The sequence below is a fragment of the Podarcis vaucheri genome (assembly GCF_965113315.1).
Source record: "Podarcis vaucheri genome assembly, chromosome: 8".
Lineage (NCBI taxonomy): Eukaryota > Metazoa > Chordata > Lepidosauria > Squamata > Lacertidae > Podarcis > Podarcis vaucheri.
The window spans coordinates 15,354,299-15,426,387 of NC_138766.1; the positions used below are offsets into that span (position 1 = coordinate 15,354,299).

A 72,089-nucleotide genomic window follows, 5' to 3' on the forward strand; every position below is an offset into this window, starting at 1 on the left:
CTTATCGGTCCTGGCAACAGCCATGGGGGTTGACTCCTCTGCCACCTGAGAGTAACATACCCCAAACTGACATATATGACAGGCCCTAGATTGTACATTGTCAGCCTTTATATCCCCTCCCCTCTGATTCTTTTCTTCTTCTTCATTACCCACCATTCACCCTAAGGCCCCAGGGCTGGTTACAACATCGAAACACAATTTTTAAAACGGATTAAAACAATGTACAAGTTGTTACAAAAGAACTTATCTCTTCACTTCACTTTGGGGCTACCTTTGAAGGTGACCCGGAAACTACAACTAATCCAGAATGTGGCAGCTAGACTGGTGACTGGGAGCGGCCGCCGAGACCACATAACACGGTCTTGAAAGATCTACATTGGCTCCCAGTACGTTTCTGAGCACAATTCAAAGTGTTGGTGCTGACCCTTTAAAGCCCTAAACGGCCTCAGTCCAGTATATTTGAAGGAGCATCTCCACCCCCATTGTTTTGCTTGGATACTGAGGTCCAGCGCCGAGGGCCTTCGGGCGGTTCCCTCACTGCGAGAAGCCAAGTTACAGGGAACCAGGCAGAGGGCCTTCTCGGTAGTGGCGCCTGCCCTGTGAAACGCCCTCCCACCAGATGTCAAAGAGAAGAACAACAACAGACTTCTTTTAGAAGACATCTGAAGGCAGCCCTCTTTAGGGAACCTTTTAATGTTTAAGAGACCACTGTATTTTAATACTTTGTTGGAAGCCGTCCAGAGTGGCTGGGGAAACCCAGCCAGATGGGTGGGGTATAAATAATAAATTCTATTCTATTCTATTCTATTCTATTCTATTCTATTCTATTCTATTCTATTCTATTCTATTCTATTCTTCACAGATGTTCTCTATTCCTCTCATCGTTGCTTTCAGATCTCCCAGTCCACACGTACGCCATTGTTGGTAGAAAGCTGCCCAACCCCTAGCTGCTCATCGGTTCTCCATTCTCCTGTATCCACCAAATTAACCTGCACCCATCCCAACTCTCCCCTTAACATCCATTTCCAGTCATATGAATCTTCTTACCTGATCTGAGTTTGGCCTCTTTTGAGGACCTGATTTCCTCCTACCATTTCTGAGAGGCTGAGATGATGCAGTTTGCCAGTGGTAGTTTCAGGACAAGATCTTGTAAACCATTCAGTTCACCATGACTCTCTGGGTAATCCACCCTAAGTACAACTGCTGGTTGTACATTGAGCCTGACCATCCACAAAGCTTTCTTCGTTTCCACGGAGACTGGGGTCTGAACATTGTGACATGTGAAGCAAGGAAGAAAACTCCCCAGTAAGACATAAGCAGCTAGGTGGGGAATTCTGCTGTGGTGCATGCCAGGTGTAGATCAGCAAGTATTGTTGCAGAGATGGGAAAGCTGAAAGTAGGAACAGGGGATTATATTTTTTTTCAGGTTATTTCAGGCTCTCTCTGGGGGATAGGTGTGTGAGGGAGAGTGAAGAGCCCTCTTTAGTTGAGAGATAGAATTAGTTAATCTTTATTGACCTGTTGATGATTTTACAGTTGTAGAATACTCTCCCTTTTCTGTCAGAATGCCATTGAAGCTCATTTGTGTGGCCTTTTCAGCAGGGACAAAGATCTCCCTGGGGATCCTAGCATTCCTGACCACTGACAGCTTAGCAGGGGCTGATGGAAGATATCAGACTGCCCACCCCTGCAAGTAAGAACTTGCAGAAAATGTCAAAACATTTTGAATAATTTTACAGTGGTACCTCGGGTTACATACACTTCAGGTTACATACGCTTCAGGTTACAGACTCCGCTAACCCAGAAATAGTACCTCGGGTTAAGAACTTTGCTTCAGGATGAGAACAGAAATCGTGCTCCGGCGGCGCGGCAGCAGCAGGAGGCCCCATTAGCTAAAGTGGTGCTTCAGGTTAGGAACAGTTTCAGGTTAAGAACGGACCTCCGGAACGAATTAAGTACTTAACCCGAGGTACCACTGTATTTAAATCATTTTGACCCAGAACCATTTTTCGCAGGAAGTCTAATAATGTAAGAGCTTAATTACACAAACATTCAGCGCATGATAGAAATTTTATACCATGGATTTAGATAAAATGTTTCAAAAGACACACTTGCGAGCCATCGGTGGGGAGTTAGTTAGAGAATTGCTAGCCATCGGAACTTGGCTGAAAAGAGGTGCTGCTAGGTTTATTTTTCTCCCTTTTGTTCTCTGTCACTCAAGAAACCTGGGAGTTTCACAAAAGGCTATATAAAAATCCAGGCGGCTGCTGGATTTTATATTTTCAAAAATGGGGCATCGGCCATTATTTGCTTCTATGTCCTGAAACCCGAACAGTTTCTGGCTCAGGGGAAATTTGAATGGGCAACTTCCTAGCTCACAGCTTACACTAAAGATCAACTTCCCTTGTTGCCCATAGCATACAGTGAAAATAGGATTCCTAATGAAGCGGATTTAAGTAGGTGAAGTAACATGATTGCTCACCATGATTAGCAATCAGGTCTACAGTGATTGTGGGGCTGGACAGTTTAAGAAAAAAATCAATAATATTCCATTTTTTATTGCAGACTGTGGTTTGCCTTGTTTTTTCATTTGTTCAGAATGTATTTCCACAGTGTTGGGAGATGCACAGCATAACAATGCTTTTGGCTGCAGGTTGCTGACAGCTGCCTCTCCACCTGGTAAGATCCACAAGGGTGTAGGTTTTTAAGTAAGCCGGATCTGTCTGCGGTCTGACTTTTGCACATTCTGTCCACTATCAAAGAATTACACATCCTATCTAGCTGTCCATCTAATCGCATTTCTTTCCATCCATCCTCTCAAGAGATCAGGGTAGCAAGACAGGAGATATTCCCGTTTTCATCCTCGGGTTGGGCTGAAAGAAGTTACATAACTGAGAAAGGATTACCATCTTGGTCCTCCTAGTCTAAAGCAAAACTCTATCCATTATGTCACACTGGCTTTACCAATGTCTTTAGGGTTGTTTGTGTGACAAGGCCCCAGGCCCCATAATTCCCTAATATATAATAAACACACACGGACACGATAATTTAGATTAATGGGCAAAAAAGGCCACAACTTTATTGGTTACAGATGTGAACAGTTTGGCTTAGGCACTGGGTGAAACCAGACAATATCCTGACTCCTGCCCATCTGCAGGGAGTCACACTAAGGGTAAACCACCAGTAGGGGGAGCCCTTTGACATACGTCAAATTGGGGCACCCTCTGGGTCCCCAGTGGGTTGTGGTATGGTCCTAGCCCACTATCAACTTCATACAGGATCCACACCCCCAGATCCTTTTAACAGGAAACCCTTATCAAGGAGGGGCAGGCAGAGGCATCAACCTCCCCTCCCATCACAAAGACTTACCCAATGCCTAACCTCACAAAGTTGTGACGATTGCTACAAGGTAGGCGAAAACCAAGTGGCTGGTGCCAATTTGCCAAGTGGAAAAACTCCTGTCATAGCAACAAATAAAAAGAGGGCGGGTGGGCTGGGAGATCTGCTGAGAAGACGAAATGAGGCCACGCCCCCAGCCACCCGATTGGTCAGTTGGGGACGTGACATGACCAGGAACCCCCATGATGTGGGCGGCATCCCTCTGCCCCCAATCTGCGTCACTGGAGGTTCTGGGTTCCAGTCCGCAACACTTACCCCCCAGGGAAGGGGAGCGGATTTATATGAAGTGTACAGTGCTATCCTAAACCAACTTAGGCAGAAATAAATCAAATCCAATGTGGTTTACTCCCATAGCAAGTGTCCTTAGGGTGCAGTCCTAAACATATGTAACTAGAGAACAAGCCCCACTGAACGCAGGGGGCATTACTTCTGAGTAAACTTGCACGTTGTCTGGAAAGAGTAGTGTCCCCCCCCCTGAGTGCTTAAGATGATAAAGGAATCATTGTCCAAGGCGTGCTCCACTGCCATTTCTGCCCACAGGTTTTCTCCTTCTCGAAAAGCCTGCAAAACCTATTTGACTGCCGGCACAGGGGGACAGAAGAAAATAGTGTTTACATTGCGGGCAACGATTCCTATGTTGAACACTGTTAGAAGTCATTTTCTGTATCCTGACACTTCCTGAGAGGTGTTGAATTTTTTTCTTGATGGTGGCAGGTCATTGCAGCTAATAAGGAAGGTAGCAGACTTATACCCTTCTAAGATAAGGGATCACGGAGCCCACTCTTTGCTTTATGAGTCTTCAGGTGACAGGTTTGTTTCTCTGTGGCTGATATAGATAGTAGGGATGCAAGCATCTTCCTAAGCTTGCTTTATGCCTCCAAGCCTTTTGTTCGGTCTTCCAGAAGAATCAGTCTGGGTTCCTTCTCTGGGCAATCACTCTCTCCACCCACAGTTTGACTAGGAAGCAGAACGTTAAATCAGATTCGCCCCCCCCCTCCAGTGTGTCTCTTCCAAACAGTTCTGCATCACAGAGCTCCAAAAATTTACAGCCTCAGGATACAATGCTTCAAGGTTAATGCAGTCAGCCTTCGACAGCCTTTCTCCAGAAAAAAAATTATACACCTCTTCGTATGAGAACAGCTGTGCTGCTGTTCCGACATCAAACGTTCCAGCTGTTTCAGGTGACACAAACTGCTTCTATTTGTCTTCCCTCTCCTCTTTGCACTTTAGAAACGTGTCCCCCCCCTTAAAATATGCAGTGGAGAATAAAATCTAGTAGATGGAGAGTCTGCTCCAGGTAATTCATGTGCCTGCATTTAAGCCTAGTGTGAGCACATAGTGTCTTCTGAATCAGGCGAAACTCCACAAGGACTGGACCATTGCCTGGGGGCAGTGATGGCAGAGAAACTTCCCACATGTGAAGTGACAATAAAATTGCACCAGATATTTTCCACTTTGAGAGGCTGGGGATATAACTAAGCATTTTGGTCAGGTAAAAATTAATCCCTTCAAAAAAGCAAACCAAAGGTATTTATCACATTTTGAGAAAGGGGGATTCTGTTTGGAGTCCTTGTTATCACCTGTAGCTGCTGCTTCCTGAACTAAGTCCACATGAGTCATCCCACCCAATCAGGGATTATTATTTGAATAATCAAATAAGGGAGGGGTTTTTTGTGGGAGGGGGACACTGTTGAATAAAAAATGTAGCCACAAAAAACACTGAGTAGTTTTGGCTCAGCCGTAGGTGATAGCGAGCATGGTTCGTTTGAAAGCCCTGTTCCTCACTCTAATCATATGGGAATATGATGAAGGACACCAAATTTGTGTGATGATCTCTTAACTCTTGTATCTGTGGCTCTGATGAGAATGGTGAATAGCACCCAATGAGGTCACTTCTTGAGCTGATTGTAATGAGACCACAAAATTGCCCAATTACCTATTCACACAAATGATTGTCAAAATCAGAGAGAAGGGGGGGGGGAGGGAGCGGTGGAATTAATCCCCTCTGCTTGAGGGCCGGAAGTCATGCTGTGTTGGTTGGAGCAAAGAACTTCATTTGAAGATTTTTAAAAAAGGTACTTGCAGTTTTGAAACTGCCAAAGACATAAAGAGAGAGGCTAAAAGTGTCGGTGTCAGAAACCCACCCAATGAATAAAGACCCAAGAGTCAAAGTTGTCTGGCCTTAGGCTTTTTCTGGGGAGGGGGTGAATTAGTGCGTTACTCCCATTCCTTTGACAAGATGTGATATCTTAGGGCACCCTGATAAAGGGGTCTTGGGTGGAAGTTCCTGCCCTGAAGCTCAAGGTGAGCAGATGGGCTAGAGGACGTCCAGTAGTGGCTAGGAGAGGACCAGTTTAGTTGATCTGCATCATGAGTTGGCCCTTAACCCAGGCACAACCCTGTTTAAATTTCAGCCATCAGGTGGGAGGCTGATTCAGAATTCCTACCCAATGCCTAGGCCAAGGCCTACCTACATCTGTAATCAATAAATTTGTGGCCAATTTTAACTCCAGAATGTTGTTGCACCACTTCACTGCTTCACCTCTTCCCGTCCCTGGGTGCACTGCATCTGGGTCTGCAAACTCATCCAAGGAATAGAGACCCAAGAGTTAATTTACAATATGTACCTAACCCTATTAATAAATTTAGTATCATATTACTGTCCTTGTTCACTGTATGCTGAAGCTGCTTACCATCATCCGAATCATCTTATCCATGTGGTGGCAGCTGCTTAAATATCACATCAGCCTTGTGGAATCAACCTATGAAAGAACGACTCCACTCTTCAAATAGACACCAAAGAAATCCATTCTCTTCCCAGTTAGCGGGGATGTTGAACCTGTGGTTTTTCAGATGTTGTTGGAGCCAGTGTGGTGTAGTGGTTAAGAGTGGTGGACTTGTAATCTGGTGAACTGGGTTCTATTCCCCGCTCCTCCACATGCAGCTGCTGGGTGACCTTGGGCTAGTCACACTTCTCTGAAGTCTCTCAGTCTCACTCACCTCACAGAGTGTTTGTTGTGGGGGAGGAAGGGAAAGGAGAATGTCAGCCGCTTTGAGACTCCTTTGGGTAGTGATAAAGCGGGATATCAAATCCAAACTCTTCTTCTTCTCTTCTTACAGCAACCCACATCCCTGACCATTGGCCATGGGGCTTGGGGGTGATGGGAATTGTAGTCCACAACGTCTGGAGATGCTAGAGGTTCGCTATTGTTGTATATCACACTCATGTACATTGAGTCAAGTTATTTGTGCTGACTGCTCCAATATGCAGTGGCTCTCCACGTTTCCGGACAGAGGCCTTTCCCAGCCCTGTTATCTGAGATACTTTAACTTGAGGTGGCATGGATCGTTCCTGAAACCTCAGTCGTGTAAACCATGTGTCCCAACATTAAGCCATGGTCCTCCCACAACACACTGAACTGAAAGCTACATTGTGAAGCCTTTGTTTTTCGGCTTCATATGTGTCCTGTTGGATCATAGCGATATAATTTTCTTTCATATTCAGAAGAGCATGACTGTTTTGAAAAATGAACAGTATGAATGTGGCCTCTCACAGTTATCCATGTTATTCATGTGTGGGGATGTTTGTGAAATTTTGCCAAATATTCTCAGAGAGGGGAAATGTAATTTTCCAACTATTTGATGGGTGTCTGTGAAAAAGAAAATTCCCAGAAAAATTCTGAGAAAAATCCCTTTAAAAAATAAAATTGGGCTCCCTTAATGTTGAATGAAATGCTATTGCTCATAATGATAGATAAAAGAAGCAGTGGGGAATAGGATCCAAGCCCATCCCTTACTCCAACAATATCAAGATACTACAGGTTTGCTCCATAGTTGTGCTCAAAATCCCCCAACCTATATATGAGTGGATAAGTTGGGAGGGCCACTTCACTGAATATTCTTGAGTGGGGCCTAGAATTCTTCAGCAGCCGGGGGTGAACCCACAACTGGATATTCTCAGAGAATTTCTAATAATATTCTTTGCTGAGAAATTCTGGCTCATCCCTGCCTATAGTAACAGTTTGGTTCTTGATAATCCAGTGACAGGTCAACAGTTCGTACCACTCATGATACAGCTGATCTTTTATGTTATATCCATCTAAGTGATACTTAGAGTAGACCTGCTGAAATCAATAAACTTGTTAGTCATGAGAACAATAGTATATGCTGACAATTCTTGGAAAATGCTAAGAGGTGAAAATTGACTGTGCTATTGAAAGCACCTGGTGGTTCTTGAGATGTTTTGATGGATATCATAAACAAATCATGGGAAATGTTCACTACTGGTAAATGATGGAAATGAGTATTAGATAAATACCAGGGCATTACGACATTTCCCACTGGTCTCAATAAAGCATAAGAATTGCAAGTAAATGTCAACATTCATTGAGTTTCTAATATTTTTCGCAAACACGTGCTGTTCCTGGCTAACACCAGGTGATAATTAAAAACTCACAAAAATCTCCAAGCAGCTATAGTTTCTAACTTAGCTGGCTCTATCCATTAACATTTTAAGCTTCAGCACTATGCTTTGAATATGGTTTCTGTGGTAGAGCAATTGATCAATTACCGGAAGACAGTGTGTTTAATTGTAACCTTTTATTGCAATCCTCAAGATGCTTTGTTCCTGAAGTGTCAATCTAAACTGACATATCCCATTGTACAAAGACTTGGTTATATCCTCTTGGCGCAGCTATAATTACAGTTAAGCTAGTGAATGCTGCTACCAAAGCAAAGTATTTTATTGTCAGCTCAGAGGCATTTATAATTGCTGGTACTTGTTTTGAGGCTAGTGGGAACCCATCAAAAGGCAATGTTGGTCTACATTGTACCTCACCCAGCCAGCAGATAGCTTTCCCATGGACAGCTGTATTTGTAGTTTTGATGCACGAACTGAGAGAAATGCCAATAATGTTTAAATATCTCTTACATGAAGAATGCTTCTTTCCCCCTAAGATACTGGACTCAGGAGTTGCAGTATGTAAATTATCAACAGGTGTCTAGATTTTCTCCAGCAAGGTCAGATTCCATCTAATATAAACACACCACGACCAAATGAGCTTTTTCTCCCACAAGCTGTTTGATACGTCCTGTCAAGACCGCTTACAAAAATTGCTGTTCTCCGCAGATGCACAGCTTTTGCCACAGGCTCTCCCCTTACTAGAGATGGACTTTGTATTAATATGAAGCAGGCTTGTAAGGCCAAAGTGTAGATGCTGGAGGAAAAAATCCCTCGCTGGCTTTAATGCTCTTCATAATTCAGAAAACCTTTCTCATGAAACCACTGAGTTATATATAAATTGCTAAGCTCCAGCTAAGTGGTTGGGAAAAGGTCTGTTCATTTGCTTTCAGTGCTTTTCAAAATTGACCCATGACATCTGTGATCCAGCTATCTCGAGAATATGCAGTGCAAGTAGAAATTCACAAACCTGGTTGTTTTCCATTGCCCAGGGCTAGTGGCTAAGAGGAAGAATGGTCAGTAAACAGAGCTGTTTGCTGGCTTACACAGGTCTTCCAAGCAGCATGCCATAAACACGAGTAGGGCTTATGTCTTGCTTACTGTTAGTTTCTGTTTCCCTCACTGAGTAGCTGCCGGTAGTCACAAGACTATGTTTTCATTCCACAGTCCAGATACTGTTGGATTCCCATGGGAAAGGGAGACGGGATGTGACGTTTACTGTTTTCCTGTTTCCTTTGTACTGTCGTTTCTTTGTTGGAGTTGCTCTCTGCTTCCACAGAGACAAGATGTATATTTGTATGTTCTCGGTATAGCTTAGAAATAAAGCTTAGCAATGTAGCCATACCTGCCTCATCCTTTCGTTGCAGACTCTGGATTATACTCTGCTGGGCTCAAGCCAAGATGAGCCGTATCAGTTCAAGGGCCGGAGCTGACTTTGATTAACATGCTTCCCTAAACAGGGCTGCCTTCAGATGTCTTCTAAAAGTCTGGTAGTTGTTGTTCTCTCTGACATCTGGTGGGAGGGCGTTCCACAGGGAGTGCACCACTACCGAGAAGGCCCTCTGCCTGGTTCCCTGTAACTTGGCTTCTCGCAGTGAGGGAACCGCCAGAAGGCCCTCGGCGCTGGACCTCAGTGTCCTGGCTGAACGATTGGGGTGGAGACGCTCCTTCAGGTATACTGGACCGAGGCCATTTAGGGCTTTAAAGTTCAGCACCAATACTTTGAATTGTACTCGGAAACGTACTGGGAGCCAATGTAGGTCTTTTAAGACCGGTGTTATGTGGTCTCGGTGGCCGCTCCCAGTCACCAGTCTAGCTGCCGCATTCTGGATTAGTTGCAGTTTCTGGGTCACCTTCAAAGGTAGCCCCATGTAGAGCGCATTGCAGTAGTCCAAGCTGGAGATAACCAGAGCATGCACCACTCTGGCGAGGCAGTCCGCAGGCAGATAGGGTCTCAGCCTGCGTACCAGATGGAGCTGGTAAACAGCTGCCCTGGACACAGATTTGACCTGTGCCTCCATGGACAGCTGCAAGTCCAAAATGACTCCCAGACTGCACACCTGGTCCTTCAGGGGCACAGTTACCCCATTCAGGACCAGGGAATCCTCCACACCTGCCCGCCTCCTGTCCCCCAAGAACAGTACTTCTGTCTTGTCAGGATTCAACCTCAATCTGTTAGCAGCCATCCAACCTCCAACCGCCTCCAGGCACTCACACAGGACCTTCACCGCCTTCACTGGTTCTGATTTGAAAGAGCAGTAGAGCTGGGTATCATCTGCATACTGATGAACACCCAGCCCAAACCCCCTGATGATCTCTCCCAGCGGCTGCATATAGATGTTGAAAAGCATGTGGGAGAGGACAGAACCCTGAGGCACCCCACAAGTGAGAGCCCAGGGGTCTGAACACTCATCCCCCACCACCACCTTCTGAACACGGTCCAGGAGAAAGGAGCGGAACCACTGTATAACAGTGCCCCCAGCTCCCAGCCCCTCAAGACGGTCCAGAAGGATGCTATGGTCGATTGTATCAAAGGCCGCTGAGAGATCCAGCAGAACTAGGAAACAGCTCTCACCTTTGTCCCTAGCCCGCCAGAGATCATCAACCAGTGCGACCAAGGCAGTTTCAGTCCCATGATGAGGCCTGAATCCCGACTGGAAGGGATCCACGTAGGAGAAATGATTTTGAGGAGATATGGAATGTGTGTTTGTAGAATTTGTACTGTTAAAATGGAAAGGGGTCAAACCATGGCAAGAAGTGTTGAAATTTTGGAGGTTGCAATGGAATGGACTTGGTGGTGGGGTGCACATTTTTATTCTTATTTATTTTTTCTTATTATTTTGTAAAAAAAAAAAGAATAAAAGAATAGGGGTGGAGGGAATGGGTAGGTAGAAGAGAGGGGTAAATCATGATTCTTTCCCTCATATCTTGAAATGCTATTTACCTTGGAAATGGGAACAAAAGTTTCCCCAATATCCACTTAGTGTCAAGAGAAAAGTTAAATTAGATCCTCACTCCTCAAGCTTGTCTCAAGCTTGCTGCATGTCAGGCCAAACCAGTAAGAGCTACAGTCAACCTGACTTTTTAAGGCTAGCATCTTGTGACTTGCAGGCTACAATGAGATTGATTCGATTTTACCTACGGGGGGGGGGGGAATCACAGATGCTCATTATTAATGTTTTCTTTTAAATTTTAAAAGTATTTTATCAAGCTGTGGCCCCCAAAACCCTGAAATATATTTAAGTGGAATGCAATCACGTACATGTAGATTCAGATTTAAGTCTCGTCGTGTTAAATGATTCAAGATGTTCAGTGTCTGTGCGTCTTTACCAGCTGTTGCCTGCAACCTCCGGCATGGTGCAAAAACTTATGGCAGCAATTGCAATTCTCACCCACATTCAATGAAAACTGAAAGAACTCTGTCCCTTCGTAATCAGTGGTTCCCAAACTTCCAGGGACCACCTGAAAATTGCTGAGGGTTTTTGCTGAGACCACGTAATGATTTTTATGCCTGCTGTGGTAATTGTACCAGACATAGTGTAATTATATATTTATTGCTTTTATTTCTTGCGTTGCGTTTTATTGCATTGCAATTTGAATTCCACAGACTGAGAGACAGCCATAGGCGCCGACTCCATGGGGCCTGAGGGGGCCCGAGCCCCCTCAAAAATTCGTTTGGGGGGGCTCCGCCCCCCAATAATCTCGGGCGCCCCTCCAGCAGAGCGCCACCGCCGCCCCTCCCCCAGCCCAAAATGCACAGGGTCGGGCTGCATGCCTCCTGCCCTCCCTCCCGAGCAAAAGCTCCACCCAATTTCCTTCGGAGCTGATTAATAGGCGCAGCACGCTCTCCTCTATTCGCTCACGAGGAGGCGGCGCTACTTTATCTGCATATTCATGAGCTTATTTATTATTCATGAGCTTATTTATTATTCATGAGCTTTCGCGGGCTCCCCCAATATTTTTTATAAGTCGGCGCCCCTGGAGACAGCAGCTGATTCCAGGAGACAAAGTGAATTTCATGGCCAAGTGGTGATTTTCATCCTGATCTCTCTAGTCCTGGTTCACTTGATATCCTTGTCTGTTATTGCACATTCTGGGGGGGGGGGAGAGAAATGAATATCATGGGGGTGGATGGGTGGATAATGGTTTCTGATAGATATGGAAATCTATGGAGTCCTTTGTTAATCATCCTGTGTTACACCTTTAAGACTAACCAGTTCAGGCCACAATCCTGTACATTATCAGGGAGCAATCCTATGGAATTCTGTGGGGCCTGTGTCTGAGAAATGAACAATTTCCACACTAGAAATTGTGACAGCAGAGACCCCTTCTTTACCAAGGTAAGACTCTTAAATGCCAAGTATTATTAAAACTGCAATGTGTTAAATGTCTACTGTTTCTTTGCAAAGGAGGAGAATATGGAGAGAACCAGAATAGGTGGAAGCCACAAAACTGTTCTCTCAGCCCAGAAGCAACAGTTATAGTAGGAAGCCCTTCTGAATCCAGAGTAAGACATTTTTCAGTTTAGTTGGGCGCTTTTTGTAAAACAGTAATGCTTAAGTGTCCACAAGGGAGGAATATGCTGAGAAAACCAGAATCTGGGCATGCACCTGTGAATTGTCATTGACCACACACTCCTGACAATCTAGCAGCCCCACCAAGTATGCCACTGCATTGTCATGCAGAGGAAGTAAAAGGTTTGCTTCATGCTTGCAAAAGTAGTTCTGTGTTTAAATGGCACATTTTCAAGCACTGAAGTTCTGTTATCTCAGCCCTGCATATCTAAAGGCTTAGCTGAATGGGCTGAATAGAATCAGGATAGGCTTTTGAATTATGGTGCTGGAGGAGACTCTTGAGAGTCCCATGGACTGCAAGAAGATCAAACCTATCCATTCTTAAGGAAATCAGCCCTGAGTGCTCACTGGAAGGACAGATCCTGAAGCTGAGGCTCTAATACTTTGGCCACCTCATGAGAAGAGAAGACTCCCTGGAAAAGACCAGGGAGGGGAAGATTGAGTGCACAAGGAGAAGGGGATGACAGAAGACGAGATGGTTGGACAGCATGAGTTTGACCAAACTGTGAGAGGCAGTGGAAGACAGGAGTGCCTGGCGTGCTCTGGTCCATAGGGTCACGAAGAGTCGGACACATCTAAATGACTAAACAACAACAAGGCTTAACTATATATGCATTTACTTTTTTATAATAATTTTTATTACATTTTCTGTTTTACAATTTCAAATAAACATTTTCAAACTTTAAAATATCCAGTGACTTCCCTTCTTCACTTTCCATGATTCATTTTGCATTTCTTACACCCCTGCATATTTTACAATAACCATTCTATTTGATTTTCCACTATTATATCCATCAAGAATTATTTGTTGAATTTATCTTAATGCTGCCAGCATTTTCAGCTGTACACAGTTATTTTCCACATACTCAATAAACATTTTCCAGTCTTTTTTAAACGTATGTTCTTCTTGCTCTCATTTTGTATGTTAAATCTGCAAGTTGTGCATATTCTGTCAACTTGAATTGCCAATCCTCTTTAGTTGGGACCTTGCTCACTTTCCATTTTGGGGCTAACAAAACACAGGCCGCAGTTGTTGTGTACGTGAATAACCATTCTTGGTATCTTGGGATTTCAGTCTGGGTTATTCCCAGCAAAAAGGACTCTTTTTTGGGGGAAGGGGGAGTGTAGTTTCTCACTATATTTACTTCTAGGTCAGTGCAATGTTAAGGTTTTTTTCTTCTTCTTTGGGTGGATTTTGTGGGTCTGCTTCTGCCTAGAGGAAAATGCAAAGCTTGCTGCTGCTGTGGTTGCGGGCTGCAATCTTTCATGTTTTAATAATGCTGATTTTAGAGCAATCGATTTCAATAGCGGTTGTGTAACTCATTGCTTTCCAGAGTTAATGCCACATTAGGTTGCATTGGTCTCTTCTTCTAGTGATGGTAATCATTTCTGTTATAAAGCACCTCTGGGTGTTTACATGATTTGGTATCATACAAATTTGTTTGTTAATGTGGCGCAGCATGACAGCGAGATGCAAAATGCATTCATATGGAAGAGGAGACCAGATGGTTTGGTAACGATGTCTGGAAAATTTTCACTTAATGCTGTCAAAAAGGCATCTTGGCGAAATGAAATTATGGGGATATTTTGCACAACTGTTGGCAATGTCACCTGCAACGTGTTTTGGACTATAGATATATTTCACAAGTCTCCCATGAAGAAAACCATTTGATTTACCAATATTGAAATTGTGGCTAGCAGGACACCTGTGTAATCTCACATGTGCCTACTCAGAAGGAAGTCCCATTAAGTTCAATGGGGTTACCTCCCAGGTAAGTCCGCTCACCTTTTTGGTGGATGGCTTTGCAGCCTGACCATTCTGTTTGTCTCTGTGTTTACACATCTATTAGGGAACTGCAGGTCACGGGGTCTTGACACGCAAGTATAGGATTATAAGAAGAACCCCTGTTGCACCAGGACTATCTTTTCCAGCAACTTGTTTCCTACAGTGGCCAGCCAGACATGTCTGGGAAGTTCACAAACATGACATGGCAGCAGTAGTTGTTGTTTGCAAGCAATTGGTGATACATACCACCTCTGAACTGGAGGACTGCAACCTAAGAATGTCTGCCATAATGGCCGTGAGACACAATGATTCACTTCATATTTGAGAGGTGGAGGGAACTGGACTATAAGATGTGACCATAGGTTGATGGCAGAGCACATTCATGCATGAATAATAATAATAATAATAATAATAATAATAATAATAATAAATTTTATTTATATCCCGCCCTCCCCAGCTGAGCCGGGCTCAGGGCGGCTAACAACAATCAAATAAACAATCAAATAATAACACATTCTAAAAATATTTCATTATAAAAATTAGTTAAAATCAAATTGATGGCAACCGATTAAACAAAATTCTGTGCAGGTTGCCAGAGGAGGGAGTCAGGCTGCGCCCTGACCAAAGGCCTGGCGGAACAACTCTGTCTTGCAGGCCCTGCGGAAAGATGTCAGGTCCCGCAGGGCCCTAGTCTCTTGTGACAGAGCATTCCACCAGGTTGGAGCCGCAGCCGAGAAGGCCCTGGCTCTAGTTGAGGCCAGCCTAACCTCTCTGAGGCCTGGGACCTTGAGGGTGTTATTATTTGCAGACCGTAGGTTTCTCTGTGGGGCATACCAGGAGAGGCGGTCCCGTAGGTACGAGGGTCCTAGGCCGTATAGGGCTTTAAAGGTTAAAACCAGCACCTTAAACCTGATCCTGTACTCCACCAGGAGCCAGTGCAGCTGGTATAGTACCGGATGAATGTGATCTCGCAGCGAAGACCCCATAAGGAGTCTCGCCGCGGCATTCTCGCCGCGGCTGGAGTTTCTGGGTCAGTCTCAAGGGCAGCCCCACGTAGAGCGAGTTACAATAATCCAGTCTGGAGGTGACCGTCGTATGGATCACAGTGGCTAGGTCAGGGCGAGAGAGATAAGGGGCCAACTGCTTAGCTTGGCGGAGATGGAAAAATGCCACCTTTGTTATAGCTGTAATCTGCGCCTCCATAGAGAGGGAGGTATCGAAGATTACACCCAAACTCTTAACGGACGGTGCTGGCACTAATTGCACCCCCACAAGAGATGGGAGTTGCCCCCTCGATCCCATATCGTCCCGCCCCAGCCAGAGGACCTCTGTCTTCGAAGGATTTAACTTCAATCGGCTCCCACGTAACCATCCAGCCACAGCTTCCAGACATCTGGTCAGTGTGTCTGGGGCCGAGTCAGGATGGCCATCCATCAACAGATAGAGTTGGGTGTCATCAGCATACTGATGGCAACCCAGCCCAAAACTCCGGACAAGCTGGGCGAGGGGGCGCATAAAGATGTTAAAAAGCATCGGGGAGAGAATCGCACCCTGAGGCACTCCACACACCAAGGAGTGACGCGATGACAATTCCCCCCCAAGCGCCACCCTCTGTCCCCGATCAGAGAGAAACGAGCGCAGCCATTGAAGGACTGTGCCCTGGATCCCCACGTCGGCAAGGCGGTGGTCCAGGAGTTCGTGATCGACCATGTCAAAGGCTGCTGACAGATCTAGAAGAATCAGCAGCCCCGACCCGCCTCGATCCAGCTGCCTGTGGAGATCATCTGTTAGGGCGACCAGAGCCGTCTCGGTCCCATGACCAGCACGGAAGCTGGACTGGAATGGATCCAAAGCAGATGTTTCATCCAGAAACCTACCAAGCTGTTCAGCAACCGCTCTCTCAATCACCTTACCCAGGAATGGAAGATTTGAGACCGGTCGGTAATTGGATAGATCTAAGGGATCTAATGATGTTTTCTTTAAGAGCGGACGCACCACCGCCTCCTTCAGTTCCCCTGGGAATATCCCGGTGCCAAGGGACAAATTGATGATATCCCCCAGGGGGGCCCGCACCTCGTCTGGACACGCTCTAATCAGCCATGACGGGCACGGGTCAAAAGGACAGGTGGTGGGCTTTCCAGCTTGGAGGAATCTGTCCACATTGGCTGGAGATATCCGGTCAAAGTGGTCCAATACTGGACCCGAGGACAGTCGAGGGGCCTCCAGTTCCTTTATTGTATCCAAATTGGCAGGGAGGTCATGGCGGAGCGACAGGACCTTCTCCGCAAAAAAGCTCGCAAATGCCTCACAGCTGTGTGTCAGATTGTTATTTAAATTTGGCTGTCCTTCAAGGGACGTTAAAGACCGAATTATACTAAATAATTGTGCCGGGCGAGAGCTAGCGGATGCAATGGAGGCCGAGAAGTAAGACTTCTTAGCGGCCTTCACTGCCATCTCATAGGTTTTCATAAAAACCCTATAAGATGTTCTTGAGGCTCCGTCACGGGCACCCCGCCACACTCGCTCTAGCCGTCTGAGGTCCCGCTTCATTTTCCGAAGGTCCTCGGTAAACCAGGGAGCCCGGTTTCTGCGGGGTCGCAGAGGGCGCCTAGGCGCGATCTCATCGATGGCTGCCAGGAGCTGGGTATTCCAGCCCTCAACAAGCTCAGTCAGTGAGTCGCCAGGGGGAGCAAGGTCCCGCAAGGCTTGACGGAATCTATCAGGGTCCATCAGCCTCTGCGGGCGAGCCCAAATCGGCTTGCCACCTAAGCAGGGTGGGGGTGGAAAGTCAATCCTGGCTTTCAGAGCGTAGTGATCAGACCATGGCACCTTCATTGAAGGAGACATGATCACATCTATACCGACGCCAAAGATCAAATCCAGGGTGTGGCCTGCTTGATGTGTGGGGCCCGAAACAAACTGGGAGAGCCCTAGTGTCGCCATGGAAGATACCAGGTCCAGAGGCTGTGAGGAGGGAGTGGCATCAGCATGGATGTTGAAGTCCCCCAGTACCAATAGGTTGGGGAACTCCAAGGCCCAGCCGGCCACCGCCTCCAGCAGGCCTGACAGGGTGGCTGCTGGTGCGCTAGGTGGCCGGTACACCAGCCAGACAGCCAAGCTCACCTCGGAGCCCCACACTAGGCCAACACATTCAATGCCGGGGATCGATGGCGATGGTAGAGCCCTGAAAGAACAATCTTCCCGGATGAAGAAGGTCTCAGGTTCAAACTTTGGGCAGTGGGTTGGGAAAGCTGCAGTGGAACCCTCCCAGTGAAAATGCCAAGCATTTTTTTCTTCAAAAAAAAATTCCCCCTCAAAATCTCAAAGCCCCACACCCTTTCTTATCTCACACACAATTTATGCACCCTTCAATTTACAGAGGTGTTTCCTTCACTCTCCAGCTCTCTGCACCATTCGGCCAATCCCAATCCAAAAGTATAGCTATGGCAAAGAGGTGCCTCTCACATTTTTCTAAGAAAAATACGCACACAACTGACTGGGCTGTGGGAAATTCAACCCAAGTAGGAAAACTGTTACTCCATCTGTTGTTATGAAGCCTGTGCAGCAGAGCTAATATAGCAGATATGGAAGGAGCCCCCTGAATATACTCCACCATTTGATTTTGTGTCCAAAAGCAAGCAGCATAATCAAAATCTATACACAAATGGAAGTTCACAGCAAGCTGTGCTGGAGTGTAAACAGGACTGGGACATACAACAATTCCACATGTCTGTTCTTAAGGTGGTCACAAATTTCACTCCACAATGCCCCTGGCAATGCAACATCCCGCTGCCCTGACTCAGCAGCTCACCTGAGGCACAGGTACTGCACCCAGCTCTCTGTGAACAGGCCAGCAGCCTGGAAGTGCAGGGAGGGAGTAAGCAGTCAGAGAAGTTAGATATGACAAAAAGTGATGGGAATTGCCACACCGACTTGATGAAAAGGGGTTTTTGTTGGGGTGAGCAGTATTTAGCAATGCTAAAAGGTGATAGAACAAAACATCTCTAGGATAATAAAATATCCATATATCAGCAGTGGTGGGCACCTGAGGCGGCACGTGTGCCCTGCGCCCAGGGGCAGGGCCAGCCACCTGTGGGGGGCAGGGCTAGCCATCCACGGGATGGGTCGAGCCGGGGCAGGACACTCCGTGGGGCCGCTGAGGAGTCTGCCTGCCTCCTCCCATTCAGCTGCCCTACAACTGAGGGGGAGGCGACAGGAGGACCGTTTGGGGCAGCGTGGAGTCTGCAGGTGCCCAAGCCACTGCGTCACTCCCAGGAGAGATGTGTGGCTTGGGCTCACTGCAGGCCCCACAGTGAGTGACACCCGACATTTTGGCGCCCCCCTCAATGGTGACACCCGGGGCGGCCCACCCCCATTGCCCCCTTCCTCCGCCCATGTATATCAGTCATCTGAATTGAAAAAAATATATACACACAAATATATACTAATAAAGGAAGTGGCGCAAGAAAACCCTGATCTACCACCTGGCAGTGGCATCACTTTATAGTATAGGGGCTACCAGTCTTTTCCCCACTTTAAAATAAAGTGTAGTGTGGCTCATTTACATTTTAACTAACCCAGAATGCTTTCACTACAGAAAGAGTAGGAGGTTCAATAGCTTATTCTGCCTACCACCTCCAACCTTATCTGGAGAGAGCTCTTGGTGTTGCTATTAATGCCTTTGTTCCTTTCCCATGGTTATTTTAGTTTGAAGTTGTGTCATCATGACACTGCAAACGGACAACAAAATGCAGCCTTTTATGCCAGCACACAGACCTGCAAGCTCTTGATGTGTTTTAGGGTGGGCAATTTTTGAAGATGAGTGTATTTTTCATATACAGCAGGGAGGCTGCGTATAAATCGAAGCTGCTTATCTTTCTTTACAACTGATTTCCCAGACTTTGCGGGCGCTTGTTTTCCTGGCATTTGATGAGCGATAAGCTCCTGCTACCTGCAGAATGCAGAATAAAAAATAATAAAGCCAAACTCTCACCTGTGCTGACCCTCGAAGTAATTGCAGCGCACAACATTTCCTGCGGTGATTAATAGCTGTGACAGCTACCATTTGGCTGAATAGTTAATACGGGTAATAAAGAAGCAAACAATTGCCACTTCTGCCATCTGCGATCCGGCATCAATGTTTTATAGAACCAAAGCTGTTTATGAAGGAGCATCTTTATTTTTTATTTTTTTAATGGCTTCTTATTTCTAAGGCCAGCCTACTTAGCCAAAGCTCAAGGCCACTGCAAGCCAAAGTTTATTAACCATTACTTCTGCTGTGTTGCAGACAGAGGGTGGGGTGGGGGATAACATAGAACTCAACAAGTATGTCGCGATTCTAGTTTTAAGCTTTTTCTTTCTTTTCCAGCAGTTTACCTCAGCCCTCTTTGTTGTTAAACTCAGCTCACTGTGTGATAGAGACATGGGTGGGGGCGGGGCCATAAAAAAGGGTGATGCTGGGGAGGCGTCACCTTCAGTGCAGGACCCAGATGATCCCATTCCCATGAGGGCCTAGAACAAGGTAGGGCAGCCTATGGCCCTCTAGATGTTGTTGGACTTCAACTCCCATCTTCCCTGTTCATTGGTCATATAAGATGGGGCTACTGGGAGTCCATCAACAACTAGAGGGCATCATGTTTTCTTTTTTCTTTTCTATAATTTTTATTACATTTTCTGTTTTACATTTTAGAATATTCATTTAAAGAACTTTAAGATATCAACGACTTCCCTGCTTCTCTGTCCATGGTTCATTTTACATAGCATAAATCCCGGCATATTTTATATAAACTAAACCATTCAGTATTCCATTATTGCATCCATCAAAACTTATTGACACTGTTGAATTTATCTGAATGCTGCCAAAGTTTTCAAGTGTACACAATTTCCCCCCATATGCAGTGGTACCTCTGGATGCGAATGGGATCTGTTCTGGAGCCCTGTTCGCATCCTGAAGCGAACGCAACTCGCATCTGTGCGGGTCGCGATTCGCCACGTCTGCCCATGTGCATGATGTCATTTTGAGCGTCTGCGCATGTGCGAGCGGCAAAACCTGGAAGTAATATGTTCTGTTACTTCCGGGTCGCTGTGGAGCGCAACCCGAAAATGCTCAACCCGAAGTTACTTTAACCTGAGGTATGACTGTATTCAATAAACATTTTCCAATCTTCTTTAAACTACGCCAGTGTGGTGTAGTGGTTAAGAGCGGTAGTCACGTAATCTGGGAAACCGGGTTTGCGTCTCCGCTCCTCCACATGCAGCTACTGGGTGACCTTGGACTAGTCGCACTTCTGTGAAGTCTCTCAGCCCCACTCACCTCACAGAGTGCTTGTTGTGGGGGAGGAAGGAAAAGGAGAATGTTAGCCGCTTTGAGACTCCTGAAGGGGAGTGAAAGGCGGGATATCAAATCCAAACTCCTCCTCTTCTTCTTCTTCTTCTTCTTCTTCTTCTTCTTCTTCTTCTTCTCTTCTTTTTCTCTTATTCTGTATGTTAAGTCCTGAAGTTGCGCATATTCCATCAATTTAAGTTTCCATTCTTCTTTAGTTCCCTTTTTTGGCTAACAAAACATGGGCCACAGTGGTGCAATACATAAATAACCTTTTTTTACACCTGGGATTTTCCATCTCCGTTATCCCCAATGAAAAGGACTCTGATTTCTTTGGAAAAGTACTTTTAAACATTTTTTCAATTCATCATGAACTATTTCCCAATGCTCTTTTACCCTTTTACAAGTCCACCACATATGATAGAACGTACCCTCAGTACCCTCATGTTTTCTACTACTCCTGCTTGTGAGTATGAGCTGGAGCTTATCCTACCACAATATCTGTGGCCTTACCATCAAGCTCAGGTTATGAGGACTCCACTCCAGAAATGGCCATTGAGCTACCACACCTAAAACATTGCTGGAGCCAACACTTGTAAAATTGGGAAAAGCCTCCTATATTTTTGATCGAGACTCAGCCGCAGCCTATCTAATGCCTTAGTGAACTGAAGCAGTATATAAGCCCTACTTTTGTGCGAGCAACAGACCTGACTTCCCATGAGCTGGAATTAGAGCTGTCCAAGGTCCTGATCATCTCAACCTTTCTGCTTGGGCCTAAACTTGTCCCAGAACCAACCTAGAGCAGAAGAGAAGCAGAGCCATGGCAGAACCTGTTGAGGCTGGAAGGAAGCCCAAATTGCTTTCAGTTCTCACTGTGGGCTCCTAGCAGTGCATGGCTATATTGGTCAGACCACTAAAATACCTTGACCCAGGGTCATTGGGCTATTTTGTGTAATAATTGGCAGATGGGGTGTAGGAAGTTGAGAATTACAGTTTAGATGAATAAATCATGGAAAAGGACTTTATTCAGGGGTCCTGAATAAATGCCGATAAACACTCTGGTATGTTATCTGTGCTTTCTCACAAAATAAAATGAAAATGAGAAAAAAGTGTAGCGCTGAATCTACACATTCTTTGAACATGGCCCCTGGGAAGAATGTGGTTTTGTCTTTATGAGAGGATGGAAATTGTTCTTCCCTTAAACTCCCCCAGGTACTCATGTTCTCTCAAATGAGAACGATACAATTCCACATATTGAATTGCACTCTTTTGAGGGGGGAGAAAAGGATGAGTGGAATCGGAAGGGATTCACGACAGATGTCGATCTGCAGTTGCCAAACTTGTCTCCATTGTGATGAAGTATAAAAATGTGCTCAATGACTATGGAGTTACTGTTTTGCATTCCAAAGGAAAAGGTCTGTGTCATCTTATCCGACTAGTCGCTTCTCTGTGAAAGAAGATGGGGAAGCTGGTCCTATGGAAAATATCCTTAAAATTCAAAGGTAGCATTAGCATATCACAATCTCCTTTCTGCTTAAGATGCCCTACAGGTCGAAAACAATCCTATTTAGCCATGGAAGGTAGAGCAGCATGGGTTGTAAGCAACATCCTAAGGTCACTAGCTAGCAAATAAAGCAGTAAAGCAGCCACCAACATCATTTTGGCAGCGTTTTCTACAGCGCAGGCTTAAGCGCACTGCTAACAAAAGTGCAGGCGCACACCCAAAGTGTGGTTCAGTGAGATCAGCCAAGGATATGCATAATAGCAAAGGATGCGTGGTCTGGAAGCCTAGCATTTTCAGCACACAAGGAAAGTATAAAGCAGGATTCATAACTGGAAGCACAAAAAGAGAGAGAGGCCTGTTTGAATAGTATAGGTGGCATTGTTCAGCTGTACCAAAACAGCTTTCTCCTGAGAAATCTCTATGTGGGACAAGAAGCTACAGTTAGAACTGGATATGGAACAACTGATTGTTTCAAAATGTACGACAAGGCTGTATATTGTCTCCCTGCTTATTTAACTTATATGCAGAACTCATCACACAAAAGGCTGGACTAGATGAATCCCAAGCCGGAATTAAGTTTGCCGGAAGAAATATCAACAACTTCAGATATGCAGATGACACAACCTTGATGGCAGAAAGTGAGGAGGAATTAAAGAACCTTTTAATGAGGGTGAAAGAGGAGAGTGCAAAATATGGTCTGAAGGTCAACATCAAAAAAACTAAGAGCATGGCCACTGGTCCCATCACCTCCTGGCAAATAGAGGGGGAAGAAATGGAGGCAGTGAGAGATTTTACTTTCTTGGGCTCCATGATCACTGCAGATGGTGACAGCAGCCATGAAATTAAAAGACACCTGCTTCTTGGGAGAAAAGCAATGACAAACCTAGAAAAAAAAGCAGAAACATTACTTTGCCAACAAAGGTCCGTATAGTTAAAGCTATGGTTTTCCTAGTAGTGATGTATGGAAGTGAGAGCTGGACCATAAAGAAGGCTGAACCCTGAATAATTGATGCTTTTGAATTATGGTGCTGGAGGAGACTCTTGAGAGTCCCATGGACTGCAAGAAGATCAAACCTATCCATTCTTTTGGAAATCAGCCCTGAGTGCTCACTGGAAGGACAGAGCCTGAAGCTGAGGTTCCAGTACTTTGACCACCTCATGAGAAGAGAAGACTCCCTTCTTAGCCAAAACACACCACCATGTTAACTATTTAACAAAGGCAACTATTCTAGTGTAGATGGGGTATGTGGGCTTTTTTTGGTGTGGCCAATCACTGCAAACATCTGAATGTTCATTCGCATCACAGCATGCAGGAAATTAACAACGTAATGTCTGCTATTTTCTAATTTCTTCCTCCTCACTCTGCAAACATATTCCCAGGTGCCTCATTCACTTTACATGCAGATGCGAAGGCTCATAAACTCAATTACAGCCCAAAGGAACGAGACATTCTGAGAACTTTCTGTTGCTAAGGTAACCCACCCTCCATTGGTCGATGTTTACACTGAGTCTCCGGGTCTCTCGCTTTGGCAATCGTGAAAATACATATGTAAGGAACAGAAGCAGAGAAACCATAAGGTATGGCAAACTTCTACAGCCACTAAGTGCTCCTAAGTTGGGAGCAGTAACTGCAGGACACAAATTCTGTTAATTGAAACTAGGAACCCATCTGCACTATGCATTTAATGCCCTATGATACCCCTTTAGACAGTCATGGCTTCCTCCAAAGTGTCTCCTGGGGACTGTTGTTTGTTACGAGTAGTAGTAGTAGTAGTAATAATAATTTATTATTTATACTCCGCCCATCCGGCTGACTTTCCCTAGCCACTCTGGGCTGCTTCCAACAGAATATTAAAATACAATAGTCTATTAAACATTAAAAACTTCCCTAAACAGGGCTGCCTTCAGATGTCTTCTAAAAGCCCTTTGTGGCTTAGGACCCTTGTATCTACGGGACCGCCTCTCCTGGTCTGCCCTGCAGAGGACCTTAAGGTCCATGAATAACCATAGTTTAGAGGTCCCGGGCCCTAAGGACGTCAGACTATCCTCCACCGGGGCCAGTGCTTTTTCAGTGATGGCTCTGACGTGGTGGAATGCTCTTTCCCATGAGACTAGGGCCCTGCAGGATTTAACTGCCTTCTGTCAGGCCTGTAAAAGGTAAAGGTAAAGGTACCCCTGCCTGAACGGGCCAGTCTTGACAGACTCTGGGGTTTGTGCGCCCATCTCACATCTATTGGCCGGGGGCCAGCGCTGTCCGGAGACACTTCCGGGTCACGTGGCCAGCGTGACAAGCTGCATCTGGCGAGCCAGCGCAGCACACGGAACGCCGTTTACCTTCCCGCTGGTAAGCGGTCCCTATTTATCTACTTGCACCCGGGGGTGCTTTCGAACTGCTAGGTTGGCAGGCGCTGGGACCGAGCAGCGGGAGCGCACCCCGCCGCGGGGATTCGAACCGCCGACCTTTCGATCGGCAAGTCCTAGGCGCTGAGGCTTTAACCCACAGCGCCACCCGCAGGCCTGTAAGACTGAACTATTCCGCCTGGCCTTTAATTTGAATTCAGCTTGATCTTTTATTTCCCTTCCCTTCTCTTCCCTCCTCCTCCCCTTTTATGAAGATCACCCGCTCTGAGACCCAACAGCTAATTCTCCCCTGGCGTCCTCGCTGGCCCAAGTAGGACCAATTCAGCCAGCTAGCCCTGGGGATTATCTAATGCTTATTTCCCCTAAATTGGTTTTTGAATTTTATTGTTATTCATGTTTTTATACTGTATTTTATGCTGCTTTTATAATTAAGTGTTTTAAATTTGTTGTTAGCTGCCATGAGCCCTTTGAACCAGGAAGGGCGGGGTAAAATTTTATTATTATTATTGAAAGTCTGGTAGTTGTTTATCTCTTTGACATCTGGTGGGAGGGCGTTCCACAGGGTGGGCGCCAGTACCGAGAAGGCCCTCTGACTGGTTCCATGGCTTCTCACAGTGAGGGAACCGCCAGAAGGCCCTTGGCGCTGGACCTCAGTGTCCAGGCAGAATGATAGGGGTGGAGAAGCACCTCCAGGTATACTGGACCAAGGCCGTTTAGGGCCTTAAAGATCAGCACCAACACTTTGAATTGTGCTCGGAAATGTACTGGGAGCCAATGTAGGTCTTTCAAGACCGGTGTTATGTGGCCTCGGCGGCCGTTCCCAGTCACCAGTCTGGCTGCTGCATTCTGGATTAGTTGTAGTTTCCGGGTCACCTTCAAAGGTAGCCCCACGTAGAGCGCATTGCAGTAGTCCAAGTGGGAGATAACCAGAGCATGCACCACTCTGGCGAGGCAGTCCGCGGGCAGATAGGGTCTCAGCCTACGTACCAGATGGAGCTGGTACACAGCTGCCCTGGACACAGATTTAACCTGTGCCTCCATGGACAGCTGTGAGTCCAAAATAACTCCCAGGCTGCGCACCTGGTCCTTCAGGGGCACAGTTACCCCATTCAGGACCAGGGAAAGCATTCCAACCCTCCATGTCCCAGAATCCAGAGAGCCTTAAAAGTAGGAGAGCAAAGAGTTCAAAGACGTCTTCTTTGTGGAACAGGAATTCAATAATATGAAGCACCCATCATTCCTATGCTGGATCACAAAGCCATCTTCCTAGCCCCCTCACTTGTAAAGCTTAGATCCTCACCATACTCATTCAAATCTTATTCTTGGTTCCTTATCTTCTCCTTTGTTATTTTTTCAAATACAGAGAAAAAGCTGCTATACAGTGGATAAGGAAATGTGGTTGTATGAATCAGTCCCAAAGTCATACATATAGCTGCTTATTTAATGGGTACAGGGCTGTGATTGCATATCTATTGGCCTCAACTTGATGGGGCACAAGCTGGCAAACCAATCTAAAATTTTTCCCCAATAGTAAAAGTTAATATATCCCCCAAATAAAACTATTCATCACCTGTTATGGAGATCCATCTTGACAGGCCTGAGATGCAATCTGACTGTTAACTGTTTTTGGCTTTACCAAGACTTAAAGCAGATCCCCTTTGTGACATCACACATGACATCAGAATGGCATGTTTGCATTCAACCTCCTAGACTATCTCCAGGCCAACAGCAATGGCCAGCAAACTTCTGCAGCCAAGTAACCATCAGCCTGACTACCCAGTTTTTTCTATCTAGACTATTGGATGTTTATTTTTTGTTCTCATAATCAAATCCTGAAGAAGAGCTGCGTATAATAATAATAATAATAATAATAATAATAATAATAATATTTTTATATCCTGCCCATCTAGCTGGGTTTCCCCAGCCACTCTGGGCGGCTTCCAACACAATATTAAAATACAGTAATGCATCAAATATCAAAAGCTTCCCTAAACAGGGCTGCCTTCAGATGTCGTCTAAAAGTCTGGTAGTTGTTGTACTCTCTGACATCTGGTGGGAGGGTGTTCCGCAGGGCGGGTGTCACTACCGAGAAGGGGGTGGAGATGCTCCTTCAGGCATACTGGGTAGAGGCCATTTAGGGCTTTAAAGGGTTAGCACCAACACTTTGAATTGTGCTCGGAAAAGTACTGGGAGACAATGTAGGTCTTTCAAGACAGGTGTTATGTGGTCTTGGCGGCCACTCCCAGTCACCAGTCTAGCTGCTGCATTCTGCATTAGTTGTAGTTTCTGGGTCACATTCAAAGGTAGCCCCACATAGAGCGCATTGCTGTAGTCCAAGCAAGAGATAACTAGAGCATGAACCACTCTGGCAAGACAGTCTGCAGGCAGGTAGGATCGCAGCCTGTGTTCCAGATGGAGCTGGTAGACAAATGCCCTGGATACAGAATTGACCTGCACCTCCATGGACAACTGTGAGTCCAAAATGACTCCCAGGCTGTGCACCTGGTCCTTCAGGGGCACAGTTACCCCATTCAGGACCAGGGAAAGCATTCCAACTAGAGCTTGCATCACTCTGGCTGAGTGCTGACAGTTCTTACAATATCCCTATTGCCCTCACAGAAATGTAGTTCCCAGAGTGGTTTAAAACCCAAACCCTCTTTCTGGGGAACTTTGGGAAATTTTGAACGTTCTGATTTACAATCTGGTTCGCTAAGTACATATAAAATTGGCTTATCAATCATTAAATGGAAGGAGAGACCCTGGTTTTAGATATGGAAACAGTATGTGTATGTGTATGTGTGTGTGTGTGGGCATGCATGCTCCATAATTGTAAATGGATTTGAGAAATGTCACAGAGCTGGCAACACTGATCAGTCCTTATCTGAGGCAAAAGTCAACGTTGGACGATAACGTATCAACACAATTTGAAATTGTTCTTTCCCCCAAGGCATTTTAAGGTTGGATTTTTTTTGTCCACAGGGAAGGTGAAAACTAGGAGAATCAAAATGAATATGAAGTTCACTTTCCTTATAAACCTCATGGCCAGCAGGCATAAGAAACAATCATTTGGAAGAAGGACACGTTATAAAAAGCAAACTGCGGATAAATGAGAGTCAAACTACCATGGATATGGTGGTTTTTTTCATCGTAATTTCTCTATAGCTTGGTAGCCAATAAGGAAGTAGGAGGCTTGCCTGAAATAATAACTAAATGCACAAAAAGAAATCTAAAGCAAAGCATAACAATACAAGTTTTAATTCTTCCATGGTGCACAGATTAAAACCTCATTTAAATGTCACTTTGCTGCCGCTCCTTCTCCTACTAACTACACTATGCTTTTCCATTCCATTAACCTTTCAAAAATATTTTCTCTTCTCTATTTAGGGGTAGGAAAGAGCACATAGAAAGATTTCAGCGCTGCTCAGCTTGCAGACTCATTGTCCTGTCACAGCTACATCGCATCATGGATCTGTAGCACCTTGCAGATTTTGAAAAATGTGGCAAATCTGTGATCAGAGATCCCTTGTGCAGAAACATCAGAGGTCTAAATACTGTTCAAAGAAGGATATGGTAGCACAAAGAGAAGCAGCTGGAATCCTATGGACCAGATGGGTTTTTGATGAAAATATTTTTTTTTTGGTCAAGGTAAATTAAAAGGCAGAATTATCAAACACACTAGAAATTAAGGGCACAATGGTTATGGTTCGAAGGTTACATGAACAAACACTGCTCTAAAAATAACAGGCTGATATGTTTAGACTAAGCTTGTAAGGATGACCTGATGTTATATAATAATAGTACCATAAAAGGAGTAATTACAGTGATAAATGATATGCAATGTAAATAAGAATTTAAATGATTTAAAGATGACGAGAGCTGGTGGAGGGAAGTCACATGGGTGTGGTATTTTATGTTCCTTTTGTCCTTACTTTTTCTTCTTCCTTTTTTGGTTTATTTTGTGGTTAAGTGTGTGTATCTTATTGTTTTGTTTGCTTGTAAGTACACCTAAATAAAATGTTTAATAATAATAATAAGGCAGAATTTTGCTTCAGCGTTTCAAACTTTTCTTTCAAAACCTGTTGTTTGCAGGTTGTGATGTACAAGACCGAGTTTCCATCACATCACCTATATTGTCAGTAAAAAAGCAGCAACCCAACTTTGGTGTATAATAATAATAATAATAATAATAATAATAATAATAATAATAATAATTTATACCCTGTCCATCTGGCTGGGTTTACCCAGCCACTATGGGTGGCTCCCAACAGAATATTAAAAGCACAATAAAACATCAAATATTAAAAACATCCCTAAACAGGGCTGCCTTCAGATAGTCAGATAGTTGTTTATTTCCTTGACACCTGATGGGAGGGCATTCCACAGGGCGGGCGCCACCACTGAGAAGGCCTTCTGTCTGGTTCCTCTAACCTCACTTCTCGCAGTGAGGGAACCGCCAGAAGGCCCTCAGCGCTGGACCTCAGTGTCCAGGCTGAACGATGGGGGTGGAAACTCTCCTTCAGAATATGTTGTGGGGACACAGTTGGTTTTTTTCTGGTCTGACACAGATTTTGATTGCAGTTATGACAAACTCATGACCTAGTCTTCACATGCAGCAGCTTGACATGGCAGTGTAGACCATGGGTAGGCAAACTAACGCCCAGGGGCCAGATCTGGCCCAATCGCCTTCTCAGTCCGGCCCTTGGGCAGTCTGGGAATCTGCATGTTTTGACAGGAGTAGAATGTGCCCTTTTATTTAAAATGCACCTCTGGGTGATTCGTGGGGCCTGCCTGGTGTTTTGACATGAGTAGAATGTGTCCTTTTATTTAAAATGCATCTCTGGGTTATTTGTGGGGCATAGGAATTCGTTCATTCCCCCACCCCAAAATCTAGTCTGGCCCCCCACAAGGTCTGGGGGACAGTGGACTGGCCCCCTGCTGAAAAAGTTCGCTGACCCCTGGTGTAGACTGTGCCATTTCAGGTTGCAGAGACAGTGGTGCTATGCTTTAATGTTCCTGCACAGAAAATCCTCCTTGCAGGTAACCCCCCCACCCCAATAATTAACAGAGAAAGGTTTTAGATTAGCCCACGTTTTTGCTGCCCAATTTCGAGAAGCTTATTCTAACACAGAGGAGCTTTCAAAACTGCGTCTTCCCACCCATTCTTCTACCATACCATTCCCACACCATGCAGGCCACACCTAGGTGTGTTTGTATCTGAAGGCAGAAATGATGCAAATAAGTTGGTACTTATGATGCAATAGGTACACAGAATTATCCGCTGTGTATTTAGCTTCAAAACAATAACAGGAGAAAGCCTCATGGTGCCATTAGTGTTCTCTGTGTCGCCTCTAAGAGGGTTAATTATGAGAAGAGTGCTTGTGAGTCTAGTACTTATAAATCACTCACCCACTAATTTAGTGACTGGGGTTTTTTTTGCACACAATTTCTTTGCTTTTGAGATTTCATGAATTTGCGTGCCGTTTGCTGTTTGTAGCCTATTTAACCAGAACAGCTGAAGAGTTTGCGTATTCTTGAAATATGCCTGATACAGAGTCCCCTTCCTACAATGGGTAAGCCATTTCATGCAAACAGACCTTATGTTTTAGGTCAGTTTGAACAAAATTCACCTCTGCCATTAACTCAGAAGGTGTCAGAATGCTGTCAACAGCTCCTGGCTGGATGCCCAGGAAAGCATAAAAGCAAATTTTCTTACGGTCCTTTATTCAGGGGCGGAGCTACCTGCCCCGACACCGGAGCGGTGTGGGGGCAGGGCTGGGTGGCCTGCAGGGGCGGGGCTAGCTGCTCGCAGGGCAAGCGTCCTTAGCTGTCCACCGCCCTCGCGGTGACTGAGGGGGCGGGGCACCGCTTGCCACCCGCGCGGCGAGTGTTGGGGGGCACCGTTAACTGCCCATGGCAGCATCATCCCGACTGGCCCACCACCCACACAGTGAGCGCCCAGGAGCGTGGGTGGGTGGCGTGGTGATGTCACCTGCCCTCACGGCTGACACCTGCTGTGCACCGCACCCCCCGCACCCGCCTTCCTCCGCCAGTGCCTTTATTATTTCAGACTTTACAGAGAGAGGCTATAGAACCCAGATAATGGCATTGTCCCAAGTGAATCTCCACCAACCCCATTGTTATGGACTGAAGTTCTCACCCTGGGCCAGCAGGGGGATATTGTAGATAGTTATGCAAATAAGGGATCAAAAGTGACATTCAGTGTTTGGATAGTTTTAGAAAATTGTTACAGTTACATTGTACTGGAGCTCTATATAAGCAGGCTGACTGAACCCTTCAGTTCAGTTCTGTTCTGGCCTGTGAATAAACAAGAGCTGTTGAAAGAATCGCTGTGTCGTCTGCTATGTTCAGCCACAACTTAACACCCATTTCTCCCAATTGCAAGGTAGGTAGTTTGAATGGCTATTGCTCTCTGCTCCCTGCTGTCAGGATGCTGTCAGTGGCTGCTGGCTGGTTGCCCAGAATAGTATAAAGACAAGGAAAAGTTTCATACAGTCTTTTTTTATTTCAAACTTTACAGAGAGAGAGGCTATAGAACCCAGCCTCTTGGATAATGGTGTTGTCCCAAGTGAATCTCCACCATCTGTCTCTCCCACTTCCTCATTCTCATCATCTCCTCTATGGGTGCCACCCTCTGTCTTTGAGCTCTTTGCTCTCCTACTTTTAAGGATCGCCAGGTTCTGGGAGATGGAGGGTCTGGAATGCTTTCTAACGACAACGTGTTAGCCAGCTGCTGCTCCGGCTCTGCCTAACCTTCCTCTCCCATTATTCCCCAATTCTCCCCCCATCTGCCTCTGAACTACTACCTCCCTCAACCTCCTGTTGCAAATCTAAACTTTGTTTCTATTCCTCCTCCCTGGAAGGGTCAGGATGGGGAGGGGGTCTCCACCATTCCTCCTCTACCCAGTTCCTGACAATTAGTTTTCTTTAATAGTGGAAGCAGGTTTTCAGATTATACACAGCACTTCTTCAGGCTTTGATTATGAGAGCAAAAAATAAACATCCAATAGTCTAGATAGAAACAACTGGGTAGTCAGGCTGATGGTTACTTGGCTGCAGAAGTTTACTGGTAATTGCTGTTGGCCTGGAGATAGTCTAGGAGGTTGAATGCAAACATGCCATTCTGATGTCATGTGTGATGTCACAAAGGGGATATGCATTAAGTCTTGGTAAAGCCAGAAACAGTTAACAGTCAGACTGCATCTCAGCCCTGTCAAGATGGATCTCCATAATAGGTGATGAATAGTTTTATTTGGGGGATATATTAACTTTTACTATAGGGGGAAATTTTTAGATTGGTTTGCCAGCTTGTGCCCCATCAAGTTGAGGCCAATAGATATGCATTCACAGCCCTGTACCCATCAAATAAGCAGCTATATGTATGACTTTGGGACTGATTCATACAACCACATTTCCTTATCCACTGTATAGCAGCTTTTTCTCTGTATTTGAAAAAATAACGAAGGAGAAGATAAGGAACCATAATAAGATCTGGATGAGTATGGTGAGGATCTAAGCTTTACAAGTGAGGGGGCTAGGAAGATGGCTTTGTGATCCAGCATAGGAATGATGGGAGCTTCATATTATTGAATTCCTGTTCCACAAAGAAGACGTCTTTGAACTCTTTGCTCTCCTACTTTTAAGGCTCTCTGGATTCTGGGACATGGAGGGTCTGGAATACTTTCCCTGATCCTGGATGGGGTAACTGTGCCCACTCTGGGCGGCTTCCAAAAAATATTGAAAATACATTAAAATGTCACACATTAAAAACTTCCCTAAACAGGGATGCCTTCAGATGTCTTCTAAATATCAGGTAGTTGTTGTTCTCTTTGACATCTGGTGGGAGGGCGTTCCACAGGGCGGGCGCCACTACTGAGAAGGCCCTCTGCCTTGTTCCATGTAGCTTTGCTTCTCGCAGTGAGGGAACCGTCAGAAGGCCCTGAGAGCTGGACCACAGTGTCCAGGCAGAACGATGGGGGTGGAGATGCTCCTTCAGGTATACTGGGCCGAGGTAGTTTAGGGCATTAAAGGTCAGCACCAATACTTTGAATTGTGCTCAGAAACATACTGCGAGACAATGTAGGTCTTTCAGGACCAGTGTTATGTGGTCTCAGTGGCTGCTCCCAGTCACCTGTCTGGCTGCCGCTTTCTGGATTAGTTGTAGCTTCCGGGTCACCTTCAAAGGTAGCCCCACGTAGAGCGCATTGCAGTAGTCCCTGTGGGAGATAACTAGAGCATGCACCACTCTGGCAAAACAGTCTGCGGGCAGGTAGGGTCTGCCCTGGATACAGAATTGACCTGCGCCTCTATGGACAGCTGTGAGTCCTCAGTTTTACCTGTTCCATTTCTTACAGCATAAAGTCTCTGATTCCTTAGTTCCTTTATTTCCTGACATGGGCTTCCACCCTCCTCGCATCCTCTCTTGAAAACGCTCAAGCATTCTGCACAATGACTACCATACGGTGGCATTTTTAGGAGCCCCTAGGATACCAAAACAGAAGCACCACTCTGGACAGAATGGGACTTGAGTCAGACAGAATCTATAAGACCACCCACACTTTTGACTTTTGTATGATCTTTATCAGAAGCCATCAACTTGAAGAGCAGCATGTGTGTTTGAAGTAAGAAGTGTGCAATAATTTCATCTGCAGGCCAAAGCACGGAGTATTCTTAGGAAGACATTTGAAAATGTAAATGTCAGGAGATGAATAATTAGATGGAACATACTGAAGGCTTTTTCTGTGGATTAATGCTATAGTATGGCGGCTGATTTTGTTTCAAAATATAGCCAGTATTGTAAGTCCATCAAGCTGTAATTAAACAATGAACTAGAAAATACCAGTGTATTATTTAACTATTGTTCGCTCTGCTGCATTAAAAAAGTCAGTTGCTTAAAATAATGAGTCGTTGCAACATAAAACACAATCCCAGTAAATAGAGATAAAGTAATAGAAAGAATCCCAACCTGATATAGTCAAAAAGGAAAAACAAGAGCTCAAATCTAAATTCACATGGGGCAAACGGTCTGCAATCATGGCTGCCATATTTCCTTACATGATTTAAACTTGCTTTATAAATAGCAATTTTCAGAAATAAATAACTATAGCTTAGAAAGAAACCCCTGGTACAGAAATCCAAGTCATGTGGTTCTTGCAGAAAGAGACTGTATTTAACTTTTTAAAAATCTAATTTGTCAGAACAGCAAGCGCATGTAACAACGCCTTACGTAATATTTGTCTTTGCTAGCTAACACTTGACATATTTTTTTCCAAATTAATTCCTAGGCATAATTCTGGACAGGATAATGGAAATAAGTCTTTCTCTTGGGGATTTATGTAATAGACAGGGCTATAAAAGCAATCTGCAACATCCTCCGCACACTGTCGAGCTCAGACACACAGACATTTCTTAAAAGAATTTTTAAAAATGCATTTTCCCTCCCAGTAACTGGAAAGTATAGTTTGAAAGTGTCGAGCACTATGGCCATTCCTTGTAGCACAAAATGCTGAATCATTAAAATACGAATCCATACCATGATTAGGTTTTACGAACCCACACCACTCAGCTTTCCCGAATTAAGCAGGACATCAAGTATTCACAAAAGCTGCCCCAGCTTCTATTTGATGTCTGTCATGTCCTGCTTTCACCACCTCGCCTCTGCCTTCTCTAGGACAGCCAGGGTGGCTTCTGCCATAGGCTCTATTGCACACGTCTAGATACAGATGTACCACTTCCAGCAGCTGTAGCAAGGCTGAGTAAGCCATAAGAACAGGCCGTGAGAAGGAAGAGTAGGCTGCTAGAAGCCCCAGGACTAGCTGCAGAGAGCGAGCAAAGGTAAGGCCACGGAGATGCAACGAAGTCAAGGGTATGTTCTTTCATATGTGGTGGATCTGTAAAAGGGTAAGGCATCTCCTCCTTCTGGAGGGGAGGTGTTGTGGGAGGGGGACGCGATTCCTGCGTCACGCAGGGGGCGTTATGCCCCCTGCCCCACTCACCTGGCTGGCTTGGTGGGGGTGTGGTTTGCTGTTTAAGACACAGCCGCACCAGCCATTCCGCCCATTTCTTCACCTTTTCGCCGGTTAGGCATTGGAATGTATTGTTGGTGTGTGGAAAGGCAACGTGTGGCCATCGCCTGCCCCTTCACTTTTGGGTATTCCGTTAAAGGAATCCGGCGGTTGTGGATCCTGTCCAATGCCTGTGTGGCGTGGGGCCATGGCACAACCCTCGGTGACATCAGGGGAGAGCTTATAGTTGTATTAGCATCAACAGGCTCCCCCTACTGGTGGATAACCCCTCTTTAGGCTCACCCCTCTCCGAGTGGGTGGAGTCAATCTTCCGTGGTCCAATGCCTATGCCAATACCTTCTCACTTACTGTAATCAATAAAGTTGTGGCCTTTTCTTGCCCATTAACCTTATACACTATGTCCACGTGTCTTTATTCCTCAAAGCGGGGATTGGGTCCTCGAACCACAATAATAATAATTCAGATGGAAATATCCAGGGGTCAAAAAAGGTTATTTATGTATGCCCCTATGGCAGCCCATGTTTTGTCAGACCAAAACTGGAAAACGAGCATGGTCCCAACCAAAGAAGAATGGCAACTTAAGCTGACATAATATGCGCAGCTTGCGGATCTAACATATAGAATAAGAGGACAAGAAGAACATCCGTTTAAAGAAGATTGGAAAATGTTTATTGAATATATGGGGGAAATTGTGTACACTTGAAAACATTGGCAGCATTCAGATAAATTCAACAGTATAAATAAGTTTTGACGGAAGTAATAATGGAATACTGAATGGTTTAGTTTATATAATATATGTAGGAATTTATGCTCTGTAAAATGAATCATGGAAAGAGAAGAAGGAAAGTCATTGATATTTTAAGGTTGTATAAATGAATATTCTGGGACGCGGGTGGCGCTGTGGGTAAAACCACAGTGCCTAGGACTTGCCGATCGTATGGTCAGCGGTTCGAATCCCCGTGGCGGGGTGAGCTCCCGTCTTTCGGTCCCAGCTCCTGCCCACCTAGCAGTTTAAAAGCACCCTTAAAGTGCAAGTAGATAAATAGGTACCGCTTTATAGCGGGAAGGTAAACGCCGTTCCGTGTGCTGCTCTGGTGCAGGCTCGCCAGAGCAGCGATGTCACACTGGCCATGTGACCCGGAGGTGTCTGCGGACGGCACCGGTTCCCGGCCTATAGAGTGAGATGAGCGTACAACCCTAGAGTCTGACAAGACTAGCCCGTACGGGCAGGGGTACCTTTACCTTTTAAATGAATATTCTAAATTGTAAAACAGAAAATTTAATAAAAAAATTATACACACACACACAGTCCATGGATTGGGGGGTAGGACAAAAAGCAAGCAGTTCAGTCAGGGCGGGTGAGAGAAAGAGTCCATGGATTGTGTGTGTGTGTGTGTGTGTGATGGCTAAACTACTGTTTTCAGGATTCTTGGGGAAGTAGTGAAATATGCTTTAAATGTGTGGTGTGTACTCCATTTCAGTTGCCCTCAGGTTGTCAGATGACCCCATCTGCTTGCCTTCCACTGTTGTTTTGCACATACTGGTAGCTATTACTGGTAACATTTGCTTCATTGGTTACGGGTGTCACTGTGGTCTAAACCACCGAGCCTCTTGGGCTTGCCGATTAGGAAGGTCGGCGGTTCGAATCCCCGCGACGGGGTGAGCTCCCGTTGCTCTGTCCCAGCTCCTGCCAATCTAGCAGTTCGAAAGCACGCCAGTGTAAGTAGATCAATAGGTACCGCTGTGGCAGGAAGGTAAACGGCATTTCTGTGTGCTCTGGTTTCCGTCACGGTGTCCCGTAGCACCAGAAGTGGTTTAGTCATGCTGGCCACATGACCTGGAAGCTGTATGTGGACAAACGCCAACTCCCTCAGCCTGAAAGCGAGATGAGTGCTGCAACACCATAGTCGCCTTTGACCCAACTTAACCGCCCAGGGGTCATTTACCTTTTTACATCCTCACTAGCCCAAATAACAGAGATTGGCTTGAAGTGCAGCTACCTTCCATTCAATCCTCCTGCTCTGCAGCTTCGGAAAGAAAGCAGACCTGAAGAACCTGGTTTCACTCCCCATTTCTGGTACGGTGTGAGTTTGCAGCAAGATTTCATGTTCACCAGCAGGAAGAAATATTTCAAAAAGTGGATGATGGAAGTAGAAAGCTATTGCCATGATAACCATCAGCTTGTTTCCATCTTACTGTCTGGCCTAGAATGTATATCTGGGTTGGGGAGGATAACTCCATGAACTGAAGATCAGACGGACATAAAAGTAGGCTCTCTAGCTTACCCTTAAAGACAATCTCCCTGTTTTTCTCTGCCTGTCCTGGCTCTCAGCATGACCACTTCTACAACCTGCCATCACTTTCTTCAACTTTATTTATTTATTAAAAACAAGCAAACATGAAATACAGATGTATGTAAAATGACTAGCTAGTGTTCCTTCTGAAGTTTAATTTGGATGGTTTATTTCCTGACAGAACCCCTATGTACATTTTATAGACATGGTGGCAATTTATTCCGAGACTGTTTCCAAATAAATGGCAAAAGTTCATCTTGGAATGCCACCAAACCTTGGAGTAAGTTACATAACATGCCTCAGCTGATCATAAAGCATAAGATTTGTTAACTCCGTATATGTACACAATATATTTATCCTGCTAAACTGTCGGTCCTCAACACAGCAAGGCAATAATTATAGCTTTCATTAAATTATGCTAGGAATCGCACAATGAATTACACAGCAGGCTACAGGGTATAAAACATCTTGGTACCGCAGCAATGAACCAGGAACTAGAAGTCTTTTCATCCTGAAATCTGGCTTGCTACTGCTTTCATTTAAGGTCCTGACAATGGCAGAGTCCATTAACTATCCAGTTGATTGTCAAGTCACAGCAATATAATCCACTGGGTCCTTGTTGCTGTTATTGTTTTTAAAATGTGGTGGTGGTTGCTATATTGTACAGGTTGCAGCCTCCAGATTCACACCGATGTTGCAAAACCTTGGATGCCCTGCACATGCATGGGAATTTTAGGTTTCTGTACAGTGGTACCTCAGGTTACATACGCTTCAGGTTACATACGCTTCAGGTTACAGACTCCACTTACCCAGAAATATTGCCTCGGGTTAAGAACTTTGGTTCAGGATGAGAACAGAAATCGTGCTCCGGCGGCGCGGAAGCAGCAGGAGGCCCCATTAGCTAAAGTGGTGCTTCAGGTTAAAAACAGTTTCAGATTAAGTACGGACCTCCGGAACGAATTAAGTTCTTAACCCGAGGTATCACTGTATGTATATATTGCTTACTATTTAGAATAAAATCTTTAATCTTCTCACTCACTTGTGCTTTGTATTGCTTCTGAATCTCATTTTTAAAGAACCACCTTTCATTTGGCAAGATGCACCATAACTTGTTTAAGTTGAGGTTTGGTGTAAAAAGCTTGATGTCTCACAAACATTCTTACTAGGTTGTCCCTGCTGAGCAAGCAGGCTGGCAGTACAGAGAAAGCAGAATTCCACAGACGGACTTTTGTACTTTTGACTTATCACTTAGCATGGAAGCGAAAACACTGTAGAAATCCTCTGAATCCCAGGCTAGACCTCTATGAATAAAGATTCCAGTTATCGGTTGTAATAGGTATGAATTACTCATGTGCAAGCTGGTGCCTTTCTCAGTTAATTTGCATTGTTAAACCTTTCTGACTGCACAGCCCCTTCTCATCGTGACTGTCTCAGTCACTGGCAGAATCCGTCAGTGGGCGTTTCTTGAACCTCTTCCAACATAAAAGTTGTTTGACACCCAGTCTCCTCCTCCTCTCACTGCGCGGGAGTCTTCTGCGCAGGGAAGGCGGGGGCAGCGGAGGACCTGGGCTTTCCTCACTGATGTCCAGTGAAGAGTCCTGGAGCCCTCTCTCCAATTCCCCCGTCTGCCCTCCTTTATCCCTGGTGCTGCACTGAATGGCTTCCCCCTCTACTGAGCTGTTTCTCCCCCTGCTGCTGGGTCCTTCGCCAGCATCATCTGGGAGCCTCCCCTTCGCCTCTCCCTCCGATGTCAGTTCCCTGACATCGGTGAAACACATTACAATATATATAGACGAGCCTCAAGTTTGCTTGCCTTAAAAAAAAAACACACACAAATTTAGCAGCAAAGCCTTTCTTTTTCTTTTTCTTTTACATCAGAAGTTAATGGGGTCTTGGAATGCCTCATGACATTTGAACAAAATGAGCAAAGTACAGAAACGTAAGCAAAGTAGTCCAAAAAGGATCAGAAGATACGAGGCAATCATTCCCATCCCAGAATGACTTTATGGACTGTACCATCATTTCACCTTGAAGATCTGTGTTTTATAGGTAATAAACAAGGAGAGACAAGCGCCTCAAATGACGAGTTATTCATACAATATAAAATGCCCAAGCCACTGATCAGTTTCTGAGAAACTCAAGGGTCCCTATAACAAAATTTGACAAACACTGAACTAGGCTGTGAAAAGGGGAGTTTGGATCCTCTCCATCAAAAATATTGTAGGCTACCTAGTGACTGCCTAAAAACATTTGCCTTGACAGTGTTTCTTCCCTTCACAGTGTTTAAAATGCTACCAACCTGCTGTAGAAGTAAAATACAAGCCAGACCACATCTTTGGCCCGTTGCATTTTTTCGTTTTAGTTGTTACTGTTTTTTTGCCTCTGGCTTGACAGGAATAGTATGATCTTCTTGATTAATTTTTTTACCTGCTAGTTTTAGGGCATGCTTTAAAGTACTGGAGTTTACAGTTTATGAGCCTAGCTTTGCTCTTGCAAATCATCCAGACACTTTCGCTATTATGAAAGGCAACCTTTACCTTTTGGAGTTATACTGCAGAAAACCAAAGTCATAGAAGAAAATATGTGATGAAACATTTTTTCCCCCCTAGTAATACTTTTGAAACTGAGAGATGGGACTTCTTCTGAAGAATCACAGGCTGCCTCCACCTGCCTGGTTTTCTATAGTTAGAGTTGTTCAGTGGAATCCCTGATCTGGACCTCGTGCAGAAATTAATGAGCTTTCCACTCTAATAACGAGTTTTTAAACTTTACAGTGATACCTAGGTTCTCAAATGCCTTTGTACTCAAACAACTTAGAACCCAAACACTGCAAACCTGGAAGTAAATGTTCTGGTTTGCCACCATTTTCCAGAAGCCGAACGTACTCCGTATTGAGTGTTACACTTCCGATTTGAGTGCCACACTTCCATATTGAGTGTTACGCTGAGGTCTGTCTGTTTTTGCTATTTATTTTGCGTTTTTGTTTTTGTGGCTTTTTTGTTTTGTTTTTGTGGCTGTGTGGAACCCAGTTCAGCTATTGATTGACTGATTGATTGTGTGTGTGACTTCAGTACATTGTTTATTGCTTTCATTTTATGGATCAATGGTCTCATTAGATAGTAAAATTCATGTTAAATTGCTGTTTTAGGGGTTGTTTTTAAAAGTCTGGAACAGATTAATCCATTTTGCATTACTTTCTGTGGGGAAATGCACCTTGGTTTTGGAACGCTTTGGTTTTGGAACGAACTTCCTGAACGGATTATGTTTGAGAACCAAGGTGCCACTGTACTGCAATACAATCTTAAAACTAGCTACATATAAATGTTACTGAGTGCAAATACAAAGTAACACACTGCAATCATCTAGCAGGTTATACAGTTCAGTCCTTTAAGTCCTTTGACACTGTCTAGGAACTTCTCTCATTGATTCTCTCATTGCTTAATGCAAACTTCTCTGCTTTTAAAACGCAAACCTTTACACAAGTTTCAACTTCAATGCAAACAAGCATTTTATGCACATTAAACTTTCGACTTTAACACCAATTACTTGGTACACATAGGCAGAGCAGCATTATGCAACAAGATGTAGCTGTGGAAAGGCATTATGGGGAGGGAATCTTTTAATCCACCTTTAATCAGTTGAAGGAATCAATTCTCTAGCTGGATAACACATCTGCAAAGACTGGATTGATATATGTAAATATGGGTTCACTCAAAGTATTCTTTTTAAAAAGTGAAGTTATGCTTCTCAACATTTCCAGTTTCGGCAGTAAATTGCTCATAAGATATGTATTGGCAACTCTGCATAAACAAGAAGTAACAAAAAAACAAGAACAGAGAGCTTCAATGATACCGGCTCTGGCACAAATCTGTTTGCAGTGGCTAATAATGAAGCTTCATCTTCTTGAATATCAACACTGGATTGTTAAATAGCTGCCGGTTTTTTTAATACTTGGCAGAAACTGAACAGGCAACCAGGAAAAAATGCCTTAGTACTGGCAATATTATCAATCAAAATTAGGGGGAAAGCAATCTGCCATGACTAATTAAGAAATGAGAACACCATTTCACAGAATATTTCACAAAAATAAAGCATGACCCAAAGAGATTCAGGGCAGTGGTTTTCAAACGGTGTTCCAAGAAAGTCTGATGCTCTTTGGGGGCTCTGCAATGCTCATAACTATAGGCAGAGCCACCAAGAGTTGAGTACAGGGGGTAGAAATGGGTCTCACAGCCAACAGAAGCCCTAGACTGTCAACTTTCATTTTTAAAAGTCTGTAGCTATGAAGGGCCCAGTGACATCAATTGACACGGTGAAGTTAGGTCTATTAATTTCAATGGGTTTCCTCTGGGTAAAAAGTGCAGTAGTTGACTAGCAGTCCAAGTTTAAAAAGTGGTCATTCTGCTTGAGAGTTTATGCAGAAAGAGCAGTGAATGGTAGCTGAAGACCAAGCTGATGTAGTATAACCCTCTTCTTAGGACGGATGATATTGCTCAAAACACACGAAGGATCTTTATTGCATAAGAAAAGGTCTGTTGGCAGTCATGGTCTGTCTGGAATGCTGATTCTTTCAAGTGTCCAAATGATTCCTTCTCAAGTCACTCTGCATCAAGGCAGCTACAGTCTAATTGCCATAGCTTTCAGAAGTCTAAGGTACAATGGACTGTGTTTCAGAAGACGGGCAATGCAATCTCACAGACAGACTGAAACGAAATCCCTTGACCCAGCAACCTTCTACAGCTTCTCTTTCCTGCATCCAATTTTATTTATTTTTTAATAGAGAGGTTTCCGCTCTACTGTATGGACAAGTTTATATCCTGATTTTATAGGTGAATTCTGCTCTGATCTCCACCAGCATAAACCTGCAATAACGATATCAATATGATTTATACAGCTACAATTGCATTTCAGGGATTCTTCAAGTTCATTTGGAGTTAGAAAAGGAAGCATTATGATGGCACAAACTACAGCAAGCCTCAAACCCGCCCTGGTATATCCCTTCAGATGTTGTGTGCCTGACCATACTCACCTTGCATGATTGGCTTGCGCAATACCTTTTTAGATGCCCATGTAGACCTCATATAAGGCTTAAGGCATCCAAGACTTTCGAATGCATCCAAGAGTTTTCGCTTTTATATATATATATATAATTGATTTTTTAACATATCATTTCCAACAACCATTTAACATAAATTCTTATCTTATACAATATTTTAGACTTCCATCAACAACCTCTGAAGATTTTCCGGTCTTTATCACTTATTCTGCATTTCTTAATTTCTCTATTACTTTTAATTATCATTAACTAATTGTTCTTTTCATAATCTTCCTTGCAATATTTCACATAATCCTCCTTACAGAGCCTAGGGCTTGCCGATCAGAAGGTCGGTGGTTCGAATCAACGCTAAGGGTTGAGCTCCCGTTGCTCGGTCCCTGCTCGTGCCAACCTAGCAGTTCGAAAGCACGTTCAAGTGCAAGTAGATAAATAGGCACCGCTCCGGCGGAAAGGTAAACAGCGTTTCCGTGCGCTGCTCTGGTTCTCCAGAAGCGGCTTAGTCATGCTAGCCACATGACCCAGAAGCTGTACGCTGGCGCCCTCTGCCAATAAAGCGAGATGGGCGACGCAACCCCAGAGTCAGCCACGACTGGTCCTAATGGTCAGGGGTCCCTTTACCTTTACCTCTCCACTGCCTACAAAACAATCCTTATATTTGCTCTCACTCCAGGCATTGACTACACTTAGCTGCTGATGACGCACACCGAAATAATGCAAAAGGGGAGAAACTAATTGTTCAAGGTGCAACTATTATAGTTTTCTTAATACCTCAATATGTTTTGGAACGAAGGTTCCTACTTCAGGAGCAAGCTTCAACTTCATTGTGCCAGATAAGTAGCAGCATTTGTGCAAGCTGCTTCAGATATTCTGTCGAATTTTTAAGTCTGGGATTACTCTTGAATAAGGAACCTCAGTTCTGAAATGATATGAGCCATAAGAAACCTTAATAATTGGCACTTTTGAGAACCAGTTTCTCCTCTTTGCTTTATTTCTTGTTTCTGTGTCTCTCCCTTTTTGTTATGCCACATTAGAGATGGATGAATATGTCAACTTCCATTTTTCATATTTCCAGTCATTACTTCACCACATTTCTGCATCAATTTGAAAAGAAATCCCTTGTGAAAAATCATTGGCATTGTAGTGTGCATTTCTGCTAATATACACATTTTTGGCCAGCATTTTTGTGTAACGCAATACATGTTTTCTTGCATGCTATTTTCATGAATATATGCATGCAAGCATGCATTACATTACACAAAAATGCTGGCAAAAAATGTTTCAGGAACTGCAAATTGGGGAGGTTCACATTGAAAGGTGAACTGAATTTCTCTTCCACTCCCTGCCACACACCAAAGGGGTGTGCCCACTTGTACAACTCTGCAGAGAATTTTTCTGCAGCCAACTCTATGTACAGCAGCTATCTGCATGCCGCTGCAAGGAACTGAAAATTACGACATGCCACTTCTGTCACCGTGATGCATACTGTTAGCACATTCAACAGTTACTGTGCCAGACATAGCTGTGTAATGTGCTTCTTATGTTTTTGCAGGTCTTTTGTCTTTTCGGTTTCATCTAATCTTGTATCTCCCCCTCTCCCCCCTTTCTTTCTGTGTCCAAGCATATGCCAAATAGAGTGGAAACAACCTTATGTTTCCCTACAGGCTTGGTCCCTTCACCACCTTTATAAAGGTGAAGAACTCCTCAAGTGGTTAAAATATGCTATTTAGACTCTGCATATGCATGGCTCATTATGTCTCTCTTGACGACTTTTGTCAGCAAGCCGTTTCTGTCAATAATTTTCCGCTTCGCTGCGCTGTTCATTAAAATTCCATTATAGGGCATTTGAGGTTTGACAGATCTGGGAGCTGTCATCTAGTCAACTAGACATCACCAGTTTCCTTTCAAATCTGATATTGTCATCTTGATGGTGCTGAGTAATTTCCGTTCTTTTCTTGCTCTATAGCTTGTCCAGGGCAAAGAGCATTGCTCTCTCCTGTAAGCACGGTTGCTATTCAACGGTACCCAATAACGGCACTGAGGGCAGCAATTGGGTGCTGTTCTGAACTGTTCTGCCAATGGGGCTGCAAAGTAGCCAGAAAACTGGGCTCCCAGGTTTCTGGTTTTTTATTTTGAGCTAGCTGCAAGATGAGCAAAGGGCAAATAAATAATAATCATAATATATTTATACCCTGCCCATCTGGCTGGGCCTCCCCAGCCACTCTGGGCGGCCTCCAACTGAATATTAAAATACAATAATCTATTAAACATTAAAAGCTTCCATAAACAGGGCTGCCTTCAGATGTATTCTAAAAGTCTGGTAGTTGTTTTCCTCATTGACATCTGGTGGGAGGGTGTTCCACAGGGCAGGTGCCACCACCGAGAAGGTCCTCTGCCTGGTTCCCTGTAACTTGGCTTCTCACAGCGAGGGAACCGCCAGAAGGCCCTCAGCACTGGACCTCAGTGTCCGGGCAGAATGATTGGGGTGGAGACGCCCCTTCAGGTATACTGGACCAAGGTCGTTTTTAAATGCTTTCAAAGCTGCACACTTTTGGTAAATAGACAGGACTTATGTTGGGCTCCATTCCTAGACCTTCCCTCATTTACCCCCAAAGCCAGTCCAAACTGTTACTTCCACCCCAGGCTCAGAACGTGTGATCACAAGAACACGCAACTCTATTTGTCAAGCTTCTGATTAAATGCCTCCAAAATTAATGGTGGAAGTAGCTGGAATCACAGAGAGCTTAGAACCTTAGCTAGCAAGTGGCTTTACTGGAGAGCTGTGATGCTAAAGCGTTCTATGATAGCATACTGCCAGATCTCCAGATCCATTCAGATTGTTAGTGAGGGTTGCCCTTAAACCACAGGTAAGCAATCCTGAATCACATATTTCTGAAACCAAAGCCTGGTGGAATCTACACACATATTAAAAATGCTGTGAAAATGCTTTTTAAAAAAGTTTTGAAAAACACATTGAATTTTGCATAGCTCACTATCACCATCTAGTGTCACATTTGGGTATCGCCCTTTACAACACATTTAACACGTTTTATTTTCAGTTGTGTAGCTGAGTCCCCTGTATCATCTTTGTTTATCTCAGGGAGATGGTTATCTTCAAAACAGTATAGATAAAAAAGTACACTATGGCTGGTAGAACTTACTGTATCGAACAAAACATTACTCGCAGGTCTGACAGTGTAATTCACATCAGTGAGTGCAAATTGCCACTGGATACCATATTTAGTACTTGCGCAAAACAACAACTTGCCTAAGCACATGTCTGAGGAACCAGGAAACTGCAATCTTGATGGAGCGGGGGGAAATGGAACTGGTTTCAAAGCATTTCAGTTCAGATAATCTCAGCATCTCTTTATTATGAATTATTGTAGAAGGGATAACAGCTAATCTCTTTATAGATGTGATACCTTAACCCCACACGGCCTTGACAATACCAGGCATCACTCGGTACTTCAAGTGCAATGTTTCTCAGTACAGTGGTGCCTCGCAAGACGAAAATAATCTGTTCTGTGATTCTCTTCGTCTAGCGGTTTTTTCGTCTTGCGAAGCAAGCCCATTGACGGATTAGCGGATTAGCGCTATTAGCGGCTTTTAGCGGCTTATCGGCTTATCGGATCAGCTGATAAGCGGCTTAGCGGCTTAGAAAAAGGGGAGGAGAGAGAAAAACACCCGCAGGAACTCGCAAGACATTCTCGTCTTGCGAAGCAAGCCCGTAGGAGATTCGTTTTGCGAAGCACCTCCAAAACGGAAAACTCTTTCGTCTAGCGAGTTTTCCATCTTGCGAGGCATTCGTCTTGTGGGGTACCACTGTATTCCATCTTCCGTATACTATAACTGATACATTGGCTACAAGTACCCTTTAGTTCACAGAAGAGAATCTGAAGGAGGCAGAAGCCAAAATATTTTGCTTTAAGACTTTAATATCTCTGCTCTGACAGTCGCTGTAAAAAATATACAATCTTTGTGATTAACTGCATCCTCTGGGGATGCAAACTTGTCTGAAGTGCTGTTCGATGCTTGAAAAAGTGTGTGGGGTGGAGTGGGGGTTTGGCTGTATCTTTTAATTAGCACACGGTGTTGAAATATATTTCACATCATTTTTAATTTGTATGCCATCTTTCCACCTTCCTGCACTCAAGGCAATTTACGGCCTGCATGAATTGCAAAGTAAATGAAAACCAGTCATCCTAGAACAATTCAAAACGGATCTAAAAATAAACAATTAAGGCAATTCAAGAATCTGTCCACATATCATATTTACCAGAGAAAAACAAAACATCAGCAAATGACAATAGAAGGAAATCCCCTCCCCCATCAATTACAATAGATGATTAAAATGTAAGCAACCAAGACAATATAAGCAAAAATACATGAAATGCAACTAACTATGGGGGAAGATCTATATTGCAGCTAGGTCATCTTATGTGAGTTGTGTGTTGGAGAAGAGAAAGTACGAATTGAGAGCTCTTGTATGGCAACCAAGAAGTGAGGTGGTTCTTGCCATTATGAGATAGCACCACCTAGCAGCCACAGACAAGAACCAGGTCAAAGAAAAGAGTCAAGGATTCACAGTGCATGCCCTGCTCCTGTAAGGAAGCTAGCATGCCCATCTTGGGTTGATAAGGTAATTGGCTCTAGTCCACTGGTTGTTGTTAGCTATTCCGTAGGAGCTTCTGCCTTCCCCTCACTGGTGGTCCTCCTGCTACACACAAAGAGGACTCAGCTACATCAGGAAAGAAACAGTGATTTGAATGCACTATAAACATCCAACACCAGAGGGCTGCAGAGAGCAGGAAATTTTAAAACACGATTTTCCATAGAGATTTTTTTCTTTCGTTAACATGATCTAATTTCTGACTTAATTATAGCACTATTCCTGCATTTAGATCCACCCTGAGACACCACTATCACCGCTAATTCAACTAAGAAAATGCTTTGGATAACCAGTTGCAGCAGGTCAGTAACTTAAGTGTTGATGAAGTGCGATGATTTCCCATGATGGCAGTCTGTGAACCATGACAAGCAATCCAGAAATGGAACTAATGATACATTTTAGGAAAATGTAATAGAAACTGCCAAGGCTTACATCCAGAAGCTTGCTTTTAAAAAGATGCTATACAATGTAGCAAAACGTTGCTTTTTTTTGAAGAAATCATGAAAGACTAAAACAATACCTGTTCAAGATTATCTAGCAGGCATTGCAATTATTTCTAAATTAAACAGAACCAATAACTCTGCTCTTGCAATTATAGATTGATTTGCAATTGAAGCATGCAAATTTAATCATAGAACTGTGCTGAAATTTTCAAGAACTTCTTTAAAAGCCATTGGATGGACAGACAGGTGGAATAGACACCATTACACGGACGGACGTTATGCATGAAGTGACTAGAGAATGATCTGATCCACTGGGCCTTCTGCTTTGTTCGTTTGTTGAACTTTATGAGTTACTTCTATTGAAATTTGATACAATGAATAGTATACCTTATTTATCAAAGAACACAGCCGGTTACGTCTCCTGTGTTAATTGAGCTTAGTTCCCTTCCTACAATGGGACTTCCCCTTCTTGCCCTATACTTATTTCTTCCCAAAATCTGCTCAAGTAGTAACTAAAGTCAATTAGAAATGGCTATATGGGAGGAGCGGAATCACTTTTCGGTGTGGCCAGTGGGGAAAGGAAGCTAAGGGGCACCTGAGTTGCCTCAGTTTTATATAGCTTTGTAGCAGCACACTGTTAAGCAAAGCTCGTTCCTTCTAATCTAGTCTTTGCGGGTCATTTGAAACCTTGCAAATACTGCAGCTCAAGAGGTTCCCCCAATGCTCTGGAGCAGATTTTGAGGATGAACTTGGGTGGGGCTGGGGGAGGGTGGGAGTTGGGGGAGGGGCAGTGATCTGACACTGAACAACAGTGCCAGATACAACTCGTTGTAACAACAGTTTTTATGATGGTGCTGGGAGCTTTGTGATCTCATGGACAACCTCTGGCTCACTTGCTCTCAGCAGTCCAGGTCCCCAGCTTGATAACACAGTAAGCGTAGGTAATTAAAAAGGAGGATTTATTGGAAAAACAAACAGATAGCTCTGGACAGGTCTAACACAGCCACCAGTATTATCACTCAAGATGACTTTCTGAAGACTGCTTCCTGTGTCTACAGAATATATTGAACTTCTGCACCTTACGTCTCTTGTTTTGCTTCCTGTCTAGAAGCCCTCCTATTAGCCGACCCCTAGGACTGATTGGATCATCTCCAGCCCCTTCTGTTTCCAGTAAACCCTCTGTGTGTCTGTTCATGCCTATTTGAGCATCTGGAGAGCTTAGGTTGTGTTCCAACCACTGCCTCCTCAGCCGGTCGGTCAAGGTCAGGAAGAGCCAAAGGTTGCAGCTGCCGACTCTCCCCGTCTGACTAACATCAAAGCAGCCTCCCTGTTCTTGGCTGCTTTTTGCAGTTGGCTGCAAACCTTCGCTCGGAGCTGGCTCATTCCTGACACTTGCTTAATAAAGTGGCTCTTGTGAATGGTCCAAAAATATGCAGTGTAACCTTAGACCTAGGGGACACTGATTGCGCTGTGGGTTAAACCACAAAGCCTAGGACTTGCCAATCAGAAGGTTAGCGGTTCGAATCCTTGCGACGGGGTGAGCTCCCGTTGCTTGGTCCCTGCTCCTGCCCACCTAGCAGTTCGAAAGCACGTCAAAGTGCAAGTAGATAAATAGGTACCGCTCCAGTGGGAAGGTAAACGGCATTTCCATGCGCTGCTCTGGTTTGCCAGAAGCAACTTAGTCATGCTGGCCACATGACCTGGAAGCTGTACGCCGGCTCCCTCAGCCAATAAAGCGAGATGAGTGCCGCAACCCCAGAGTCGGCCACGACTGGACCTAATGGTCAGGAGTCCCTTTACCTTAACCTTAGACCTATAAACTCACCTCACCTCCGATTGCAACTTTTCCTCGGTGCACCATCATTTTATTATTTATACCCCACCCATCTGGCTGGGTTTCCTCAGCCACTATAGAAAATTATGCTTGATTTTTCCAGTTCACAGAAGAAAAGCTGAACTCTCACTTGAGCTCCCATTTGAGCGGCGTTCACACACGACTAGAACACTCCCGTACAGAAACTTGTGGAAATTCAATGGTGTGAACTGATTTTCAGAAAGTGGTATCTTCTACGCAGTACTAATGGGCTGTCTAGCCCATTTGAAATTACCTGTGTACATGGAAAATCAGTGATGAATTTGAAATAGTACCCTAGAATTATGATAAGCTTCTTTGTGCTTTTTGCGCAAAATTACCTAGATGAATTTAATTTGGGGCAGAAATGTCCTCCTTGTTAGAGACACACTGTAATAATAGCACCAACATAAATGACAGAATGAACTGTGATACCTGAACGTATCGTTTCGCTTCTAGTTAGTGTGAGATTTTATAAAGCTTCATGTCTTTCCACTTTAAAAAATTTAGGCAACGCTTCTCAAAATGACAAACTACATCAGCAATCCTGTTTTCTTCAGTAGGCTATATTTATTTTATTTCAGCACAGTGACAAAAGAACTGTCAAGTGAGAGGAAGCTTCCTTTGGATAGTTTTCCAGAGCATAAACCGCTTCAGGTTTCTTTGTTGAAAGAGAAGTATGCTGAAGAACGGGAGCTGTCATTATTCTGCATTGACAAATTTAGGTAGCTTGCTGTTTTAATCAGGACTGGCATTTGAAAAAAGAGTTGTGCCTATTAAAATGGATCAATTCACTTTTATGAATTACTAATGAGGGAAACTCATTTTTTATTGTAAACTCCACATTAATGATACATTTAGAATGAGATCACTGCTTTCTTAAGGAAGTTTTAAACAGGTTTACATTGTGGATGGCAAATACAGGATGAAAGAGTGCAAACAGTACGTGAGGAAATTGATATGGCAAGGCCTGCCTTATTTTATTATTTATGGGACTTATTCATCATGTTATACCAAAGTTTCAAGGTGATTTAACAATGACAGACAGTGCAATGAATTACATATAAAAAAAATAAAAACAACACAAGTGGTCACATAGTAATCAAACTCATTTCTCCCCCAATAGCATTATGCATGCATGTCATTATTATTATTATTATTATTATTATTATTATTATTATTATTATTATTTATTACTTTTACATAAAGGCTATACACCATAGAAATAACATTTTCACACGTATTTTTAAAAAAGGGTTCTTTCGAACCTTGAGACCTTCTTCCTTCCCTCCATGGGTTCCAATTCTAAATTTTATTCCTGCATCTTTTACTGTAATTTATCTGTTATATAATCATAGTATCCAAAATCCATGTTACATTCCAAGTGTCATTGTATTCCTGCCAATGATTTCAACTGTTTACAGTGATCTCTCAAGTATGTTAGAAAGCTATTCCAGTCTTTTAAAAAATACTTGGTCTTCCTGGTTTCTGATCTTTCCCGTCAGTCGTGCCATTTCTGCATACAGTGGTACCTCGGGTTAAGTACTTAATTCGTTCCGGAGGTCCGTTCTTAACCTGAAACTGTTCTTAACCTGAAGCACCACTTTAGCTAATGGGGCCTCCCACTGCCGCCGTGCCGCCAGAGCACGATTTCTGTTCTCATCCTGAAGCAAAGTTCTTAATCCGAGGTACTATTTCTGGGTTAGTGGAGTCTGTAACCTGAAGCGTATGTAACCTGAAGCATATGTAACCCGAGGTACCACTGTATTCCATAAGCTTGGTCTGCCACTCTTCTCTGGTCGGTAATTATGCATGCATGTCTATGGCTTCTGTAGGTTCTGCTTTAAACCTGACCCCAAGTATTTTACTTTGGATATGAGTTTGTGTGTTAGCGCAACACAGGAATCCTATAGCATGGGTTGGAATCTTCAAGATTCAGTCATGGTTGTTTGGCATCAGATCCTTCATCATGCATAAGGAACAGTAAGTGATTGGCAGCATGTCGTCAAGTATCTTGATGGCCATGAATGGCCACGACAGTCTCACAAAAGCAACCATCGTATACATCATATGCCCATGTGGCCACAAATTTGGTATTTTCTGCATTTGGCATCTTTACCCATGGGTTTTCTTATTGTTTTCTTCCTGCTGAAACTTTACTGCCTCATGAACTTTTGCCTTTGAGTTGATTCACGTTCCCCGCCCCAAACAATCTTCTCTGTCAATGTGTGCACATACCTTGCCATTATTTGCAGTCTCACATGACGCTGATCCCAGCTGGCATTTTACCTCAGATATGACTATTAATATTTATTAAATTTATACATCTCCCTTCATCACAAGAACCCAGGACAGTTCCCAGAATAAAATACAAGACAAAACATAAGTAAGTAATTAAACCAAGACTACAAAACAATACCCTGCTCTCCATCCACAGACATATTTAAAAGGCTGTTGGCTATTAATCAGCCAAAGGCCTGGTTGAAGAGGAACATTTTGGCCTGGTGCCTAAAAATATATAATGAAGGTGCCAGGCGAAAATCCCTGGGGAGAGCATGCCACAAACAGGGAACTAGTGCAGGCAAGGCCCGTTCTCGTGTTTCCACCCTCCAGACCTCACATGGAAGTAATATACAAAGAATGGCCTCAGATGATGAATGTAGAGTTTGGGGAGGTTTATATGGGGAGAGCATTTATATGGGAGAGAGTTTATATGGGGAGGTTTATATGGGGACGCAGGTGGTGCTGTGGGTTAAACCACAGAGCCTAGGACTTGCTGATCAGAAGGTCGGCGGTTCGAATCCCCACGACGGGGTGAGCTCACATTGCTCAGTCCCTGCTCCTGCCAACCTAGCAGTTTGAAAGCACATCAAAGTGCAAGTAGATAAATAGGTACTGCTCCGGCGGGAAGGTAAACAGCGTTTCTGTGCGCTGCTCTGGTTCGCCAGAAGCGGCTTAGTCATGCTAGCCACGTGACCCGGAAGCTGTACGCCGGCTCCCTCGGCCAATAAAGCGAGATGAGCGCTGCAACCCCAGAGTCGGTCATGACTGGACCTAATGGTCAGGGGTCCCTTTACCTTTACCTTATATGGGGAGAGGCAGTCCCCATTATCTCTCATATGGGTGAATTGTTGCCATTCATCTCTATGCAGAAAAGTAAAGGCTTCAAATTTCTTCCCCAAAATAGTACAGCTCCCATCAACCGTATCAAAATCAGCCAATGGTCAGGGATTATAGGAACTGGACATTCAAGGCTGAAGAACACTGCACTGTGAGACTTTGTTTAGTTAAGGACAAATCCTGCCCTGATACTGAGTAGCCTGGTGCTCCCTGACAAAGAACTTACAGAGAAACGCACTGCATCCTTTTGGGGTTACACAAACCCTCCATTTACACATACGCCACTCTTTAATAATGACGGGAATTTTCTTATTACTATAACGGACAAGGTCATCACCCAAGAACGTCTCAATCAATGGCCACAGAACTGTCTTTCCTCCTCTTTATCCATATTAAAAAAACCAGAGGCACAAATAACTCCTGCACTTCCCATGGGGCTGCAATGAGCTTGGAGGTGGTTTGCAGAAATTCGTTCGAAAAATCGCTGGATGCTGATCAAAACACAGCTGGCTTCTGTGATTCCTTTCTGCAAACTGAAGGCAAATATCCAAGGTGTCACTGTGGCAACTGACACCTTCCAGATGGTGCAGATGCCTGTGGATTGGCAGGGTGCTGTTTAAGCACATTTACGCGCGGAACAGCAAGTGAAGAACAAGCGAGTTTTCTGCCACCATGGGATTTTGCTGCCAGCTTGAGGCTCCGTCTCTTGTTTCATACAACATGGAGCAGATGTGGAAACTTCTGCTTCCCATGAAAGGCTCAGCCAATTGCAGAAGTTCAAACACCTAAGGCATGGGAAAGGACCCTGAGTTGCTAGGTAGCACAAATGGGGAAGAATCTATTATCCCATATAGGTCAAGGTCAAGGTAATGGACCCCCTGGATGGTTCAGTCAAAGGCGACTATGGGGTTATGGCGCTCATCTCGCTTTCAAGCCAAGGGAGCTGGCATTTGACCACAGAGAGCTTTCTGGGTCATGTGGCCAGCATGACTAAACCACTTCTGGCACAGCAGGACACTGTGATGGAAACCAGAGCGCACAGAAACACTGTTTACCTTTCCACTGCAGGGGTAGCTATTTATCTACTTGCACTGGCATGCTTTTGATCTGCTAGGTTGGCAGGAGCTCGGACAGAGTAACGGGAGTTTTTCCCATCACGGGGATTCGAAACACCAACCTTCCTAACCAGCAAGCCCAAGAGGCTCAGTGGTTTAGAGTACAGCGTCACCCACATCTCTTTTGTCCCATATGGTTTCCATGGAAACACTGAAGAGCATCAGTTGAAAAACACACATACCACCACCAGCAGCAATAGCTAAGGCCTAAGGACACAGTCCACCATCGTCCCACCAGAGACTTGATCAGTCACCACTGCCTTTTAAAATAATATTATTATATATCAATTTTCACTTATTGCCAGCTGCCTTGAAGGCCTACTGTCAGGGAGCCAAGGCAGGATATTGTGAATGGATAAATCATAAAGAGGTATTTTATCCAAATTACAGATCTGAACAGTTTTACCTTTTGGAAAACACATTTACTTGTTTGGTAAGAGGGAGCTGTAACGTGAAGGTAAAGGACCCCTGGATGGTTAAGTCCAGTCAAAGGCAACTATGGGGTAGCGGCGCTCATCTCATTTTCAGGCAGAGGAAGCCGGTGTTTGTCCACAAACAGCTTTCCGGGTCATGTGGCCAACATGACTAAACTGCTTCTGCCACAATGGGAAACCATGCCAGAAGCCAGAGCACACAGAAACACCGTTTACCTTCCTGCCGCAGTGGTACCTATTTATCTACCTACACTGGCATGCTTTCAAACTGCTAGGTTGGCAGGAGCTGGGACAGAGCAATGGGAGCTCACCCGTCGCAGGGATTCGAACCGCTAGCCTTCTGATCAGCAAGCCCAAGAGGCTCAGTGGTTTAGACCACAGTGCTACCCACATCCTTGCAAAAGGGAGCTATGATTGATACTAGAAGCATTTCTCATGGTGGTTGGGGTTTTTTGGCCTCAGTAAAACCAGAGGTGGCAGAAAATGAACACATTTGTAATTTGCACCCCTGCTAATACACCACCACATTTGTATGAGTTACGATTGAAGGCAGGCACTTGCTTTTCCTACGGAAGTTACATAAATTGATGTATGTTAAACCAGGAGTCTATGAACCGGTAACTTTCATAGGAAAAGCAAAAGCCTGCCTTCAATCGTAACTCCAGGAATGATCCGGGCTTTGATATTATTGGGGTTGATGATGGAAGAGAATTGTTTATTTACAAGTATATGCTGAGTTCTGTCTGAGGGGCATCTCAAAGACTAGTTTGAGAGATCTGAAACTTCTGCTAGGCAGGACAAGCCAAAATAGAGGCAGCAGAAGCACATTCCTCTGACTAAAGGGAGACTGCTTATTCATTTCCCAGTATTTGAGGATACATGGACTGAACAGCGAATCTGAGGAGCCCTTAAGACATTGCACAGCAATTCTGTTGAAACTAACAAGAATGAATGAAATCAGCATGAACAGAATATTAAAAACTCATGAAATCTGCCCCATTAACTTCAAACCTCCTCAAGTTTATTCCAAGCACATTAAAGTCTCTCTAATGCAAAACGGTAATTAGATTAATATATTTTTAGGTATGTGTGTTTCTGCTGGGGGAAAAACCCCCAAACTTCAAGATTTATCATTCAGGTTTGTACATTCTGGACGTCAGCAGGCCAAGTATGGCAATATATCCAGGCTGCTTGCAGATTTTAATGCAACGTTAATAGCTAATGTTACATTGAACCAAAGCTGTCGTTCTTTCTTTGGGTGTGACTCACACTTTTACTTCATCCTGAGGATTTGGTAATTTCACTTATTCCTGCTAGGTGGTATCGTGGCAAAGACACGGACCTAGAAAACATATGAGGGCCAGAAAGCCCATCTGCAGACAAGGAAACAAAATACTGCAATACAGAAGATCCAGCAACCAGCAGGGATTTCTGAACCAATAGGCTACACCATCCAATTGGTCAGTTGAAGCCCTCGAGAGAATATAGAGCGCTAGACCTCAAGCCAAAGGGCAACCTCTTTAAAAAATCTGTTCTTCACTAATGAGCTGAGGTTTGAGGCAGTCTCCAGGCCTCGCGCAATATATATAGGGTTCAGTTCTGATCTGGGGGGGGGGGGGGCTGTTGGAACAAGCTGCCTTTCCAAGAGCTGTCCATAAATTGCCCATGCCTTGCTGCTAATAGTGTTCCTTTGCTAACCATTCATCCTTTTTATAGCACAGTATTAATTTATTAGAGGATGGATGGCGGCTAACAGATTGAAGTTGAATCCTGACAAGTCAGAAGTACTGTTTTTGGGGGACATGGGGCGGGCGGGTGTGGGGGATTCCCTGGTCCTGAATGGGGTAACTGTGCCCCTGAAGGACCAGGTGTGCAGCCTGGGAGTCATTTTGGACTCACAGCTGTCCATGGAGGCACAGGTTAATTCTGTGTCCAGGGCAGCTGTCTACCAGCTCCACCTGGTACGCAGGCTAAGACCCTACCTGTCTCACCAGAGTGGTGCATGCTCTAGTTATCTCTTGCTTGGACTACTGCAATGCGCTCTACATGGGGCTACCTTTGAAGGTGACCCGGAAACTGCAATTAATTCAGAATGCGGCAGCTAGACTGGTGACTGGGAGTGGCCGCTGGGACCACATAACACCGGTTCTGAGATATCTGCATTGGCTCCCAGTATGTTTCCGAGCACAATTCAAAATGTTGGTGCTGACCTTTAAAGCCCTAAACGGCCTCGGTCCAGTATACCTGAAGGAGCCTCTCCGCCCCCATCGTTCAGTCCAGACACTGAGATCCAGCACCAAGGGCCTTCTGGCGGTTCCCTCATTGTGAGGTAGTGAGGTTATAGGGAACCAGACAGAGGGTCTTCTCGGTAGTGGCGCCCACCCTGTGGAATGCCCTCCCAGCAGATGTGAAGGAAATAAGTAACTATTCTATCTTTAAAAGACATCTGAAGGCAGCCCTGTTCAGGGAAGTTTTTAACATTTAACGCTGTATTGTTTTTAATACTTGATTGGGAGCCGCCCACAGTGGCTGGGGAAACTCAGCTAGATGGGCGGGGTATAAATAATAAATTATTATTATTATTATTCCACAATAAACATCTTATTTCCCTCTTAAGGTGTCCTCTTGAAAACAACAATCCAGACCAGACTTCTTGATCACTGTGTTCTTCCTCAGAAGTTTTCTTTCTGGTCCAGAGGGGGAGAGCATTCTGTTTCACATGGATAGATCCTTATGCCAATGGAGCCAGTGATTTATTGCTCCACTGAATACAGCCCATAGTCTATCCTAGTTTAAGGCAGTGTCTTGCGTTCCTGTGTCCTGTGAGATTTTGTGTTATTTGCAATTAAATGTGTCTGCTGTTAAATATGAACAGGAGCCAAAGTTTTTAGGCTGATGCTGCAAAGAGAACAATACAGACCCCCCCCACTCAATTCTTTGAGAAGCAACACATTTGTAATTTTCAACACATTACTTTTAATGAGCCGGGCTAGTTGTGAGCCAGAATCAGATTCGGTTTGTGGCCTACAGACCTGTGGCGACATGAATTATTTCTTATACAATAGGCTCTGTTATGAAGCTTAGAAAGTTGTTATTAATGAGAGCTGGCTAAGGGCTAGGATGGCTTTAACCATGCTGCCTGTAGCTGGGATCAGCTGATACTGAAACAGCTCCTGGGGGCTAAGTCTAGTGAGCAAATGGAAGAGTCTGGAGTTGAGCTGATCATAGTTCCTTGGGCTGATGTCCAGAACACCCAGAAGCCACCAACATATATAGCAGAACAACTTGCCCTTGATGGTTGGGAGTCAAGCAGCTACTCTCTCCAGTAACCTCAATGCCAAAAGATTGCAGATTATTATTATTATTAATAATAATATATTATTTACACCCCACCCATCTGGCTGGGTTTCCCCAGCCACTCTGGGCAGCTCCCAATAGAATTGATGATGATGATGATGATAATAATAATAATAATAATAATAATAATAATAATAATAATGTGGTAATAAAACATCAGACATTAAAAGCTTCCCTAAACAGGGCTGCCTTTGGATGTCTTCTAAAAGTTAGATAGTTGTTTATTTCCTTGACATCTGATGGGAGGGCATTCCACCGGGTGGGTGCCACTACTGAGAAGGCCCTGTAACCTCATTTCTCTTAGTGAGGGAACAGCCAGAAGGCCCTTGGAGCTGGACCTCAGTGTCCGGGTTGAACGATGGGGGTGGAGATGCTCCTTCAGGTATACTGGGCCGAGGCTGTTTAGGGCTTTAAAGGTCAGCACCAACACTTTGAATTGGGCTCAGAAACATACTGGGAGCCAATGAAGGTCTTTCAGGACCGGCGTTATATGGTCTCGACAGCCACTCCCAGTCACCAGTCTAGCTGCCGCATTCTGGATTAATTGTAGCCCCTTGTAGAGTGCATTGCAGTAGTCCAGGAAGAATTTATCATCTTGATATGCATATAACTTTTTCCAGCATCTGATGAAAATTTCCTGTGCTGGAAAGGCCCTCATGTGTGCATGCCAAATTAGGGCTAGGATGGAGTGGTGGCAGCAATAATGGCTCATATTTGGGGTTCACTGTTGTCACACCCACACATTGAAATCACTTTCAACGGACATTTACAACACATGGAATCTTGGGAACTGTAGTACATTAAGAGTGCTGCAAATTGCACCTTGGTGAGAGGGAACCTACAGTTCCCAGAATTCTTTGGGGGAAAATCCATGCGCTTTAAATGCAGGTTGAAAGTATCTGATGTGGCTGTGACCTAAGTGTGTGGACCACTCCAATTACAAATAACAGTGGAAAGTTCTCTCCCCCCCCCCAAAAAAAAAACAAAAACAAAAAAACAAACCAGAGTCCTTTTTGCTGGGGATAATTAAGTCTGAAATTCCCAGGTGTCAAAAAAGGTTATTTATGTATGCTACTACTGCGGCCCGTGTTTTGTTAGCCCCAAAATGGAAAACGAGCGAGGTCCCAACCAAAGAAGATTGGCAACTTAAGTTGACAGAATATGCACAACTTGCAGACTTAACATATAGAATAAGAGAACAAGAAGAACATATGTTTAGAGAAGATTGGAAAACGTTTATTGAATATAAGGGAAATAATTGTGTACAGCTGAAAAAGTTGGCAGCATTAAGATATTATTTACAACAGTGTAAATAAGTTATGATGGATGCAATAATAGTATACTGAGTGGTATAGTTTTTGTAAAATATGCAGGGATGTTAGATATGTAAAATGAATCATGAAAAGAGAAGGGAAATCATTGATATCTTAAGGATGTAAAATGAGTATTTTAAACTGTAAAACAGAAAATTAAATTATATAGATATAGATATAGATATAGATAGATATAGATATAGATATAGATATAGATATAGATATAGATATAGATATAGATATAGATATAGATATAGATATAGATATAGATATAGATATAGATATAGATATAGATATAGATATAGATATAGATAAATAACAGTTGACATATGATTTGTTAGCCTGGATTTATTCAGGTTTACCAGACTAACAAATCAGGTGTGACAGGGTTTGCCTAGCTCTACCCAGAGATCAGAATAAAACTCATTCGGGTCGTTGAGTTGTCACAGAACAAACCTCAACTGAAATTCATGTATGGGCAAGACATAAGAACAGAGAGTTTGACCATTGGTTTGAGAGACACAGTTTGGCATGGCTATGACTTACTAAGTACCTCCCATGTATTGGCAGTGAGTGATAAGGATGCTAGAGATGATATGAAGCAATCTGAAATTCTTTCACTATATATGGTTGGGTGTGGGAGGGAAGAGATGCTGAATGGCTACACAAGACTGATATTTCATTGCTTTGTTTTCCTGTAGAGACTGTATATTATTAATGTCGCACAGATATTGGAAGGGTGCTGCCAAATCTAATTGCATTATTCTTAGTGGGCAAATAAACCAGGAAGGATGCTAAGACATAGATAGAGCCTGACAGCTTTTTAGAAATCAGTGCTTGCAACTCTCTCTGTTCCAAGTTCCATGAGAATAGAGTCTGGATGGTGTGCAAGTCAGGCTTGTTTATAGGCCTCGGGAGACGGTGTAGTTATGTATGAAGAGATGATTGCATAATTTCACATATATTGTATAATTTATGCTACGATGAATGCATTCTCTTTAATGTTCCCAAGATGTCTTGGATGATCCAAGGGTTATTTCTGTCCACCGTGGAGATGCAAGGAGACTACTATGGCAGCTCCTCCTGTTTTGAGACGCCAAAGTTGTGGAGAACGCAACCATTTTCTATTCTGCAGTGCAAAAAGAATAAAGAATCCCGCTATCTCCGAGAAAAGGAGCTTCTGAATGTTCCTGAATCTTTCATGATAACGCTAGTGTGAAGAAGGATGGTTTTGATGCGGGAGGTATCTCAACTCCCATTTCTCATGGAAATAAAACTGGAAATAACACCCACATTTTAACGGCAGCATGCTACTTTTGTTCAGGTCTCTGTCTTTAACGACAATACGTATTCATGGCTGACAGTCTTCTTCTTTGGCGATCACTTGTAGCCAAGTAAGATTGTGTTCCATATACAAGGTTATAACAGTGAGTCTGTAAGTGACTGTGGAGGCCAATTCAGGATCCACACAGGCTTCCACAGTGGGGAAATAGGTTTCCAGGCGGGAGTTGATGATGGTGAGGGTTTGCCAAGCATGCCTTCCTTTTAGCATGGTTCTCTGGTTTCTCCTGAGTTTGAGTGTCTTCAAAGCCCATGACACCTTTGGTAAAGGCTGTTCTCCAACTGGACTGCTCGCAGCCCAGTGTTTCCCAGTTGCTGGGGTTTATACTACCTTTTTAAAGATTGTCTTCAGAGAGTCTTTAAACCTCTTTTGTTGACCACCAACATTACACTTTCCATTTTTAAGCTAGGAAAAGAGTAGTTTCATTGGAAGACGATAATCGGGCATCCGCACAACATGACCAGTCCAACAAAGTTGATGTTGAAGAACCATTGCTTCGACACTGGTGATCTTTGCTTCTTCTAGTACACTGGCATTACTTTGCCCGTCTTCCCAAGTGATTTGTAAAAATTTTCGGAGACACTGTTGATGGAATTTTTCAAGGAGTTGGAGATGGCATTTATAAGTGGTCCATGTTTCACAAGTGTACAGTAAGGTTGGTAGTACAATAGCTTTGTAAACAAGCATTTTGGTTTCCCTGTGAATGTCCCAGTCCTCAAACACTCTGCACTTCAATAGGGAGAAAGCTGCACTCGCAGAGCTCATGCGATGCTGGATTTTGGCATCTATGTCGGCCCCTGTGGAAAGATAACTGCTCAGGTAGGAGAAGTACCATTAGGCAGAGTGAGGCGTCTACCACATGTAAAAGATTTGGGGTCCCACTTCATCTGTTATTACCCTGGGGACACTTTCAGGTTTATTTTCTTCCTAAGGCACCATCATCTAAAGAAGGCAGAGATGGGCGAAACTGTCAATTTTGGGTTCTCTTGGTTTAAACATTTTTCCAATCTTAAATTTGGTTCTCAACACTTCCACATCAGTTTGCACATTTTCTTATTGAAAAAAAGTCCTCGTGAAAATTTAACCTAATATACGCATGTTTGTACAGTGGTACCTTGGGTTACAGATGCTTCAGGTTATAGACTCCGCTAACCCAGAAATAGTACCTCTGGTTAAGAACTTTGCTTCAGGATGAGAACAGAAATCGCGCAGCAGCAGCGCGGTGGCAACGGGCGGCCCAATTAGCTAAAGTGGTACCTCAGATTAAGAACAGTTTCAGGTTAAGAACGGACCTCCAGAATGAATTAAGTTCTTAACCCGAGATACCACTACATGTGATTATGCCTAATGTGCATACAGTGGTGCCCCGCAAGACGAATGCCTCGCAAGACGAAAAACTCACTAGACAAAAGGGTTTTTCGGTTTTGCGTTGCTTTGCTAAATGAATTTCCCTATGGGCTTGCTTCGCAAGACGAAAACATCTTGCGCTTTTTTCTTAAAGTCGCTTGAAGAGGTGCAGTTGCGACGGACCATGCTTCGCAAGACGAAAAACATCACAAGACGAAAAGACTCGCGGAACGAATTATTTTCGTCTTGCGAGGCACCACTGTATCTTTGCAGAGTATTGCCCCGTCATATAATATACATAATGGAAAGTCGGGGGGGTGAAGTCTTCCCTCTGGTCCACTCCTCAGGTAATGTCCCCAAGCTGTCTACAATCACAGGGGAACACCAGCAGTCAGTATGGCCAGTGGAAGAGGAAGTGGTATCCTCACCGTACCAAATCTAGATGTGTGCAAGAGCCCACACCAGAGCACAACCACCACCTGCCCAGAGCTGCAAGCAGGAGTGTCAGCTTGGCCCTGACTTGTTGGGAAACTGTGTATGTGCAGCTACTCACACAGAGTCAATTAAGGTTTGGCAGACAGCCAGAAGGCAATCTGAAGGAGTAAGTCTACCTGGTGATAACAGAAACATGAAGACCGCTCCCTGATTGGTCAAGCTCTCGCAAGGGAGTGATCATTAATGGCCTACTAACTGGAAAGTGTGAGTTCAGAGGTTCAGAGTTCTGTGTCAGTGTAGGAGTTGTGAGTCGTGTCAGAGAGAGCTAGCTAAAGATCTGTGTTCTGTTCCTGTAAATAGTTCACTGTATATAATAAACACCTAACTACAAGTTCCTGGTTCCTGCTTCGTCTATCCTGTCTGCAGCCAAGTTGCCAATTGCTTCCGTGGATTCTGCGTGTACTCTGCTAGGTCTGGCTAAGGTCCTGCAACTAGTCAGAAAGTTGCAAAACACCAAATAGGTTTTGCCAATATGACTGTGGGTTCCTGGGGCCATGGGTGCCATGCAGTGTGCATGGCCCTGGCGCTGAAATTTGTCGATGCCCGGTCCCTTTGTGGGAAATTTTGTGGGTGCTCAGGTGCCACAGGGAGCCAGCACCAATGGCCGCAAGCTAAGTGGCCATTCTCGCCTGGTTTCTTTCCTCTTGGACATGTAGTAATACAAAATGCTAAAAACAAAAGAAAGAAAGGTAGCGTGGGAACCAACTTTGCCTTGTAGCACTACAGTGCGGATTAGACGATATCACAGTGGTGTGCTGATGGGGGAGCAATGCTTTTAAAAGGAAAGTTTGCGGTATAATATACGGCAAACAACAGGGCCCCCGTCCGCCGCCAGCAGAACTGTTTGAATACCTCTGCAATTTAACTATACAAAGTTGATAAGGAAACAGCAGCATCACTGAGAGGGTTTTTTCTTTTCTTTTTGCACTTGCATGTTTCATGTTTGTTTGGAATCTTTTTAGAAATCTCCTTGCCTCTCGAAAGAGCAAGGAAACCACACGGCGCTGGCCCCAGGCTGAGACTCTGAACTGCAAAGCATTCGCGGGGGAAGAGCTCAGCCGCTCCAATCTTTGATCTAACTACACACATCTATTGTAGAATGATAAAAAATCATTTCTGTCCTTAGGCAGGAGAACAATGTAGCCTTAGGAAGAGGCTCTGCCTTTTTCTTTCCCTGGGAGATGAAGCCTTGCATCTTTCAAGGTGAAAGAAGATTTCCCGTGCTTATCATGCATTATGAAAGCCACTGATGAAATACCCTTTTAAACTGTATTTGAAATTGGGTGTGGGGTTTGACAATGTGGATTGGATTTTTCTTCCTGATGCTATTTTTGTGCTCTGTAACAGCTGAAGGGTTTAACCAGCGGTTATCAATATCCAATCTATAGGGTCTAAGGGATGTATTATTTTTATGCTTACTCACAAATATTTTCCTACTAAATAAGGCTTCCTAGGACAACTCTTTGGAACATTTAATTTACAGGATTATAGTGGATTTAGTTGTCGTTGGCAAATTCCTTATCCCACACAGTTAAACTATTGAATTCAATTCCCCAACTAGTGATGGGGGAGAAATATGTTTTGATGTGCATTTAAAAGGCAAGTCTACCAAATTTCTGACATGATGTAAGAACCTAAACGCAGCCATCCTTCGAAAGTAACACAAATCCCAATTTTGTGATGCGTTCTCTGATGAAACCAAGTTTGACAAATTCTATACATCCCATAAAAGCGTGCATAAGAATTATATGCTAGTGAAAATAACATAAACGTGTGCATATTTTAGATGAAACTGTTTGCAGAAATGTGCACATTAATCCAAATTACATACAGAAATGTGTTTATTGGGAGAAATTTGCACCAAAGTGTTGAAGAATTTTATTTATTCATTTAGCAAGTTGCTTTAAAAATATGACCTGAATTTAAGATGGTATTCAACTCCGAGTAGGCTTGCTAAGATGTATAAGATGAATCAGATAAGTGCTGGAGATGCAAAGAGGTCAAGGGAACGTTCTTTCACGTGCGGTGGACTTGTAAAAGAGTAAAAGAGTATTGGGAAATAATCCATTATTAATTGAAAAAAATGTTTAAAAGTACTTTCCCAAAAAAAACCAGAGTCCTTTTTGTTGGGGATAATTCAGGCTGAAATTCCCAGGTGTCAAAAAAAGAAAAGAAAGGTTATTTATGTATGCTACTACTGCGGCCAATGTTTTATTAGCCCCCAAAGGGAAAATGATTGAGGTCCCAACCCAAGAAGAATGGCAACTTAAGCTGACAGAATATGCACAGAATAAGAGAACAAGAGGAACATACGTGTGTGATTCGAGGACCCGATCTCCGCTTGGGGAATAAAGACACGTGGACACAGAATGTAAGGTTAATGGGTAAGGTAAAGGCCACAACTTTATTGATTACAGCATGTGAGAAGGTATTGGCTTAGGCATTGGACCACGGAACATTAGACTCCACCCTCTCGTAGAGGGGTGAGTCTGAGGAGGGGTTAACCACCAGTAGGGGAAGCCTGTTGATGCTAATCCAACTATAGGCTCTCTTCCTGATGTCACCGAGGGTCGTGCCATGGCCCCCCGCCACATGGGCATCGGACAGGATCCACGACTGCCGGATTCCTTTAGCGGAATACCCAAAATTGTTGGTGAAGGCGATGGCCACACCTTGCCCCCCGAAACACCAACAACACATTCCAATGCCTAACCGCCAAATACCACGAACGTTGTGATGGTTGCTACGAGGTAGGCGAAAAAAACCAAGAGGCCGGGCCAATTTAGCCAATAGGAAAAACAGGGCGACCAACCAGAAGTCTCAGGAACAGCTAATCTAAAGGTAGTGGAGGGTGGGTGACTCGAAGAAAATGTGTGTGCAATTGTGGGGATGGCTGGCGTGGCTGCATTTGAGCAGCAAGCCACGCCCCCGCTGAGCTTCCTTATTGGGTGTCCAACTGGGGAGGGGCGTGGCGCCAGCCCTGGAGTTGAAGCAGGGGGCGGAGCGCCCCCTGCATGACGTGGGAATCGTCTCCCGCTCAGAACCCCTGCCCTCCTGGGAGGAGGAAAGGCTTTAGAGAAGATTGGAAAATGTTTATTGAATACAGTGGTGCCCCGCAAGACGAATGCCTCGCAAGACGGAAAACTCGCTAGACGAAAGAGTTTTCCGTTTTGGAGGTGCTTCGCAAAACAAATTTCCTATGGGCTTGCTTCGCAAGACGATAATGTCTTGCGAGTTCCTGCTGGTTTTTTCCCCTTCCCCCCTTTTTCTAAGCCGCTAAGCCGCTTATCAGCTGATCCGATCAGCAGATAAACCGCTAAAAGCCACTAAAAGCCGCTAATAGCGCTAATCCGCTAATCTGTCAATGGGCTTGCTTCGCAAGACAAAAAAACGCTAGACGAAGAGAATCACAGAACAGATTCTTTTCATCTTGCGATGCACCACTGTATAGTGGGGGAAATTGTGTAAAGCTGAAAACATTGGCAGCATTAAGATAAATTCAACAGTGCAAATAAGTTTCAATGGATGCAATAATGGAATACTGAATGGTATCGTTTTTGTAAAATATGCAGGGATTTATGATATGCAAAATGAACCATGGAACCATGGAAAGAGAAGAAGGGAAGTTATCAATATCTTAAGGATTGTAAAATGAGTATTTGAAATTGTAAAACAGAAAATTTAATAAATATGTATATATGACCTGAATTTAGTACTGGTAAAATGAGGAACTGAGAGAACTGGCACGGTCAGATCCTTCTACCGTACCACAAGAGGTAGTGATGGCCATGGACTTGGATGACTTTCAAAGAAGACTAGAGAAATTATTAGAGGATAAGGCCGTCAGTTGCTACTAGTCATGACGACTCTGTTCTGTCTTAATTGTCAGAGGCAGTATGTCTCTGAATGCCAGTTTCTGGCAACTGCAAGTGGGAAAGAGTGTCGTGGCCCTCAGATCTTTCTTTTGGGCTTCCCCCATAAAACTGTTTATCCTTCCACAAATCTTATGTTTCCCCTGAGCCTGCTAATATCTCCTTCTTCAGCACGGGTGGTTCTGTTTGGCTACAGAAGAAATGGGACTTGCACCCTGAACTTTGAGAGCCAGTGTGGTGTAGTGGTTAAGAGCGGTAGTCACGTAATCTGGGAAACTGGGTTCGCGTCTCCGCTCCTCCACATGCAGCTGCTGGGTGACCTTGGGCCAGTCACACTTCTGTGAAGTCTCTCAGCCCCACTCACCTCACAGAGTGTTTGTTGTGGGGGAGGAAGGGAAAGGAGAATGTTAGCCGCTTTGAGACTCCTGAAGGGGAGTGAAAGGCGGGATATCAAATCCAAACTCTTCTTCTTCTTTGGAAACAGAGGCGATGTTTTTATTTATTAGACAATATTGTTCTTCCAAGAACAATTTCTGCATATTTCTCATATCTGGGCTGTTTACATGACCACGATCTACTTAGCTTCATCTGGTATGTGCCTTCGAACCATTTTCTGGGCCTTCTGTGCAAGAAAGTCCCACTTGTCTGCCTTGAAATTAGAATTAAGTAAGTTGGTTAGCCTAAATTTATCTGCAATTCTATTTACTTCTTATGTACTCAAGTTTTAATAGCTTCACATAAGGGGGAGGGGGAGGACATGGAATCTAGAAAATACTTTCAAAGAAAATTTCTTGGGTCTTTTTATACTCTCTTATTTTTAAAGAAAAGCCCTGCTATTGTCATTCAGAGGCAGTTCAGGAGGTCTGGAGACCTAATAGTTTTAGGGGTGTAAGATGGGAGTCTTATTCAGGAAGCAATAACAGAAGCAATGTAAAACCTGTTTCAGGACTCCAAACAGCCCTTAAAGCAATCATCATTTCAATGACTTATTGATTTCTGGGATAGTTAAAAGTGCAGTGCACATTCTCAGACTTGAGCAGCAAATCAACATAAAAGATGTCCCGTCTTTTGATTATGAACAAACACTAGATAGCCTAACAAGATAACTAATCTGCACTGAAGGCAATGGTCTGAAACAAGTTTGAACATGGCAAAGGAGAGCTTTTTCTGGACATTTTTAGATTATTTCATAGGTTTTCCAAACACCACACAGTTGAAGTCTGTGATGTGCCTTACATACATAAAATGGGTTGTTGTCTGCATGCTTCTTCAAGCAGGATGGGCAGAAAATGCCCAGAGAACCCTCAGGAAAAAAATATCTGTACCTGTTTGTGGACACTGAACTTCCCATTCAACTGCTTGCTTTGTTGTTGTTGTTTAGTCGTTTAGACGTGTCTGACTCTTCGTGACCCTATGGTCCAGAGCACGCCAGGCACTCCTGTCTTCCACTGCCTCTCACAGTTTGGTCAAACTCATGCTGGTAGCTTCGAGAACTCTGTCCAACCATCTCGTCCTCTGTCGTCCCCTTCTCCTTGTGCCCTCCATCTTTCCCAACATCAGGGTATTTTCCAGGGAGTCTTCTCTTCTCATGAGGTGGCCAAAGTATTGGAGCCTCAGCTTCAGGATCTGTCCTTCCAGTGAGCACTCAGGGCTGATTTCCTTAAGAATGGATAGGTTTGATCTTCTTGCAGTCCATGGGACTCTCAAGAGTCTCCTCCAGCACCATAATTCAAAAGCAACTGCTTGCTTAGTGCTGGCTAAACGCTTAGGACAGCTTTCACCAACCAGATGTTTTAGTCTGTAACTTCCATCAGCTCCAGCCAGAGTAGCCATTTTCTGTAATGTACTGAATTTCGGGTATGCTGTCCTCAGGGATATAAAAAGTCACCTGGTGTCATTGTGATATCAGATGGCTGACAGGTGGGTGCCAAACCTGGCCAGATCCACTGGCCAGATCCAGTTGCCCACTCCTGTTTAATCAGACACTGCCAGTTCAAACCCCATGATAATAATAATAATAATTTATTATTTGTACCCTGCCCATCTGGCTGGGTTTCCCCAGCCACTCTGGGCGGCTTCCACAAAGACAAAAAATACACTAAGATGCCACACATTAAAAACTTCCCTGAACATGTCTTCTGAATGTCAGGTAGTTGTTTATCTCTTTGACATCTGATGGGAGGGCGTTCCACAGGGCGGGCACCACTACTGAGAAGGCCCTCTGCCTGGCTCCCTGTAACTTGGCTTCTCGCAGCGAGGGAACTGCCAGAAGGCCCTCGGCGCTGGACCTCAGTGTCTGGGCTGAACGATGGGGGTGGAGATGCTCCTTCAGGTATACTGGGCCGAGGCTGTTTAGCGCTTTAAAGGTCAACACCAACACTTTGAATTGTGCTCAGAAACGTACTGGGAGCCAATGTAGGTCTTTCAAGACCGGTGTTATTTGGTCTTGGCGGCCGCCCCTCATAAGTGCATATTTGAAATTAAGGGATTTTATATGAATTTATATGTGGCCGATTTGCACATTAACAGCCATGAGCTGCCCTTGGTGTTGGTCTTCCTAAACCTTTTGTCATTAAAGTAACATTAAAATAAACAATTTTAATGTTTGGATCCCGTTTTTATCAGTAATAAATAAATAAGAGCCATTTTTTTTAATAACAATGGGATCCAAACATGCATTCAAATTTAACTCCCCCCCCCAAGCAAATGAATAAATCATAGGTCTGCTTACTTAAATTTTAAGAAACCACTGTGCAAAACCTTGAAGTGCTCTTCAATCTACTTGTAGTCAGTCAAACACAGAGGCAAACTTAGACCAGTCTAAGTAATGTTTGCTATCTAGGGAACTGTCTTCAGCTCCCGATAAAGATCCCCTGGGCACTCAGGGATCTTCTGTAGCCTGGGGCCTTTGTGCTGCCTGTCTCCAAAGGCAATCTCTTTCATCTTCATTCATAACAGTATTCAGTAATTGATCACAGGAAAATTCATAGCAAACATGCTGATTGTTTTATATTCAAAGTCTGCCTGTCAGACTTCTCCAAGAGATTTTCCTCTGCCCCCATATTCCCCAAGTCCAGGGGTGAGGAAACTCAGGCCTGCAGGGGTCAAACACATCCCTCCAGCTCTATCTATTTGGACCCTGGGATTTTGTCAGGCCAAACCCCTCATCAGCTTCCTTGACTGTTCCCCCCCCCCGCCTGCCATAATGGGCTCTTGAATGCTGATAATCGTTCTTGTTTGCCTGGGTGGTGGATAGAGATGGTTGCAAAAATGCAGTCTGCGTAAAAACTAGCCTACTGTACAAAGGGAAAAATAATTTCATTGTCCTGCCCGCTTTTTACCTCTGGATCTGCTTACCATGAGCATGTGGTCCCTGAAAGGTTGCCTGGAATGGAATCTGGCCCTTCATTTGGAAAAGGCTCCACACTCCTGCCCCACTTAAAATCCTATTTCTAGTTTTGCTATTCTATGATTCCCTAGTGCACAAAACCCAAGAGCGGGGCTGGGGGGTAAATTCTTTTGAATGCCAGTGGGGTTAAATTTCTTAATTTGGCCAACCATTTCAGTGCCATCTCGTGTAAATAGGTCATTTGTTCTTTCTGACTGTTCTCCTTTTGGATCATTCTTGAACACAAGCAGTGAATCTCGAGGTAATACAGGACATTGATAGATTACTATTGCTTCTCAAAATGAGCATCTAAAACTGCGCTTGTGACTTGGACTCATGCTGTAAGTCAACCAAGATCAGCAGATGTTTCTCGTCTTGATATTTCTAGCGTAATGAATCACTAGCCAATCGTAACAAAAGTTTGAGCTCCCCAAACATCTTCAGTCTGTAATCCTCAGATAATCATGGGGATCAGATTTGAAGGGAGGTCCCCCAATGGGTGAAGGTTCTGACGCAGTTGAGGTTGGAATGAAAACGGCACTTGAAGCATCAAAGAACGTGGAGCTTGTAGAGAAATTGATAAGTGAGGAAAGGGATCGACTGAAAATCCAGCATTTGGATCAGTGCTGAGGATCAGCTAGTATGTGTTAGTTTGGAATAACGTCTATGACATTTCCCTTGTATTGCCATTTCAAACTTCCCAATGCCCCTTTGGAATATGCCATTGAAATTCAGATAGTTGTTGTTGCGAGTGCTTTGTTAGTGTTTGATTTGTGATTTAGTGATTTAGTGACCTTTCTCCCCTCCTGTTCCTAGAATCCCTTTGTAGCTTCATATCCGTCCTTTGTAAACAAGCTGCAATAAGAGCCTGGCTACATGTTACACTCACTATCCAAAAGGAAAGAGAGTCTTATGGCATCTTAAAGGTCAACAAATGTATTATGACATCAGTTTTCCTACACCAGACTTTTCATTGCTTTGGCTGCAGCAGACTAACATGGCTACCCTCCTGGAAATTTGTCACAACTACAAAAGCGCCTTCACTTCTGTCAGTCAACACTGGGGGAAAGTTTGGTGGTATTCATCTTGGTGTCATGCTGGGAAGGAAGGAACAGCTGCTGGCCTATGGGCTTTTATCTGCAGCTAACATGCATTGTTAATTTCCCATGTTTCTCAATAGCTGGGGGAAATTAGCAGAGCGAGATAAGAGATAGGCAGCAGCTTTTGCTTCTCTCTCAGTGTGACATCAAGGCAAACACCTCCAAGCTTTCCTCAAGAGCTGACTGTTCAGGGGGCACCTTCAGAATTCCAAACCGTCAAAGCCTAGAGATGCCAAATGTGATAGATGTCATGTGTAGCTAGGCTCCTCTATGGTTACCAGAGGTTCCACATCATTAGAATTGAGAAGGGGTGAGGGGGAAGGCTGAGATACGCAGGAGGGTGAAAAATGAGGCCGCGGGACCCCAAGCTGCTGAAAACCAGTGCTTAAATAGTGGAACAGCTGGCAAGGTTCCTTCAACTACACCTTTCCATTAGAATTTAAATTGTTTTGCTCCAGTTCACGAAGCCATCCATTTCCGCCTGCAGAATGTTCTGGTCATTTAGGAAAAAAGGAGAAAGAAAGCAGACTCTAGAAAGGGGATTTGATCAGTTTCCAATTCGTTATATGTCAGTCTTGATTGATTGGAAGAGTTGGGAATTTCCATTAAAACCGAGACACAAATTAGAAAGTGGCTCAGTATCACTGCAACTTCTGGATCTTGTGTGGTGTGGCCAAGTGGGCACATAATGTAGTGGGAGGTGGGATTTATCTTCTCTGATCGCTGTCCAAACGTGTAAATACAATGACCAATGACTGGTAGGGTTGTCAGGTAGCCACCTAGACTGCCCTATCTTCCCTTGGATGTTAGCAGCACAGCAAGAAGATTTATATAAGCATCACTGGCAGCCTTCTGGTTCATTCCTTTTCTGGTCCATCTCCATTGCTCTTCTCTTGCACCTAAAGCAGGCTGGGAAGGAAGGTGAGTAGATGGATTGGGGGAAGCATTAGGAGATATGTGTGCAACCGATCTCAATCTTCTCCTCCATTGTTAAGGTCAGAGGTAAACCTTCACTTGGGACGCGGGTGGCGCTGTGGGTTAAACCACAGAGCCTAGGACTTGCTGATAAGATGGTCGGCGGTTTGAATCCCCGCGATGGGGTGAACTCCCATTGCTCGGTCCCAGCTCCTGCCAACGTAGCAGTTCGAAAGCATGTCAAAGTGCAAGTAGATAAATAGGTACCGCTCTGGTGGGAAGGTAAATGGTGTTTCCATGCGCTGCTCTGGTTCACCAGAAGCGGCTTAGTCATGCTGGCCACATGACCCAGAAGCTGTCTGCGGACAAACACTGGCTCCCTTGGCCAATAAAGCGAGATGAGCGCTGCAACCCCAGAGTCGGTGACAACTGGACATAATGGTCAGGGGTCCCTTTACCTTTACCTAAACCTTCACTTCCCAGGTCCTTGGATGAATGTGTTTGGACACAGTCCTTTAATCAATGGGAGGAATCCTATCATCCTGATGTTTGCCTGTCCATCCAGCTGTGGCACATTTCATAAAGGATCAGGAAATTTTCCACTGTCTAGTGGTTATTTCACTTTTACTGGGGAAAAATAGTATTTTTAAATATATATATATATATTTTGCCCTGGATACACACAGACAGATTGCATTCGGCTTGTTTGGCTCTGACCTTTGTACACTGCAGCTGTTCTACCCGGGTTAGTTGAACTGTAAACAAGGGAGAGCATGGATGGTTCTCCAAATTACAGAATAATGAAAAGGTCAGAATCTCTTTTACAGACTGCCTTGCATTTCTCCAGCCAGAAGGCATTAAAAAGCCACAATGCTATGCCTCGTTTGGGTGTCTTAAGGGTTCTAATGAGAGCAGAAAATGGCTCTGCATGAATCTATGCTTCTGACAGAGACTGTAATGAGAAGAGCAAATGGTGATAAATGTAACCATTCATAGACCTTCTATGGCGGTTTTGCCGTGTGGCATTTTTTTTGCTTGTCATGCAAGGAGGAAAGGGTTGCCTGGAAATACATCATTCTTTTTAGCTATCACTGGTTAACTAGTTCATACCAAATGATGTTTTCAGTTCACCGCAACATGCTTTTTAAGACGGACTCTGAGAGGAATTGTTAGAGAGGCCAGGAATTAGTTTTATGAGTCAATGTTGCAGGAATCTTCTGTGCTTAAGATCACTAATGGGATTTCATCCACACATAACTGTATACAGTGGTACCTCTGGTTAAGTACTTAATTCGTTCTGGAGGTCCGTTCTTAACCTGAAACTGTTCTTAACCTGAATCACCACTTTAGCTAATGGGGCCTCCTGCTGCCGCCGCGCCGCCAAAACATGATTTCTGTTCTCATCCTGAAGCAAAGTTCTTAACCTGAAGGACTATTTCTGGGTTAGCAGAGTCTGTAACCTGAAACATATGTAACCTGAAGTGCATGTAACCGGAGGTACCACTGTATATTGAGAAGGAAGGGAAAAT

General features: G+C 44.2%; 2 long non-coding RNA genes across 4 annotated transcripts; both read left to right on the forward strand.

Annotated features, from left to right (window-relative positions):
- The first annotated feature begins 23,353 nt into the window (after positions 1-23,353).
- On the forward strand, positions 23,354-54,975 carry LOC309538914. 3 transcript variants are annotated; one of them, XR_014222493.1, is made up of 3 exons: positions 23,354-23,622; positions 34,094-34,257; positions 54,749-54,975. It is a non-coding gene; the product is annotated as an uncharacterized lncRNA (long non-coding RNA). The 3 variants fall into 3 exon arrangements; XR_014222494.1 differs by lacking the exon at positions 34,094-34,257 and adding an exon at positions 46,682-46,769; XR_014222495.1 differs by lacking the exon at positions 34,094-34,257 and adding an exon at positions 46,700-46,769.
- LOC309538838 lies at positions 31,578-33,259 on the forward strand. Its single transcript, XR_014222370.1, has 2 exons — positions 31,578-31,658; positions 32,778-33,259. It is a non-coding gene; the product is annotated as an uncharacterized lncRNA (long non-coding RNA).
- Positions 54,976-72,089: the final 17,114 nt, after the last annotated feature.